Below are 56,884 nucleotides of genomic sequence, written 5' to 3' on the forward strand. Positions count from 1 at the left end.
AGGGTGTCAAATCCCCGGAACTGGAATTACAGGTGGTTCTGAGCCACCCGACATGGATGCTGGGAACTGAGCTCAGGTCCTCCAGAAGAACAGCGAGTGCTCTCACCTGCTGAGCCATCTCACAAGCCCACTCCTCTTTTGCTTTTTAATAAAATATTTCAAACACATACAAAGGGATACAGTTGACCACTTTTATTTCAGATCACCCGTTTTAAGAAATAAAACATTCAGAAGTGTTTCTGGGTACACCCCTCCCCCTAACTAACACTTCTACTCTATCGACAAGCTGCAACCTCTCCACCCCGCCTTCCGGCATAGCATCACAGAGTTGTGTCTAGATGTCATACTGCATGTACTACATTTTCGGTTTTGTTTTTTATAGCTTTAAACTTTAGGCCCAACGTCAGTTGCCTACAGCAGTGTGTCCGTGATAGAAGCATATTGGACAGCTTGATGGGAACATTTTCAGTGTAAACTTGGTTTGTGAGGATGAAGGTCCAAAAACAAACAAACAGCCACCAAAACTGGCCTGAACCAGTGGCTTTCAGGTTCTTGTCTTGAAATCCATGGACCACAGATGGTGACTTTTTAAAAATAAGTTTATTATAGATTCATGGATGGAAGCTGAAGAGGAAAGAGAGAGATGGAAGGATGGAGAGACAGAGATCTAGACAGAGACAGAGGGACAGAGAAATCCTGTACAACAGGAGGTCCCAGGAAGTAAGACACCATCAAAGCTGCTATCTGGGGCTCATTAAAGGCCTCATGGTGAAGTGTGGGGAGAGATGAGCTGTCAGCAGGGTGTCCAGGTGTGGGCTCTCAGTTTCAGTCAAATCCTCGTGTAACTTCTAGGCCAGTGGTTCTCAACCCTCCTAATGCTGTGACCCTCATGTCGTGGTGACCCTCCCAGCCATAAAATTATTTTGGTTGCTACTTCATAACTAATTTTGCCTCTGTTATGAGCCATGAGTTTGACTATGTGTATGAAGACCACCCATTGCTTCACTTTCCCTTACCTCCAATCACCTTTCCCCACACTTTAAGTTACCTTGCGTCTTTATCTCATAACTAGCCCTAAACCCTGTCTTTGGAGAGGTGCATTTGAGACACACTGCCCTGTCTCCCCATGCTTGACCCATTCATAAATAAACCCAGTTTGGCACTGGAGAGGTGGCTCAGCTTTGGTTTCTGTCATGGCAACCCAACTCCACTAAGAACCTAATGCAAGTAGGGGCATGCACAAACATAAAATGCTACTAAGAACAGTGTTGCTAAGCTGGGAAGCAGAGGCCTGGTCTACATAGTGAGCTCCAGGAGAGCCAGAGCTACATAGGGAGACCCTGTCTAGAAAAAAAACAAAACAAAACAGGACAGCGTTATTTCTGTACTTGATCATGGGAGTCCTGCTAAACCTCAAATGTCTCACTCTCTGCACCAGCCCTAACACTGCCACACTGAAACAAAGGTTTAGTGTGGGCTGCCTGCCGGATGGGAAAGCTCAGTGAACCCCAGGGAGCCCCCTGCTTCTTAGACCCCACATTCCTCCTTTAGCTAAGCCCAGGGTCAAACCAATTAATTCTTTTGCCCTCACAAGTCCAATGAAGACTTCCCCAGGCCATCAGCAAGGACCTTGGTCTCTGTGTCTACTCATGGGTAAATTTCATCTTAAATTAACCTGTGCCATGAACACAGCAGAGTATGACAATGTTTAAGAGGGATGGAGGAAGGAAGAGTTTCGGGGGAAAGGGATACATAAAATATGTACATTAGAACATGGGGTCATGGGAGATTTTTGTTTGTTTCTTTGTATTCTAGTTGTTAAGATTATAAACATGCATGACTTCAATAAAAAGGAAGTCTTTTATTTGTGTTTAACAGCACCTAAGCCACATGCTATAGCAGGAAATGCACAGTCCGCACCGGCTCTCCAGACAACCTGTTTAGTTTTGATCTTGGGTCAGCCTGCCCTGGACTGGAGCTATTTAAGTAGTTTCAGATTTCATATTTGTCCGGGCAGCCGAAAAAGGGTGCTAAGCTCTGGAGCCCACAGAAGCAGCAGATGTGTGGACTCTGTACTGCTGCACATAGCCTAGGCAAAGCTATGGTGACACGTGTGTTACCCCAGGCTGTGTGTGTGTGTGTGTGTGTGTGTGTGTGTGTGTGTGTAACTGGTTCTGCAGACTCCCCGTGCTGCATTTGAAAGCACTTAGAGAGGGATGAGCCACCACGAGGCTCAGAATCTAAGGAAAGTCTCTCCTTCTAACTGAACATCCAACCAACTGCTTCAAGGTATGGTAATGACCCATTTGCTGCCACTAAAATCACTCCACACAAGCTCCCACTGACTTTATGCTCTTCAGATTCCATGGCGGCCTTGACTTAACTCATGTCCCAGCCCTGTCACTGCTCCTGCTTCCTGGTGCCTGCTTGAGGAGGCCCAGAGTTGTTGGTACAATTTTAAATCCTATCAATATTGACTGACTCCATCTAGACAGCTTGGTGCCCAAGGTGGTTGTGACCAACCCCTACCAAAGAGATTTATTTTTGACATGGATCTCATTCAGAAGTCCTGGCTAGCCTAGAATTCCACAAGATAGCCCATACTGGCCTTGAACTCATGACATGTCGTTCTTCTCCTTCAGCCTCACAAATGCTAGGGCCACAGATATGAACTGTGCTTTGTTCCAAATGGAATTTTGATGTGGCTTAGGAGACTCCAAGAGGGTTTCTCTGAGATGCCAGTGACCAAGTCAAGGGAAGATACAAGACACTGGGACAGGCAAGACAAAAGTTTGCCCAAGGCTTAAAGGCAGGCGTAAGTTAAAAACCATCTGTCACAAGCAGAAAAATGTATAAAGAACATCCTCTGAGGATCTTGGGTAGATGCTTAAGACAAACTTTTGAGGGAGGCAGAAGCTGGTGTATTCAAGGCAGGTGCGTTCAAGGCCAGCCTGATCTACAGAGCAAGTTCCAGGACAGCCAGGGGTATACAGAGAAACCTTGTCTTAGAGAAACAGAGAAACAGAGAGAGAGAGGACAGACAGACAGAGAGGGAAAGATGGAGGAGGGAGGAAAAGGGAGGGAGAGTAAGACACACTTTTGAGAGGATAGACAGGAACTGAAACCTCTGGGGTTAGGAGGCAGACTAGAAGCCAGCATCAAGGCAAGCAAGCATAGGCCCCATCCCAAGAAAGAGGAAAAAGCCTAGAAATCCACAAAAGAGTCAGAAGACTGCTGAAACAGGATGTGGAGAGGCAAGGGAGGTGCATCGATGGAAGAAAGCCAAGTAGCTGTGACCCTGAAGCTCCTGGAGAGGGACACAGAGTAGAAGCCTCACCCAAGGTGAGCCAGGCAGCCCCGGTGAGAAGAAACTCACAGTCCCATCTACAAGCCGAGAACACAGCTCTCACAGGCCTCAAATCCAGCTGTGGTCTTGACAAGTCAATGGCTTCAAGGGAGATGGTCAGCAGTGGAGGCCACTGAGGCAACGAACTTCCTCTGTGTGTTTAATATGATGTACATGTGCCTTCAGGAGCACTGCATGCGGGCAGGAGCCGGTGGAGGCCAGAGAAGGTGTGAGAGGCCGGGAACCCGAGTTACAGGCAGCTGTGAGCCACTATGTAGGTGTTGAGAACTGAGCCCGAGTTCTCTGCAAGAGCAGTAAGTGCCCTCACATGCCATCTCACTGGCCCCAGCAGGCACACACTTGAGAGAGAACCTATTGTTCTGAACTCACTAGCCTGTGTGGGACCCCTGTAGGTCTGGGTTATCAGATAGCTCTTGAGCTTGGTAGTGGAATGGCAGACTCCCTTCTTCAGCTGGTTTACCTCCTCTCCTCATCTGGGGAAATCCCGGATCCTCTAAGGCGTGTCACATGGCCCTCAGGGAGATTACAAGCCCAACTCTTTCCTGGGAAGAATCTCATTCACTGTGCACCCGAGGATTCCTGGAAATACCCTCCTCCAAGCTAACGAGATGTTTTGGTATCTTAGCTCTCAACCAATGACCTTTATCCAAACCTCTAACAGTACCTTGAGTTCTTCCCCACTCCACCCCAAGCCCAGCCTGCTTTCCCTTCGGATAATTAAGCACTGTGTTCCCCTTCTTAGGATACCAATGTACAGCTCCATGTAAATGAAGCATCCATAGCACTCCTAGCCTCAGCCAATCAAACGCATTCATCAAAACCTCTCCCACTACCCAAGATTTCTAAGTCCCTGTTTCACATGAAATACACGGGCCAGCACCATCTATTTCATAAAAGCTCGTCAGAAACTCGTCTTTTATTCTGGGGAAGGAAGGGCTCTCCCGCTCCCCGCGAAGGATTCGCTGCTGGATCCCCAGGCTGGAATCTCCAAGTAAGGCAGCCACAGGCCTGGATGGCTGGAGCCATCTTTCTCGAACCTCTCCGCCTACCACAGCGCGAGCAGCCAGCTTTTCTCAGAGTAGCCATTCTGTCCGCCTACAAAACCGTGCTCCCGCCACCGCCTCTCGGTTTCAGAGCTCTGAGCTGTTCTTGAAGCAGCCACCAACTTGACCAAGACAGGCCAGCCCTGGTTGCCACCTGGCTCGGCTTTCAGAGCCCTGAGCTCTTTTTGACTTCAATCTTTTCCGCCAGAGCCTGAATTTCCGGTTTGGTGTTCAATGGGCCCTAAGCTTCCAGGGAGAGTACCCAACAAAGCCCAGGCAGATTGACAGTCCTGCAGGCCTGCGACTAAATTCAGCCTTCCCCTGTTCTGGGAAGAGAGACAGCCTTGGGAGGAAGCTGTGGAGGGTAAGAGGGCCTGGTGCTGAGAGTTAAGTACAGCGGGAGACTTGGCCTAGGCACTGAAGGAGACAGGGAAAGATGGCCTCCCTCTTGTGTGGGATCAAACCTCGTCTGTTGCGCCCTGCAGAGCACTCGACATCCAGGACATCCCTCCATCGGGGTGATTAACTCTAGCAGGATTTGACAGTAGAAAGACACAGCTACCCACACAGACCTCTGCTGTGATTGCTTCCCACACTCCCAACACGCTTGGAAAGACACCCAGTGCCGGAACATTAGCCACCGCCAGGAGATAAAATCTGGGGAGTCTCAGGAGAGTGAAAGAGCCTGCCCAGGCCCACATGTTTGCACATTGAGGTGTGGTTAGCAGTGACCCCTGATGTGCAAAGAAAGGAAGCTACTCAAATGACTGGGCGCTTGTCTACCGCAGGCCCTAGTCCACAGGAAAACTCATGGGAGCGACAGGAGTCCAGGAGTCCTAATGCTGCTTCTGCCCTGCGTACAGGTGGATGTCTCCAACTTTCAAAGTCCCAGAAAGAATTCTCTCCAGTAGTTCATCTTTTTTCCCTTTTACCTCTTAAATCTCCTCTTTTCATATTTTAACTATACTTTCAGTGGTAATTTCACTTTATCATAGTTTTTTTTTTTCTTCTTCTATTTTTCTCCCCCCTCATATACTTATCTAATTTGGCTTATGACTTTTTTCAGTATTTGTTAGTGTTAGTTTACAGGTAATCCCACTAGCCTGCCTTTGGGAACCTTGAGACACCTTACCTTACATCATCACCTGCTGTCGCCAGGTGTGCCGGTGCTGCCAAATATAGGGACCACCCCTGCCACCCCCAGCTTTCTCTGTGTTCCAGCTTCCTTCTACATTTGTTCTCTCTGTGTGTGTGCATGTGTGGTGTGCGTGTGTGTGGTGTGTGCTCGTGTGTATGTGTGTCCTGGGCACCCCCTTTTTCTCCCTCCCTGGCCTCTCTCTGCCCTCATGGCTCCCTCCCCTCCCTTCCCCCTCAATGAAACATTTTTTATGCCAGATCTGTTTCATGGCATAATTCCTCAGGGGGTACGCCTTGGCATGGGCCTGCCATGGTGCCACCTGACTGCCTCCTCCTCATCTTTATAGATCATAACAGTCAGTCTGTTTTTCCTCTAATTTTATAAACAAACATAGAGGGCCATTTAGGTACTGATACAATAATAGTGAAGATTCGATACCCCACTTTCATCTTTAGATGGATCATCCAAACTAAAACTCAGTGAAGGAACTGAAAAATCATTGAAAGGAGAGAGGATATTTTTAATTTTACAGAATCAAATAAAAATCAAAGCACTAAAACCAGACCTTTTGAGATGTGACTAAGAGGAAAGTTTGTAACTATGAGTGCTTAATTAGAGTATCAGAGTGATCTCTAACCTAATGATGCAACTCAAAATCTTAGGGAAAACAAAACAAAACACAAATAAGAACAAGCCAAATCAGAAGGCCATTAGGTAGCAAGAAGATAAAGCAGAAATTAAAGAAATAGAAACTGATAGAACAATACATAGACCATAAAAAAATATATGGTTCTAAAAAAGAAGAAGAAGAAGAAGAAGACTAGCCAGGCAGTGGTGATGCACACATTTAATCCCAGTACTCAGGAGGCAGCAGCAGGCAGATCTCTGTGAGTTCAAGGCCAGCCAGGTCTACAGAGCCAGTTCCAGGACAGCCAAGGCTACAAACAGGTCCACAAGGCTTAGATGGAAGGAGCAATAGTGCACTCTACAGTACAGGGTCACTCTGAGAATCAAACCAGACCAGAACTGTGAAGGCTAAAGTTAAATTTCTAAGTTTAAATTTCTGTGCCTAAGAGATCTGTAAAACAAAAATGCCTCTAACCTGTAAGCCCCACTTGCCCAAGGACAGAGAACTTCCTGGAATGCTGGTGCTGCTGTTCATGGAAGACAATAACCCACATGCTTTCGCTCCTGTAAACAAATTTGGTCACCCCAGCCGCACAGGAAGTGCAGGATGGAATATAGGTGGGAGGGTATGGGTGTGCTTGCTGCCCCTGATTGGATGAAGATGGGAAGGAGGTAGCCTTGTGAGTTTTAAGCCCCTGGTTAATACAATTTGGGGGAATACTCTGGGAATCCCAGACATGAACCTGACCAGTGTCTATTGGCCTGGCCAGTATTTAATAAAGCTTATTTCAAATTTGGCTCAAAAAAAAATGTGACAGTGGTCTTATTCTTACTTGATGGGATTAACAAAACATAGCAAAGTAAGAAAACTCTACACAAATATCACTGATAAATATTGTTGCAAAAAAAAAAAAAAACCCTCAATACTTGCAAGCTGAGTTCAAAATGTATTAAGAAGGTCACAGCACAACCCAAGTCAATTTTGGCAGAGATGCTTGGAAGATCTTGTAGTGAGGGAAATAGACCCCACACAGGAGAAATAAAAGCACTTTAGGGAGGCCCCTTTAAAGACAGTCCTTGTGGAATCAGAACCACTGAATTTTAGTGTTTAACTAGACATGGGTGGTTCACAATTTAAAAAAAAAAAAAGAAGAAGAAGAGAGAGCTGGAGAGATGGCTCAGAGGTTAGGAGCACTGGCTGCTCTTCCAAAGGTCCTGAGTTCTATTCCCAGGGACCACATGGTGGCTCACAACCATCTATAATGAGATCTGGTGCCCTCTGCTGGCATGCAGGCAGAACACTGTATATGTGGTAAATAAATAAAAAATAAATCTTTAAAAAAAAAAAAAGAATCGAAGAGACTGCAGCTATAATCGGGGAAATTCAGCCCACCTCCCTATCCCTTTCCCATCTACTCATCAACCAAATAAACAGTGCATTGAGCACTTACTATGTGGCAGGACCTGTGCAAAAGAGCTGGAGGGAGGAACTGGAGACAGTAGCATACCCTTGTAATCTCAGCATCCAAAAGATGGAGGCAAGAAGCCTAGGAGTTCAATGCTACCTCAGACTATGTTCCCACCTTCGACCCAGCAACAATAACAGCCAAAAGGAACCAGAGGTTAAAAAAAGAAAGAAAAAGAAAAGGAAAGAAACGGTTTCTGCCCTGGAGACTGACAGCCCAATGCAAGCCAGCAAAACCACAGCCAGCTGTACAGCTGACCTGCAGATGAAGGCCAGAACTGAACACACCAGGCTGCAGAGCATAAAGGAAGGTCTCTAATCCCCCTTGATGAGTATTGCCACGGACACCCACACCCCTGGCTGAGTCAGCGGCCTCTGACAAGGCTTTAGAGAGATGAGAAATACTGGAAAATACTCCAGGAGCAAGAAACAAGGAGGAAGAGGCCTCCAGGGAGGAGCTCCGAGAAGCCAATGACTCCTTAACAGAAGCTGTGGCGAAGGATCCAGACAGGCCCTAGGCACCACTTGTGTGATTAGATCTCTGCTTCTCCCCTCCCTCCTCCCATTGGGCTGCAGGTGTTGTGAGAATCCCAGCTGTGGGAGCTGAGAATAATAATTTAGCGCACACTCACTTATTTTGCAGATTGAGTCTCCCTTGGCACTGTCTCTTGCCTTCATACCTCTCCAACTGTTCTGCCAACAAAGCTATGCTGGGGTCATTAGAAAGCTAAGTGATAAATACTTAACAGGATGCTAATAAAGACATAGGCTGGTGCTAAAAGCTAGCAATGAACTAATGTGTTTTGTTTTTTTTCCTTCTGGGGTCATTTACATTTTATAACAGAAACTTTTTACAGCCCCTGATAACAAAAATGATGGATCAAAACAATAAAAATCCAGGAAAGAATGGCTGCCCCTAGGCGGAGAGTTCTAGTATAGAAGGCCCCTGTAATAGAGAGTGAATGCTTTCTTAACTTGCACCTCCCAATCCAGGCCATCCCCCTTGACCTCTGAATCCAGCTGACCCTGTGCTCAAACCCTTTGTGTGGAGACCACAGATGTGCATACACAGATGTGTACAGAAGGGGGCACGTGAGGGGGTCACAGAGAAGAATCCAAAAAGACATCGAGACAAAAGGTGACAGTAACCCTCTATGTCCCTAATCCTGGGGCTTGAAATTATTTTCTATGTAATTTGAGGAATGTATCATCAGCGTGCATTAGAGATTAACATCCATTGATTGGGGTCAGAAATGCTGTAAATCATTAGAAGATTGGTCCTTTCTTCTACAGACCTGAAAGCAGTGGGTCCTGCCCCACAGGGAAGGTTGAATGGGTTCCTGGTCCTCCCCTAGACTGTTCAATGAGCTCATCACAGGCCCTGCCAAGGGAACAGAAAGAAGGAAGTCAGTTCACACTCAACCATTGTGTCTTGAGACATGGCCAGCCAACAACAGCTCAGAGGAAAGAGCAAATAATCTGACCAAAGGAGTGGGTATTGACAAAAGGCACAAAGGTACACAGAACGTTGCCTCCATGGAGCCTGCCAAAAACTAAGTTAAGATCTCTGGAAACCATGAGAGACCCAGGTGAGATCACGCTCGTCAGTACACAGGCACGTGCACTCTCATGCACACATGCATGCACACACACACACACACACACACACACACACACACACACGGAGCTGGGAGAGGGGGAACACCCTTCTCATCCTTCCAAGTCTTTGCACGTTGGTCATTCTCTGTATCTCTACTCACCATTGTTCTCACCCACACAGTGCAGTGAGGCAAGAAAGAAAATAAAGGGATTGGGATCCGGCTGCTCCCTAGGAGGCTGCTCCCTGAGTCGACCTAAGGCAAGTGCAACAATTACAGGACTCCAACTACCCAACAGGAAGTACAACTTCACCCTTCTGTAAGGGAAATCTACATAGACATAGGACATTTTCTCTAGTAAAGAGATGTGAAACAGGAAGAGGGCTGCTCTCAAACAGCTTTTATCCACTAAAGTCTCTTGCCTGCTTACACGGCAACTTTGATTCACCATACATTTCTTTCCCCCAAACTTTCTAGGTCAAGTCAGTTCCTCTGTGTAGTGCAGGATCATCTATAAGCCCGGACTGGTCACTTCCTTCAGTCTCATAGTTCTGTGGGACTCCCCACAATGTATAACTATGTCATTAAAATAATGTTCTTCCTGTTACTCTGTCTTCTGTCAATTCAATTCTTTTATCAGCCACAGAACTGGTGAGGGTAGAGAAGGAGCATTTTTTTTTCATGTCCCACAAAAGAAAAGAATAATGGTTGGGAAGAAGAATGCAAAAACAAAAATTTTTATTTAGAGATGACATGATTATACAAATAGAAAATAAAACCACAATCAGGATTAACAAATAACTGCAGGGCTGGAGAGTCAGCTCAGTGGTTAAGAGTTCTTATTCCTCTTGCAAAAGACCTAGGTTTGGTTCCCAGCACCCACACAGTGGCTCACAACCATCCAGAATTCAGTTCCAGAGGATCAATGCTTTAATCTGACTTCCTCGAGCACCAGGAGCTCACATGGTGCTCACATATATTCAGGGACAATATTCATGCACATAAACTACATAAACCTAAACAATTTGTAAATAAATAAATGCATCAAGGCCACAGGCTACACAATATTTAAAAAAATAACTAGTATTTTTACATTTCAATAACAAAAATTTTTAATGAAAAATATGTATAATTACATAATAAGGTCAAAACCACAAATATCTGTAAATAAAAAGGAAGCAACCTACCCAGTCTCCCTGCAGAGAGGTGCAGAACGTTTCTCAAAGGGATTGAAAACATGAGTGGGAGATGTTCCTGTAAGTGAGAGTGAAGTGAAACCACCTAACTGGACCACTCCATGGGTAGAAAGAAAAGTTTATTAGGGGACCAAACTACCAGGCTGCCCCAAAGTGTAAAGGACGGCAAGGGGAGGGAAAAGCAGCATCAGAAGGTAGGTTTCAGGTCAGAATGCCTGGGAGCTAGATTGGGAACTCTGAACTTGGGTAGGCTGTTTGAGTTATTCCGGAGCTACATGACATTTGCCAGAAATGTTGACTGTTAGAGTTGGATAAGAGGAGCAGCCTTCCCGACAAACAGATACCCACTTCACAAGGCGCAGTGGTGGTGTGCATGCCTTTAATCCCAGCACTTGGGAGGCAGAGGCAGGCAGATCTCTGAGTTTGAGGCCAGCCTAGTCTACAAAGTGAGTTCTAGGACAGTCAGAGCTACACAGAGAAACCCTGTCTCAAACCCCATCCCACCCTCACCTCCCCCCAGAAAAGAAACTCACTTCACAAGATTTGTGAGGATCTCTGAAATAAAAGGATTTGTTGATTTTTTGTTCCAGGTGCTTCCCCAGAGACCAGTCAGTTCCCAGGATAAACTTCTGTAAACCACCAGCAGTCAAACTAGGCAGCAACTAGGGGTGGGGAGGATGTCTTCCGACCTTGAAGTGAAAGCATTACTGCAACAAAACTTTGGAGAAGGAAGGCATGAACTATTGGCTACAATATGAAGGCAGCATGTTGTGAAAGAAGCAAAACTTCAAGATAAGATGGGATCAAATCTTCTACACTGGCTGGGATCAACAATCTGTAAAGTTTATATATAAACAGTCCAATGACTTTGACCTGAGTGTCTTTTAACTCAAGGTTTCAACAGTCCTTTCTTTGGTTTGTAGCCATGGCTGGTTTATAGCCTTCCAGCTTCCAGCCCTTGTGATTAAACTGGGAACTTCGAAGATATTTTTTTTCCTTTATCAAACTTTGATAAAATATTAGTGCAAATGAGGCTTGGTGATGTTAACTTACACATGGCTATTCCCAGAACAACCATTAAAAATACACACACAAAGAAGTAAATGGGAAAATTAAGATGGAATACTGTAAAATTATCACATAATCAAAAAAAGGCAAGAAAAGAGAAAATGAAGAACATAGAACAAAAGGGATAAATTTAAAAAAATAGTAGAATAAAAATAACCTAAATCTAAACATACCAACAACTAAATGCAAATGACATGCTCACCTCTGCTTTGTAGCTGAAAGCAGCCAAAATGACGCATAAGCAAGCAAACATGGCTGTCTTTTCTAAAAAGATTTCTTTTTATTTATGTATATAGGTGTTTTGCCTGCACATATTTAAGTGCAATCTGTACACAATGAGTTACCAATAATTGTTACCACCATGTAGCTGCTGGAAATTGAACCCAGGTCCTCTGAAAAAACAAAACCAACCAACCAACCAACCAACCAAACAAACAAACAAAAACAGCAAGTGCTCTTACACTCTGAGCTATCTCTCCAGCCCCAACATTTTGATAAACCTTTATTTATAAAATAAGCAACTGGCTATAGGCATAATTTGATAAGCCTTGATCTAAATCAAGGCTTATAAATCAAAGCTTGCAAATCAAAGCAAATAAAAAAAATTAGTCAAATTATATGCTACATATAAAGCAACCATTCACTCACACACACATAACTCACCTTAAATATTAGATAGGCAGTTTAAAAATAGGGGATGGAGAAATATATCACGCAAATAGTAAGAAAAGTTCAAATAACTACAAGTAATGATTTGTGTATAAAATGGTCCCCACAGACCCAATGGTTTGCTTGTTTCTTTGTAAGATTTGTAAGATTTATTTTTAAGTATGTGTATGTGTGTATCTATGTGTAGGTATGTGCATATGAATGGAGGCCAGAGATGTCACATCCCCCTGAAGCAGGAGTTACAGGTGGTTGTGAGCCACCCTAAATGGATACTGGGAACAGAATCCAGGTCCTTTGCAAGAGCAGTACCTTGAGACTTTGTACACCGAGACTCTGATTCTGAATGCTTGGTCCCTAGCTGGTCAGGTTATAGAAACCAGGGGGTGGGACCTAGCTGCAGAAAGCAGGCCATGAAGGGCATGTTTTAGAAGATACAGCAGGTCCTAGTCCCATCTGTCCACGATGAGGTGTCTCTTCTATATTCTCCTGCCCCTGTGCCGTCCTGCCGTACCACAGGCCCAGAACCAACAGAGCCAAAGACCACAAAAACTGTGACCCCAAACAAACAACTCCATCTAGATCCTTCCCTCAGGTATTCAGTCACAGCTGTGGGAAGCTGACTAATACGCTGTGTTCACATCCAAGCAGATTTCTGCGCAAGAAAGATTACTAGAACTAAAAGGCAGCATTACTGTTGAAAGCTGTTCTCTGAAGTTCCTCTCATTTCTGAGTGTCTGTGACTCACTGTGGCCATGACTTCCTTGGAACATGAGTACCTTTTCAAGGATGTTTATTCAGTCCACACCACAGAAAACAGACATGAGGCTTCTCTGCAGCAATTCAGTCATAGCATCATTCTGTGCATCATAAAAGTTAATATGGACTCCTTACCCTCAGTTCTCTTCGGCAATGACCTACTGCATGTAGGTGTCATTTTGTCTCCTTTGGGTAGAACTCAAGGAACAAATGCTGACACCATAGGTGATCTCTTATGGCTGATTCAATTCTGACTTTTTCTAGACTGCTGGTGTCTTTTCCAGAGCCCATGAGACTGTAGGACAATCAGTGAAAGACACACACAAGGAGAACCCCACACCTTCACTGTTAATGAAAGTGACAAAAGTGTCACTACACTAACGGCCACCTGAACCCAAATGTGCCTAAGACAGCAGAGCTTTAAAGTGTCTGAAAAAGAACAGAAAGGAAAGTAGAGAGGTCTGCATCCCTATCTGAAAGTCAGTAAGAACACTGAACTGAAAAATGCCAGCCACCTGACCTAACATTTGTAGAGTTCTTCCGCCAACAGTTTTTTCCCAAGGAACGTTAACCAGGATGGACCATCAAAAAGAAGCCACAGTGTTTCAAAAGAAATGATGTCTTAGAAAACGTGCTGATAGCCAGGCATGGTGATATAATGGAAGTTTGTTGTTTTTTTTTTTTAATCTCAGTTATAGCCCTAACCCTAACCCTGAGTCCAGGACAGCCAAGGCTACACAGAGAAACCCTGTCTCAAAAAACAAACAAAACAAAACAAAACAAAATAAAACAACAAAAACTCAGTTATGCAAGTGTAAGATTTTAGTTTGGGAGCTGGAGAGAGGTCAGAGGTTACAGTCTCCTCTTCCAAAGGTACTGAGTTCAATTTCCAGCAACCACATGGTGGCTCATAACCATCTGTAATGAGATCTGGTGCCCTCTTCTGGTCTGTAGGCACACATGCAGGCAGAATATTGTATAAATAATAAAGAAATAAATCTAATTTGTTGTTGTTGTTTGGGCTTTGGTTTGTCCATAGCTGATAATTGCTTCCTGTGGGATATGGTCTTTGCCAGCTGGTAATGGCCTGCCAGGTACAGCATAAAGAGGGGTGTGGCCTAGGAAACTGAGGGAAGAGAGAGAAAGTGTGGAGTATGGCAGTTTGGAGAGACCAGAGAACGCTTCATGGCGCAGCAGCTTAGAGGAGATAGATGGAGGAGACTGCTTGCTGCATTTGCTGTTGATAGAAACTGGTATAGCCCCCAAAGAAGCCATCAACCCTAAACAGCTAGGAGAAGTAAAGGGATCTGTGTCTCCTCTCCCCACTAACCTTCTCTCTCTTACCTAGAGTTTCTTTGTATAGCTCTGGCTCTCCTGGAATTTGCTCTGCAGTCCAGGCTGGCCTCAACTGGGATTAAAAGCGTTCATGACCACCACCATCACCTGGCAATCTTTTCTTTCTTAAAGTGTCCTGATTTCATGACACAAAAGTCAGATAAAGTGCAAGACAAGAAATAACTTCATGTACCAATGACCCTCATGAACACAGATGCAAGGCACGCATCGACTACAATACCATAAAGAATTACACACAGAGTAGGATTTATCCCAGAGCAATATGTGAAAGCCAATAAATACGTGCACAAAGACCCCATGAACTGCAAAAGAGACTTCGACAAGGTTAAACACGCGATCCTTAGTGGGGGCTAGAGAGGAACTGAACCCAATCAACAAAGGTGGTATCTTTAAGTGGAGGTGCTTAGATTAATTAAGGCCAAAGCCTCAAAAGGGATTTGGGGCAAATAACCTCTTGCTCTGTCAAATATTTCAGCCATGATATCATGAGGTCATCATCACCTCAGGCCAAACCAACAAGACCTCCTGATTTTAAATTTTCAGTCTCCAAAACTGTGAGTTAAATAACTGCCTTTTCTTTATATAGTAATCCTACCTCTGGTATTTCATTATAGTAATAAAAAACTATAAAAAAAAAAAGCCAGAACAATACACACAGCTACAAATGCCTATAACTAACATACTGTACAGGAAGACTGGATGTGTTACTCTCATAAGACCAGGAACAAGGAGAGATGTCCAAGTCACCTCTCCTAGTCAACATCACAGCAACGCTCTATCATGAAATAAGGCACTAAAAGTTAATATAAGTTATAGACATTGGAAAGTAGGAGATAAAATAATTCCCATTCACAGACAATGTAATTGTGTATGTAGAAAGTCCTGTGGATTCCAAAAATCCTTTCAGAACAAACAAATAGGCCAATCAAGTTTGAAATATATAAGGTCGACACTCAGAAACAAGCCACCTTTCTTTGGAATAGCAATGGACACTTAGGCACTAGAATTGAGAAAAATAGAGAGACTATTGCTTTAAAACAACATAAATCTAACTAACCAGGTAATGAAACTATAGGAGGAATATTCCTTAATGTTGATTGAACAAACGAAAGGCACCTAAATAAATGTACTAGCACATTATCTTCACAGATTGAAAGATTCAATGGATTTAAGACATCAATTCTTGGACTAAGAATGTAGGTCTGTGATAGTGTGTTCTTAGACCACTAGTTCTCAACCTGTGGGTCACAACCTTTCCTAGGACCATTAGAAAACACAGATATTTGCATTATGATTCATAACAGTAGCAAGATTACAGTTATGAAGTAGCAACAAAAATACTTGTATGGTTGGGGTCACCACAACATAAGAAAATGTATTAAAGACTTAGGAAGCAGCATTAGGAAGGTTGAGAACCACTGGCTTAGAGGAAAATATCTTGGGTTCAATCTCCAGAACATGCCCACCAAAGAAAAAGGTGTCAGTTCCCATCTACTTGATCTATAAAACAAGATTTTTTTTTCAAGACAGGATTTCTCTGTGTAGCTTGGGCTGTCTTGGAACTCACTCTGTAGACCAGGTTGGCCTCAAACTCACAGAAATATGCCTGCCTCTGCCTTCTAAGTACTGGGATTAAAGGCATGCACCACCACTGCCCAGCTAAAACAAGAATTTCTTAAAGATAAGCATATATTTCCTTTGAAAGGTCAAAGGAAGTAGAAGATACAAATAACTGAGGAAGAACAAAATTGGAGCACTCTGAGTTACTTGAAAGCCATGGTCATTGAGACGATGCGGTACTGGAAAAGGGACAGACACACAGGTTAATGGAAAAGAACAAAAATTACCAAAATAAATTCCTGCAAAACAGAATAGATTTTTCACAAAGATACAACCAATTCAATGGAAGGATGATTTTAATCAACTAAGAATTTGTCAAAAATGCAGCAAAACACAAACCAGTGACTTAATTTGGTGTCTGTTGCTGTGATAAAATGTAAACCAATTTGAGGGAAGAAAGTATTTATTTCATCTTGTGCTTTGCAGTCTAGCATGAAGGGAAGTCAGGGCAGGAACTCACGGCAGGCACCTGGAGGCAGGAACTAATGCAGAGGCCATGCAGGGGTGCTGCTCACTAGCTTGATCTTTTGGCTCACTTTCTGTTTGCCTCCCAGGACAACCTGCCCAGAGGTGGTACCACTCTGAGTGGGCTGGGCCCTTTCCATTAGCAGCAGTCAAGAAAAGGAACCTACAGACTTGCCTAAAAGCCAGTTTGATGGAAGCATTTTCCCAACTGAGGTTCCCTCTTCCAGGTGAACCAATCTGTGTCAAGTTGACAAAAAACAAAACCACCTAACCAGCATAGCTAGCTCTTTAGCAGGTTTTGGGGGGAGGGAGGAGGGTTGCTATGCTAGTGACAGAACCCAGGGATTTGCACATGCTTGGCATGCACTCTATTAATGGGCTACACCCAAGCTCTCAACCTGATTCTTTAAACAATGTATAAGGCTTCAGCAGAATTTCACAAGTGAGGACAAATACATGGTGAATACTAGCACTGAACACCACCTGCCTTTAGGATAATGGTCCTTAAAGTCATGAGATTCTCCTATCAGTCATTAAAATGTTTAAACAGAATGGTGACAAGTGCTAGTGAGGACACAGAATGTAGTTGTTACATCTCTGAGAGGAAAGGTTTCCCAGTGTGTTTCAGTTCTGAAGGGAAAGGTAGCCTTGCCGTACGGTGCCAATACCACAAAGCCACACCACACAACAAACCTCACATAAGAGATTTATTAGGAGAGTAAAACCCAGGAGGGTGGCTGCCTCTGCTCAGGCAAAAAGCAGCAGAGAACGGAGAAGACAACGTTTATATAAGGTATCTTGGGGGATGGAACTTTCCAGGGTGGAGATTGGGAGAATTTCAAGCCCAAGGATTGGTGGGACCTCAAGTTCAGGGATTGGTGGGTTTTCAAATCCTAAACTTGGGCCTTTCACTCTGTTGGGCGGAGCTTGACCACCTGCAGCTGGAGGAGCTTGGTTGGTAGTGTTTTGTGGGGAGAGCATGTTGGCTGGAGGTCCTCAGGAGTGGGGCTGTGAACTCTCACACATGGCTAACAAGAACACACAATGGGCTTCGGGAAACACTTGGAAGATGTAAATGTCCTCTCCTAGGGATTAAAAGAAATGAAAGCTGCATGTGGTAGAGTTTCCCTGAGAAGGCTGGGACAGGAGGATTACTGTGAGTTTGAGACCCAGTGAATTCAAGGCCAGTCTGAGCTGCATAATGAGACCCTCTCTCAAAAATGAGATAAAATAAAACAAATGAAAGCATGCCTTTTATGAAAATTTTTTCTGGCATGTCTCATAATTGTCACAAGACCATAATCATGATACATGCATGTAGTTCCCAGCACTCAGGAGGATGAAGAAGGAGGATTTAGAGTTCAGTGCCAGCATAGACTGAATATCAAGAGACTGGCGGAGAGAGGAAATAACTCATTTTCTTCCAAAAGTGAGTAAACAGTTATAATCGCGGAGAGGAAATAACTCATTTTCTTCCAAAAGTGAATAAACAGTTATAATCACACCATGGAATACTACTGAGCAATGAAAGGGAAGGACTATGGAACAGTTTAGGCATCTCAGAGGTTTGAAAGAAGCCAGGTTCAAAGTACCCCTTACGATACTTTTTTCTTTTTTTTTCGAGACAGGGTTTCTCTGTGTAGCCTTGGCTGTCCCGGACTGGCTTTGTAGACCAGGCTGGTCTCAAACTCACACCTGCCTGCCTCTGCCTCCTCAGTGCTGGGATTAAAGGTGTGAGCCACCGTGAGCACCCTCACTGTATGATAGTTTTTAAGTAACTTTCCGGAAAAGGGCAAAACCAAAGCAACAGAGAATAGACTAGTGATTTTCAAGGGTTACAGGTGGGATTGTCTAAAAAGCACTGGCACTAAGGAGTTTTGAAAGTGAAAGAATGTTCTGGGTTCTGATTTGGTAACAGCCACATGTTTGATATATCTGTGAAATTTCATAGAACATTTTTTTCTTTTTTTTTTTCTTGATGGTACTGGCTGGAAAGAAACAAAGAGAAACTTGGAATGTTTTAATGGTCTAGATCTTAGCCTGGGGGCTAAATCCCTTTGTACTCACTCCTAGACATTTACACAGCTGTCTTAATATTTGTGTGGTTTAGTGTGAGTAAACTGTGTATTTAAAAAAATAATGATGGAGAAAGAGAACAGAAAGAGAACGGAGGGAAGAGCTCACACAATGCCCTGCATCGTTCTGTTGAGTTGATGTCATTAAATGTATCCAGAAAATACTTGCTCATAGTTTTGAAATAAACAACAGAAAATTGACAGGAGGGTGGAATTCTAATACGGTTTTAACATTCTAATATAACTCTTCTTTAGATTTTTTTTTTTTTTTTTTTAGGTGTGAGTGCTTTTTGTTCCATGTATATTCATGTACCACAGCGCCTGCAGAGGTCAGAAGGCACAGGGTCCCCTGGAACTGGAGTTATGAAGGGCTGTGACCACAGTGGGTGCTAGGAGCCGCACCCACTTGTTCTTACCCTGAGCCACTTCTCCAGGCCGACATTTTAGAGCCTCCCTTATAAGACAAATGTAAGGGTTCTACAGACAACTGGGAGGGTGGGAAGACGGAGGGTGGGCAGTAGCTGCAGAGAGGGAGAAGAGTTGGAGCAGGATCTGCAGGGCCGCGTGACGTCACAGAGCGGATGAGGATGGAAGCCAGGTGGGAGGTGTACAGAGCGCCAGGGGCCTCTGTCCTTTCCAGGACGGGAGGCTCAGGCCTCCCGGAAAGGTCCGGAACGGCGAGCAGGAACGTGCCCAGGCTGGGGAAGGGCTCGTCCTTCCGCAGAACCCGGGCGGGGGCGTCCCCACCGGAAGTGCGCCTAAACCCGCGCTAAAGAGCGGCCCGGATGACGCAAGGCTGCGGCGGCCTTCTCTCTGAAGAGAAGCCCGTGAGGCGGGCGAGTTCCGCTGAGCGCAGCGCTCCTTACTCACTTGGCAAACCCAACGCCGCCCATATTTGGAGTCGCGGCTGGCAGCCTCCGGCCCCACGTCGGGCGGAAGCAGGTGTGCAGGGGGCGGGGCGCTGGCCCTCACCTGCGCGCGCAGCCCGCCCGGCGCTGGCGCGGCGCTACCCGCGCCCTCCCGCCGCTCTTTATACGGGGCTATTTTGGTCGCGCGCTCTGATTGGCCATCCGCGGTGACGACGCGCCCGTGCGTGTAGAGGTGGAGGCGAGAGCGGCCGGATGTGGGCTTCCGGCTGGTCAGTGCGGCCATGCGGGACCGCTGTACCTTTCTGGAATGTGGTGCAGCTTGTAGTTGCTGAACCGTCTCCTCGTGAACGTGTTTTCCTAAGGAAATCTGTGTGCCCCTCGGGCCTGGCAAAAGCCAGCCTCGCCCTTCAGGGAGCGAGATGCCAGAGACAGGAGACCAAATTTAACCCAGACATGAGCACAGAGCTTACTTAAATTGCATGCCCGCGGTTTTCTACCATCCTTACTTGGCTCTCTCTGCTAAATCAGCCGTCTAGTTTCCTGGCCTCAACATCAGGCAATTGCAGTTGCGAGTCTTTCCTCATTTCCCAGGCCTGGCCTGACAAGCCGCCTTTAGACGGCAAAGTGTTCTCTTTCCACCCTTTTGTCAAACTGCGCAGAGCAAGCAGGGACGGCTGGTGCTGCTCTGATTCGGCCTGTCCATCGACAGGAAGTATTGCTTCTCTGAGTATCAAGGATGTGACTATCTTTCCGGGACAGACAGGTTTCAGACTTAAGTGAGTTATGGAAGAAGTGAAGCATCCATGCGCTTCCCCAAATAATCCTTAGGATACCTTAAAGGGGCTGGCGAGATGCATTGGTGGGTAAAGCACTTGAAAAAATTCCCCAAACTCCACTCCTCTGTGAACTGTATTTGTATCCCAGGGCTCTGAAGACAAGAACCCTGAAAAACAAGCAGCTAGCCTGGCGTAGGCACCGTAGAACAACAAAGAAACCAAACCATGGCGCTACCAAGGTATCAGATGAGGAACGTTATGCTCTGATCTCCAGGTGCACCCACCCTCACACAGACACTTGGACACGCACACAGACACATGCAGGCAGGTTTTTTTTTTTTTGTTTTGTTTTGTTTAGATTAAAGAGGCTATTGAGTAGTCTCTACTCAAATTGGATGGGAACTTAACTTTAAAGACGTTCTGTTAAGGAATTTTCCTTCCTCAGAATAAAGACTACAACCTTAGGAAATGGAGCCTCAGGTTTCCTGAATACACAACCTTGAAGATAATTGCGTTTGAAGGCGGGGGGGGGGGGGAGCTGAATTCAGAATTTAGAGCAGATGTGTATAAGCAGCATCTCTTAACAATTAACCACTCTTGAGGCTAGGGAGATGGCTGGCTGATTAAGAGCACTGGCTGTTCTTCCAGAGGACCTGGGCTGTATCACCTTTACCACATGGTGCCTCACAACCTTCTGAAACCCTAGTTCTAGGGGATCCAATGCCCTCGTCTGACTTCCACAGCACACGTGATATACAAACGCACATGCTGGGAATACATTCGTCCACATAAAATAAAACAGCAAAATTAGCATTCTTTGTGTACTTGCAAAGTGCCAAGAATTATGAACGTTTAGCCACCATTTCACTTACCTCATGATGTAGGTATTATTGTGCCCCTTTCTCAGAAAGAAAATACAAAGGTCCGTAGAGCTTGCATGTCTTGACAGAAATCTCATGGTAGCATGATGGCAGTGCCAATGTGTATATACCAAGGCCTTTTGACTCCGTGTGCCTTCAACTACTGAAGTGTGATTTCTTTCCTTGTTTTTGTTTTTGTTTTTGTTTTTGTTTTGATGGTTTGTTTGTTTGTTTGGAGGGTTTTGTCGTTTGTTGTTTTTGAGACAGGGTCTTTCTAGTTAGCAGTTCTGGCTGTCATGGAACTCAGGTAAACCAGGCTGGCCTTGAACTAACAGAGATCGAACTGCCTCTGACTCCCAGGCGGTAGGATTAAAGGCACGCACCAACGTGCCCAGCTGTTGTCTTACTTTCTTATTTGGACTGCAAATATTTAGTTGCAGGCTGGGTTATCTCAGAGTTGGCTCAGCCAATAAGAGTATGTGCTACCCTTGGAGATGAGTAAGATTTAAGAGCCAGCACCCACATTGGGTAGAATAGCAACCCCACTGTCATTCCAGTTCCAGGGGATACAGTTGCCCTTATCTGGCCTCTTTTGGCACTTGCATGCAGTGATCCATGTACATACACATAAAATTAAAATGTTCTTAATCTCTTTTTTAAAGAAACAATTATCTACTTTGCTATGTGAGTTTAAAGACATTGATCTGTGTTGTAAAGATATTGCACCCGTTGAAATGGTCTATTTAAAGATTTATTTTCATTATTACTTCGTTTTATGCATACGAGTATTTTGCCTACAAGTGTATATGTGTACCACATGCATGTCTAATATCCTCAGAGCCCAGAAGAAGGCATCAGATTCCTGGAACTAGAGCTAAAGAATTCTGTGAGCTGCTGGGAACTGAACCTGGGTCTTCTGAAAGAGAAGTAAGTACTCTCTTTCATTGCTTTTTTTTTTTAAGATTTACTAATTTTTTAATTTTATGTGTATGAGTGCTCTATCTGCACGTATGCCTGCCTGCCAGAAGAGGGCATCAGATCCTAGTATAGACTGGTTGTGAGCCACCATGTGGTTGCAGGGAATTGAACTAAGGACCTCTGAAAGAAGAGACAGTGCTCTTAATCACTGAGCTATCATCTCTGTAGCCCATCTTGGGGGCATTCTTAAAAGCAACAGTATTTCTTTCCTTTTCCATTTTTATGTTTCTTTGTTTGTTTTTGAGACAGGGTTTCTCTGTGTAGCCCTGGCTGTCCTGGAACTCACTCTGTAGACTAGGCTCACCTCAAGCCCACAGAGATCCTCTTGCTTCTGCCTTCTGAATTCTGGGATTAAAGGGAGCACCACCACCACCCAGCCATCCTTAGTTTCTAAAACACCTGGTGTCTGGATGTGGTAAAGCAAATCCAGGTCCAAACTACAAGGTCACCTTCAGTGACCTCTTATTTTCCACATAAAATGACAAATTATCCTGCTAGCCTTCCTGTCAGTGGCTGCAGCCACTAAAGAACTTACAGACTTCCCTATGCTTGGTCCAACATAGCACTGATGGATGCTCTGTGAACATCAGAGGTTGAAACCAGGAGAAGTGGCCTCACCACAGGGAGTCCTCCTTTTCTCCTGACGTTGTTCTGGGATCCCTTATTTATTTACTTGGAAACAGTCTAAGGCTGGCACGGTAGGAGCTGAGGTCAAGAATACATCTGTCCTGGTGCTGATTTATGACAGAGGAAAACTGATGGACAGGCCATATTAAGTATGCAGGACAAAGTCTTTAAAAAGATCTTGGATTCTTGTGTGCTCAAGGCTTAGGAGACAGAGCTGTTTGCAGAGTGACCTCAGTTAGATCTGTTTAGGATTAGGAACTAGGAAGCAACGGGTCATAAGAATGACTTTCAAATATTCTGTGCTTTCCTACTAAGAGATAATGGACAGAAGTTCCAAGCTTTGACTACAATAGAGAAAGTTGAAGTGGAAGGTGCCTAGAGCAAGGCCTGTGTTTAACCCCAGCCTCCTTTCTGTCTGATTTTGTGTGGGTTTCCCAATCTCTGAATATCCGTTTCTTTACCTATAAGTTGCTTTACTGAAAAGACTGACTGAGATGTTTGCAGTTCCTAAATTTGTGAATGACATGAATCTGGCCTGCAAAACTGTGAAAAGTTCTCTTGTGCCTTTTCCTGTGTATGAGTAAGAGGAAAATGCATCAAGTTGTGACGATTGTATCTTTACTGCTCCTTCTACAGAGATGTAGTCATTGATTATGCTGGTGTCAAAGTCAGGCAGTAGTTTGTAATAAGGCCCAGTTACCATCCATGAATTCAAATATCCAAATAGCAGCTTCAGACTTAATTGTCTGTCATTCACTTGACGAATGGCTTTGGAAAATCTTTTCAGCATGAGACATTTGGTATTTTAAATTAAAAATTATATTGCAGTTGTTTTAGACAGTGTTCTGTTGCTGTGAAGAAACACCGTGACCACAGCAACTGTTGTAAAAGGAAGCATTTAATTGGAGCTGGCCTACAGTTTCAGAGATTTAGCCCATTATCATCATGTTGGGGAGCATGGGGGCACACAGGCAGACATGGTGCTGGAGAAGTAGCTGAGAGTTCTGGCTCTGGCTCTGAAGGCAGCAGAGGATGCTGGGCCTGACTTGGGCTTTTAAAACCTCAAAGCCCACCCTTGATGACACACTTCCTCCATCAAGACTACACCTACTCCAAAAAGCCACACCTCCTAATTCTTCTCAAGTAGTGCCACTCTCAGATGACTAAGCATTCAAATATATGCGTCTATGGGGACTGTTCTTGTTCAAACTACCATAACAGTTGTTGTTGGAGAACGGTCTCCTGCATTGTGTGTTTCAGATGCTGATTTCAGTGCCCTGAGATCTGGTTACCACCCTGCCATGAACATTGTTATGAATGTTGAACCATCTCCTGTGTCCATGTGATGTAAGGAATGCTCCCCAGTTATCTCTGATGGGTTGATAAAGAGCTGAAGCCTGTGACAGAGCAGAAGAGAGGTAGGCAGAGTTTAGGTTCCCAGGCTTGGGGTTGAGAGACCACAAGAACCAGACCACGAGGCTGGGAGGAGAGCAGCAGAAGATGTAGCAGGTGGAGAGGAAGGAGGAGAGAGAAGGAGTCACCATGGGGCAGGATGGACAATGAGTATGTGGACATGAGGACAGACTGATGGAGCAAAAGCCACCCAGGAGTCATCAGATTGGCAAGTGAGTCACTTTTATGTAGGTTTTTAGGGTAGTAAGATTAGAATGGCTCAGAATCTGCCCAGCACAGCACCTAGAGCTTAATAAAAAATCATAGTCTCTCTGTGCCAGTCACTGGGGAAATAAATAGCTGGTTAAAGAAAACTGCTGCCGTAATAATTTCCTGCATTTAATTAATATATATAAACAATTAATTAATTATACAGGTTATCCCGTTATCTGTGCCTGTATACGTGTGCAGGCTATGATGTGTGCATAGGGATCTGAGAACAACTTCTGAGAATCAGTGCTGTTCTTCCACCATGTGGCTCCCAGGGAGAGGACTCAGATGTGGGGCGGATGCCTTCACCTGCTGCGCCGTCTCTCGAACCGTGTTTGATATTCTTTAGAAGAACTTAATGAAAACATTTTAGTCAAAGAGACTGACTGACAAGCAGTCACCAGGAAAATAAAGGGCACCTTTATGGCAATAACTGTGCTTTCTTAACGTGCTGAGATCCCAACCCAGTAATGCTTCATGAATGTGACTCTACCTGGTAAGACTAAGTACATAGAAGACAAAAAATTAGTAAAAACAAAACACAAAATAACAAAACAGAATGCAGATTCTATTTATTTATTTATTTATTTGTTTATTTATTTATTGAGACAGGGTTTCTCTGTGTAGCCCTGCATGTCCTGGAACTCACTCTTTAAACCAGGTTGGCCTCGAACTCAGAGATCCACCTGCTTCTGTGCCCCAAGTTCTGGGATTAGAGGTGTGTACCACCACTACCAAGCTGGAAAGCAGATTTTTAACAAAAATTAAAGATGATCTTTTTAGTATAAATATAAATGCACACATTTCGGAGGAAGTTTTTCTCCCCTTCAAAGCTTTTAGAATTTCTTTGTCAACTGATTTTCATAAGAGATATAAAACATCATTTTCAATGCTGCTAATCAAAGGGAGACTTCCGTACCAAACTGGAAGGCATGCAGTGTATATGCATGGGCGTTTGTGAACACCGGGTGGTTGTGGAAGTTACTAGTAAACTGGAGATCAAGTTATACCTAAGTTACTCTTTATAGAGCTTCCAGACTGTGTCCTGCCCTAAGTGACTCCATTTCATAAGAGCAGTCGGCTCTATGGTCAGAGCTAACAGATACAGACTGACTCTGCATCTTGCTTTGTAAGTTAACAGCGCAAACCATGAGGCACAAAGTGGTAACACATTTACACAAATAAAAATAGCACCAACTATGAACTTCCTCGATTAAATCAAGAACACATGGGTCTATCAAAGCCCTATCAGAAAAACCTGGACAGTGAGTTTATTGCCCACATCAGGCCAACCAATATGGAACCCCCTCACCTGGACCTTATAAAAGAAAGCGCAGCTAATACTGGTTTTGTTAGCACCTCTAACCTATTTTCAGACCATCTGGTGCACAAGTCATTACGTCACCATCTCAACTAACCAGCTGTAGTGGCCCTCAGCTCTCTTTTCCTGTCTTCAGTAAGCCCTCTGAACCCCACAGCAGTGTTTTGTTTTTGTAGTCTAGCTCTGGTTAGTCTGGAACTCACTATATAAGCCAGGTTGGCCTCAAACTCAGGAAGATCCTTCTACCTGATTAAAGATATGTGCCACCGTGCCTGCCCCACAACCCTTTTTAGCCATTATTGCCAATGGCCATAAGTAATAAGTAAAATCAGGGGTACTTGGTGAGTCAGTGTCAACAACATTGGTGCGCCTTTTGGAATTTTTGTTGTTCTGATGATGTAGAAAGTCGAACATGCTCATTTGCACATCTGACATTGCTTAGTCAGGACACAAGACATTCTCTGCCTGTGAGAGTTAATCTGACTTGTCAACTTGATTATATCTAGATGGGACTTAGAGGTGGGACTCCCCTCTGGGACGGTCTAGAGGGTTCTGGGTGGGTCCGAGAGGGTGTCTACAGGGAGGATTAAAGGTGAACAGCAGGTCTCACAGAATAAAGAGGTCAGAAGGAAAGTGGAGCTGTTTTCCTTGCCCATCTTTGCTCCCTGCTGGTGAGTGCATCTGCTTTATTGCTGTTATCCTTTGCTGTCATGGGAACTCAGTTTCTTAGGCCTTACAATGTGAGCTGAGCATTGGAGCTTCAGTGCCAAATTGTGACGCAGGCATCAAAGGACTGAGCAGCTACTAGAGTCCCAGCCTCTCCAGTATATAGACCAATCTAAGAAAAACCATTTTCATAATAAATATAATGAAGCCAATCTAATAAGTTCACTCCATAGGTAGTATTTACTCAGTCTATCAATTCTATCTCTCTAGAGAACCCTGACTAGTACAGTATCCAAATATGTTTTAAGTGAACTGAACAGAAGCATATAAAATATTACTTGAATGTAAGTGGAATACTTTTTTCCCTGACTCTTTATCCATGTGACTTATGCAACATATATTTAATCCCAAAATGCTAATTTGGATCATTTGATTTCATCAGGTGAGCAGCCGGTTCAATAGAGAGGAAATGACACAGGCTCGCTTATGAGACTACGTTAATGCACGCTTTTAGTTTTAACTGTCTGTCACAAAAGTTGTATTTTAGTGATGAGAAATTAGAATCCACCACATAACAACTGAGAAATTATTAGCTACAAAAAAATAGTGACACAGAATGTAAAATCAGACACCCAGTGCCTGTAAGTCTGAATGAAATGGTCTTGATTTTCCTTTTAACTCTTGTCACGGGGACAGTGATTGGAGTGTGGTTGACTCAGCCTATTTTGTTGTCATTGCTCCAACCAAGTGCTGCTGTTGAAAACTTGCCCTTTTTCTAACTCTTTAGTGTTGCTCTCCCCCTCCCCCCAAATCTTTTGTCGACAAAACTGAGAAGTCAAAGAGTAGTGAAAGCTTGCTTTATTTTTCCTAAGCAAAAGTGCTGGGATTGATCTAAGGCTACTATGTATTCAAATGTTAATTGTTTGCTCCACCCCAAGATCCTTACTGTCCTACAAGCAAATTCTCATGAATCCAAAATGACTTTGTGTGAACCTTGCCTCCAAAATTATCCCTGATTGGCTAAAAAGTTGCCTACTGCCTGGGCTAGGAAGAAAGGAGCAGGTCACCATGGGTTAGGGTACCTAGGAGCACATGGCCAAGAGCAACTTGGCCTGATGGAGCAGAAGCAGCCCAAGCAGAACACGTACCATTATTTATGGGGGCTTTGGATGGGAAGATAGACAAGATAGCTTAGAGCATTGGTATCTGCCCGGCTCCAGTGCTCTAAGGCTTGAATTACATCTAACAGGTCTCTTTGTATTTTATTTATAAAATATTGGGTGAAGGAACAACTGCTGCCATATTAATAATCGGCATTAATGAATATTAATATAATAATTTCTTTTACATATTCATTAATAATATATGAACCGATATTAAGTATTATTAATTCCACAACACCAAAGGACACAGCTTTCCCCTTAGAGCCCAATCTCCATCACTCTTTTTTCAAATGTCATGTGTGTGCACAAACGGCAGGAGTCACGTCTCTCTTTCTACTGTGAGGATCCCAAGGGTGGAACTCAGGTTGTCGGACTTGATAACAGTGCCCTCCCCTGTAGGGTCATCTTGTCAACCTCTGATCTCCATTTTAAGTGGACTCCTTGGAAGTATCCATCCACCCTACAAAGGACTCTTGATCCTTTTCTATGTTCCAGGTACATGCAAACAATTGTGACTCGAGGTTTGTGCTAAAAAAAGGCAGGAATTGTGGTCTGCTGGGAATGAGAGAGATGAATAAGCAAATAACAAACATGGAAGAATTTAAGTATATGTTCAATGGAAAGGATGGTGGAGGCAACAGAGATTATAGGCAACACCAGGCACAAGGTCTTTGGATCCTGGAGTGTCTCCAGTGAAGCAATCAAAGAAAAATGGCTTCAGGCATATACTAAAAGGCATTTGACCTCATCCTAAAGGCAATGTGTTATCAGAAATGCCACTTCCTGGAGACAGCTGACTGGCTTTCATGGATATGATATACAGGTCTCCCGAGCAGTACTATTGTCCCTAATACCGTCCCAGTGATATTTTATTTCTTTGGTTTTTCCATAATGTACTTTTCTCTCTACTTTAGGACTAGAACTTGAGGAAACTTTGTGGGACTTTGGGGAAGTCATTTACCAGAAATCATTGTTTCTGAAGAGCAAGCAAATGTGCAGCAGCAGTGGGCATAATTATCGCATTAAATATGTGCAGTTCTAATACTGCTGGCATGCAGACTTGGCCTTCTAAGAACTTCAGGTTGAAGTGTTTTTGTTGTTGCTGCTGTTGTTGTTTTCTTTTTTCTTTTTCCCCTTCACATTACAAAAGGCAAGATGAGGCTGTTTGCTGTTGCCTATCCAGACGCCTACTGAAGCCTCTAGCTGTGGAGATAACATTACAGAATGCCAGTGGGATTGGAAGAGATTCATCTATGCCACATATGAATTCCCTAAGGACCACTGTCTGTGAAGAAAGCATGACACATAATCCATCAGGATGAAATTCAGAAATGCTCATGAACACTCACTGAACCTCCCTTGACGAGTCTCCTAGCTCCTTTAAAGGAGGAGTCTTAGTGGGGGAATTGCCCAGATTAGACCAGCCTGTAGGGACTTGTCTTACTTGTTCATTGATAAGGAGGACCCATCGCATAGCGGGCTGCACCATTCCCTGGGCAGATCGTCCTAAACTGTGTAAGTAAGAAAGCTAGCTAAGCAAGGAAGGGAGAAAATGTATGAGCAAAGAGTGTTTCCCCATGGTTTCAGCTTCGCGTTCCCGCCCTGATTTCCCTCAGTGATAGGCTGTGACCTGGAGCTGTAAGGTGAAATAAACCCTTTCCTCTTCTACGTTGCTTTCAGTCATGGTGTTTTATCACAGCAACTGAGATGAAACTAGAACAATCAGTAAAAGCACAAGATAAACTTAGAATATCTTGTAGAGCTAGAACATCAGGTAGTTCCCAAAGTATGATGGAGATAAATCAGGAGGACACAGAAGCCAATTTGAATAATGTGCTTTCCTTAGCCAAATCTGGAATGGTTCAAACATTAAACTGTATCATGGGGACTGTATCATGGTTCAGCAGTTAAGAGCACTTGATGCTCTTGCAGAGTTCCGGGATTCTGTTCCCAGCACCCACTTGTCTGCTCGCACCCATCAGTAATGCTGCTTCCAGGGATCCAATGCCATCTTCTAGTTCCTATGGGCACTGTATAAAATATACATACAGGAAAACACTCGTACACATAAAGTAAAAATGAATAGATCTTAAATATAGATAGATGATAAACAGACAGCTCAACTTTACAGTAGCATGCCAATCAATGTAGATGAAACTATAGGATTAGAAAGTGACCGTTTAATTCTGGCTTCAGTAGCACATATACTAAATTAAGGACAATACAGAGAAAATTAGCATGGCCCCTGCACAAGGATGACATTCAAATTTGTGAAACATTCCATACTTAAGAAAGAAAGGAAGAAAGAAAGAAGAGAAAGAGAAAAATCACCATTTAGTAGCCTTCATGGTAATATTTAAAGCAAGAGACATCAGTGGGTGCTAAATCTAGTGACAAAGTTTGATGAAAAATTATTTATTTACATGGTCTTAAGTCCTTCTTTAAAAATAAAAAGAAGTAACTTCATGATGAAAAAAATAATATCTGAAATACCACCTGAGCCAAATAACCAAAATTAACTTTATTGTCCAGCTACTGGGTAGACACAGCCAGTTTAGGAACCACAGCACAGACCCCAAAATAGCCCAGAAATCATAGAAGAAATGAAACTCTAGAAACCATAAAGCAGTTCCTGGAAAACACATTGTTTTCCAAGAATCTGAAGGAGCATTAGAGAAGCTCCAGAACAATGGTGCCAACGCTGTGTCACATGCCATTACCCTTCAGACCCTGGTCAATCCCAAGGAAGCCCAAACTCCTAGTCCTTCAGCCACAAGTTCAGTTAACTTGACCAAATTGCCCGCACCAAACTACGGAAGCTCGTTACATTCCCAGTGCATGGGTGCCTATATCACTGGTGTCTCGGGCTCTGCTGCCTAGTGCCAAGGCCAGGAATCCCAGGGCCCATGAAGACTCTGGTGAGGACAGAAAGACTGGTGTTTTCCTGGGTAGAAGTCAGAGTTGATATCCTTAAGTGGTTGCTATTTGTGTAAATAAACCTGAGCCAGGACCTGTCAAGAAAAAAATGAATAGCAGTGATAACAGGACAGATGGAATCCTGTTCCATCTGATAAGCTGCAATAACAACATGAACTCTTTCTGTGAAGTTTCTGCTAAAACACCTCGCTTCAACCAAAGAGGAAACATCAGAAATCCAAAGTGAGGCATGGTCTACAAAATGGCTGTTTTAGAAGCCTCAAAGATGTCAGGGTTCTGAGAAACAGGGGGAAACTGAGGAATGTGGCTGGCTGAATAATGCACTCAGTGGAAGGTCCAGCGGCTTTGCTAGCCTGTTAGACACATTGGTTTGGGGATCATGTGTCACGTGCACTGACCACGCAGTAAAGCATTAAGCTGTGGGGAAGAGCTGTGGACTTCACCCTGGAGCCTGTACGGTCGCTCGGGAGAGTACAGTGAGCTGACTGAGCCTGGCAAGCATTGAGGGCAGGGTTTCCCTTATCTGTCCCTAGAGAGGATCACCTATGACCCCCAATGGATGACACACTTGGGTGAGTGTGTGCCACTGAGCTAAGCATTATATAACTTCCCTCCAGGGAGTCCCTGGCCTCTTTCTCTGACCTTCCCTGATGACACTCCCCTTCAAGTCCATCCCCAGTTCCTATTGCTGAGGCCAGCATAGCCCACAAAGGCCACTGTCCTGTCCCTGAATGCTCACACGACAAGGTTCTGGTTCCTCTGAGGGACAGAGGGCCATTCTCCAGCTAGCTCCATTGTGCCTTTTCCTTCACTTCAGTCTTACCTCCTGTCCCCACTCCACAGCAGCCAAGCTAGACGATGCCACTCCCCAAGGAGGTCTTGCCCTTCTCTCACCTCTCCGCCTTCACCAGATTCTCCTTTGTGATGCCCCTTCCTCTTGACTCTCTCTGGAAAGAACAGTTCAAGTCACCGTCTTGCTTTCTCACTTCTCATAGCCAGCCTGTCCCTTAGGCACGCTCTGGTTGCTCAGAGCCCGTCATTTCTTCTCTCACTCTCAACACCTTTAATTTCTGTAACACGCTCCCTACCAGTCATTGCACAGTGACCAGAAGGCAGCCAGAGGGAGGGGTCACACCCTGCTCCGGCCTGCAAACCCAGCGCACAGTGTCTGCTGTGGCTAGCCCTCCATTGTTCCTATCAGTTAGCCTGGTGACATTGATAATAGCAACAAGGATTCGATCTACAGGTTGCCAGTCCCCTGTTAGGTCATGTGTAAATGCGTCCATGGCTCAGGGTGGGAGGAGGAGTCCACGGAGTCCCCTTCCTCCAGTGAGATGATCTTCTTTCATGGCATCTGTCTTGAGGGACTGGGGTGAAGGAGTCATGAGTAGGAGGGCCTTCTAGCCACAGTGAACTTTGCTCGCTGACGCTCCCGTGGGAGTGTGCAGGGAGTCTCTCTTAGGTGGGGCTCACCCAGAGGGCGAGTCAGGTGTGGGGCTCTCTAGGAAAGCACTGGGCCAGGGACAGCCCCTGACAGGGACCCGGGCTCTGTGCTCAGCAGAGGAGAGGAGGGGTTACCCATGTTGCTCTCTCACCTGGGAAACGTCCGGGTGCTCCCGTTCCTGAAAGATCAGATAAAGAACAGGAGCAGGAGGGAGAGAGAGCACACTGGTTAAAGTGCTCGCTGCTCAAGCCAGACATGATGGCTCATGCTGGGGCTCGGGGAGAGATCAGGGAGAGACAGCAGGAGCCCTAGGGCTCACTGGCCAGCCAGCCCAACCAAATCAGTGAGCTCCCCCGATTCCAGTGAGAATCTACTTCAAAAGACAAGGTGGATTAAGCTTTCAACTCTACAGGAAGAACTACAGACACCTAAGGAATGCTGAAAGCAGGAGAAATAGTCTTCTCCAGGAAAGAGCACACCAATTGATCTTCCAGTACTGGGTGATCAGCCCTGAAAACCTTCATACAAATAGCATTATGTAGACTGAGCAAGTTGCAATATGTATATATGTATATGTACATATACACACAAATACACAGACACACAAATACAACAAGCAATGAACAAAGAAGGCATGGATTTGAGAGAAAGCAAGAAGGAATATGGAACAAGAAGGGTTTGGAGAGAAGAAAGGGAAAAGGAAGATTAATTATAATATAATCTCAAACAATAAAATAATCAATCCAGGGGGGGTTGGGCACACCTTTAATCCAAGCACCCAGAAGGCAGGGGCAAGTGGATCTCCGTTAGTTCAAAGCCAGGCTGGTCTCCAAAATGAGTTCCAAAGCAGCCAGGACTATGTAGAAGGATCCTCTTTCAAAATAGCCAATATAAGTAATAATAATGGTGATAATGAGGATATAATTAAAATGTAATATTTTTGAAAGTTGATAAAATTTAATTTGTGCTTTTGCTTTGGGTCCATCAAAAATTTAAAATATTTTATGCATTATAGTACGTATTTGTTTTCCAACATCTAAATAAATATCATCATCTAAAAAAGGTGGATGGTTTCGGAGGCAGGGCATGCAAGGTTGATCTCTGTCTTCCACGTGCACACACACAATTAAAGAATAAAAGAAGGGTGGAAACTTTGTACACTGCCATTTACCTAACAGACTCACAGTCTCATGTACAAATGCGTTTAAAAAAAAAAAAATGGAGCATTGCCAACTGACCGAAAGATCATTTGCTCTGCCCTACCGGACAGGAAGAAAAATGTCGGGATGAAAACATGCCAGTGAGTGGAGAAATAAAATCACTTGTGTTTAGATTCCTGTCATGCCATTGCTGGCTGCTCCTCCCCGGCAGGGCCCAGCTGGTGTGTGGTGTTGCCTGGTACCTTGGGGGCTGCTTATCTGTCAAAGGGAGTGTTTGGAAAATGCATCTGTCCTCCCCTCTGTTACCGACTCCCCCATTCACGGAGCTCTTGCTTGCCTGCCGAGGTCCAAGCGGGGAGAAGGCACATCAGATAATCCAACCTGTCCTAAGCAGGGCCCCAACTGCTTACAGCTAAACGGCCGTGTTTTGAGAGGTAGACAGCCTGCCATCTTAGGCAGGATGGCAGGCAATTTAGATTGTTTTGTGGCATTGTGTCATTGGTTGTTTGGTTGGTTTGCTTTTTTTTTTTTTAAGGCAGGGTGTCCTGCAGCTCAAGCCGCAAAACCAAGTACATAAAATAGCCAGGAACACCTGACCCCCCGTCCTCCTGCCTCTACTTCTCAGGTGCTGAAATCACAGGCGCGTGCTCCCTGGTTACTTCTGTCCAGAGCAGGGGCAGGTGGGGTTTCCCTTGGCCTCAGGGAGCAAAGCTTCCCTTTGATGCCGTGTCCATCTATCTCAGAGTCATGGCTGCCCTGCACCCCAAGAACTACAGATTGGGGTTGGACAACAGGTCGGTAGGCTGATCTAGGCAACAGGACATGCCACTCCCTTGTTGCTGATAACGACAAGATGACAACAGCCCTCAGCAAAGGTTCTTTACATGTCCACTGCCAGGATATGGTTATGTCACCTGGCTCAATCCTTTCCCAAATTCTTGGGGACTGGGGCTTGTTACCCTTCTATTTTCAGAGAAGACTTGAATGTGAGTGAGATTTCCTAGTCTCCCAGCTAATAAATGGCAAATTCAGTTGCCAAGGCCTGTTGGACCTCCTCTTTTTCCCCACCAAGGGTCTTGGGTCATTTCATCCCTGACATTGACTAGACGGTGGCCATACATAATGAGGACTCATCATGTCACATGTATGGTGATCTAGGGTATCTTTATTGTCCTCATGCATTCTTACAGCCCGGTATAACATAACCCCTCCTCCAGAAAGCCTTCCCATCTGCCCGAGCACCCACTAATCAAACCTCCCATGTCCTCTCTGGGCCTTTAGTATTCAAAGACTAGTCCAAGGCCGAGAAGCCTTGGCACTGCCTGGTGGAGATGCCCGACCCTTCTTGAAATACATATGTCTCTTGGTGTGTAAAATACATGCGTGCATACAAGTATATAAAAAAATGGAAGCCAACAGGTCAGTCTCCAATATCTTCTTCAATTGCTCTCCACTTTCTTTTTATATTTTTGTTACTATTGTTGTTTTTGAGACAGGATCTCAGTATGTAATCCTGGCTGGCCTCAAACTCAAGATCTGCTTGCATCTGCCTTCTGAGTGCTGGGATTAAAGGTGTGTGCCACTACCACCCAAATATTTATATTATTTTCAAGTGTGTGTGCTTTGTGTACAGGTGTACCCAGAGGCTATAAGTGTTAGATCCCCTGGAGCTGGAATTACAGGCAGTTGTGAGTCACCCAACACAGATGCTAGAAACCTAACTCGGATCCTCTGCAAGAGCAGCCTGGTAACTACTAAGCCATCTCTCCAGCCTCTCCACCCTGTGCTTTGAGACAGGGTCTCTTACTGTGTCTGGAGGTGACTCATTACACTAGGCTGATTGGAGAATGAGCTGTGTAGGTGGCACTGTCCCTGGAAATGCAGGCGCAGGCTACATGTGCAGCTTTGCACATAGGTTCTGGGATTCAAACCTTTCATGTTCAGCCAACAAGCAGTTTACTTCATGAGCCACCTCTGAAGCCTCAAAACCGACATTTTAACAAGACTCCAGGCGGGACTACTGCACCTCGTGCCCTGACGTTTGTTTTCCTCCAAAGTCCTTCACTACCAATCCTCTGGTTCTAGAGCATCTGCTTGTAGTTCTTGGACTTTTGTTTGTTTGTTTTCAAGGGACTGTAAGAGAGAGACTGTTTTCTGCAAATCCCAAGTCTATCCGGTTTTCACACTGGCTAGAGCAACAGGAGATCCTCACTCTCAGTGTGATGAATCCCAGCTCCATGGACAGTGGTATGCTGTCAAGCAGGCCTTGATGACTCCAAGCCTCTCAAGTCCCATTTTACCCTGTGTCCCGAAGGCACATACACCAGCCTTTTTTTTTTTTTTTTTTTTGGTGGGCCTCTTGAGTTACAGCCCCAGGAAGATGTCAGGCTTTGGTAGTCTTAATGCCAAAAGAGCCCAGTCCCAATTCTGGAATTCTTCCCTAGGGCCACCTCCCTGACCCACAGCTCAGGTGTCCCAAGGGCACTGAAGGCTCGGTGCATTCTTGGCGGCACAGCCCCAGTGAACCGAAGACGGAGGCACCTCCTGCGGGCTCAGGAATTTCAAAGCCCTGTTCATAAAAGACTTTATGGGAATCCTGTGGTCTCTGCCAGGCTGCTGCCTGGTCCCTGCCCTATTGTACTTCTTCAGAGCTGTCACTACCTCTTAAATAGCTCTCTCTCTCTCCTTTTAATCACTTATTTAACATGTGCACCAGCCCTTAAAGAAAAAAAAAAAAAACTAGCTATTTGCTCTTTCTCACTTCCTGTGAAAAGGGTGGGGCCCATGGCTGCTCTTTGGCAGCTGCTATGATTTAGTGTTGGAGTTGGGCCTTCTGCAGGCAGGGGAGTGAATTGTGCTGTCTTTGGAATGCTGGTGTCGGCCCTGCCTCAAGAAGGGTTTGCTGCTAAAGGAAAGCCGTGGGGAGCATGTACTGTGTGAGCACACGGTAGAGAGTGCACCTGTAGTGAGAGTGTGGTGGACGGTAAATGACCCGTGTACATGCATGGATGTGGTGGGGCATGTACCGTGTCCCCGCCTCCCACCCTCTCCCTTGCAGAAGGGTCAGCTGTGTTTTGGCTGTCTTCAGCAAGGGCAGAGAATAGCATGTCCCCTCGAATGATTGTCAGCTCCTCTCCCTGCGTGCAGCCCCAGGCGTGTTCCCGCAGGAGAGGGACTCTTGGTAGGTACAGTCGGCTTCACGGTACCTGTTCTGGTCCCCTGTGAGGTTCAGTCCAGGCTTTGAGGATGTGAGTCTGCAGGGTGGGTCTCAAGGCAAGCCCAGAGAAGACAGTATCCACCTTGGTACCATCTCAGATCAAGACAAGGTGAGTGCTGGGGCTCAGATGGGCTTCTGCACTGCCTCGTTGTGTACAAGGCCTTTGAGCCTTGGGTCAGGTGAGGCATCAGGCCCTTCCCAGAACAAAGTCAAAGAGAGCACAGTTATAAAAAGCAGTGTCTTGACAACCGCTCTGAATAAGTACTTCTTTTCCCATTTTGATGGCAGAGGCAGAAACCTAGAGAGGCTAGGAGTATAAATTCTGGACCTTACCAGTCTAGAACCCAAACTCAGTCTGTTACATACTAAATATAGCGTTCTCAACCACTTATTTAACCTCTCTGTACACACACACACACACACACACACACACTCACATACTTTAAATAAATAAATAAATGTAATTTAAAAGCCAGGAAAGAAGAAATACTGTTAGCGGCAGCAGGGAGACACCCCAGCAACTTAAACCCCAGCAACTTAAAGAGTTCCCATCCCCCTTAGGGACCTCCACTCAGGAAAAAAAATAGAGAATTCATCAATTAGTTAGACAGAGTAACCATAGGGAATGTATACTACAATCCTAGTACATGGGTGCAAGCTCAGAGAGTCTGTGCAATAGCTGTATGGTTTGCTATTTCATTCTTCCTCTTAAATTAAAATTTCAATTAAGTACTTAGTTGCCTTTATTTGTATACTTATAATACATTTATTTATTTTATAATTTATTTTTTTACTTTTATTTTATGCGCATTAGCGTGAAGGTGTCAGATCCCTTGGAACTGGAGTTACAGACAGTTGTGAGCTGCCATGTAGGTGCTGGGAATTGAACCCAGGTCCTTTGGAAGGGCAGACAGTGCTCTTAACCACTGAGCCGTCTCTCCAGCCCCATACTTATATATTTAGTTAGTTGGTTGTGTGTTTGCTTGTGAACAGCCATACCACATGTGGAGGTCAGGGGACAACTTGCAGAATGCAGTTCCCTCCTTTCACCCTAAATGTGGGTCTTGGGGATGGAACTCAAATCTACAGGCTTAGCAGCAAGAGCCATTATCTCCTGAGCCATCTCACCACCCTGATCCTATGGCTTTCGAAATTATATTCCTCAAAGGATATAAATTACAAGATTTAAAGATCAAGCAAAGCTTAAAGTTTAAAGATTAAGAAAAAAATATATAGCTGTTGGCTTAAATATATTTCTTATTTTAGTTTCCTTTTGTAAGTGACATTGTGAAGCGGTTTTCTTGAAGACTACTGCTTCTGTTCAGGGGTGGGAGAAGAGCACACAGCACTCATACAGTAAAGCTCAGGGCCATAAACATTCTCCCCCTAAGCAAGAGCCACTCCCATTGTGGTGTTGTTTTTAACAGACTGGCTTGAGCTACTGTTAGGCAAACAGATTCTCTCTGTAGGTTGTGTCTTAGTTAGGGTTTCTATTGCTGTGATGAGACACTAAAACCGAAAGCAGCCTGGGGAGGAAAGGATTTGTTTCACTTTGCAGCTCATAACTCCATTAGCAAGGGAAGTCGAGGCAGGAACCCGGAGGCAGGAGCTGATGCAGAGGCCATGGAGGAGTGCTGCTTAATGGCTTGCTCCCTGCAGCTTGCTCAGTCTGCTTGCTTATAGCATACAGGGCCGCCAGCTTGGGACGGCACCACACACAGTAAGCTGGGCCCTCCCACAGCAATCCCTAGTCAAGAAAATGCTCCACGGATTGCTTATAGGACAATCTGGTGGGAGCAATTCTCAACTGAGGTTCCCTCTTCTGTCTTCTGGCTCCTGTGGAATTGACACAAAACCAGCCAGAACAAGGCAATTTTGGCTTTATCGGTTATATTGAAGTTTCCTGGCTGTCAGTCAGTAGGATAGGCTGACTGGAACCCAGGCAGAGGGGCTTCATTGCCTTCCTTTCCCTGCATCAACATGACCACACATTTATACCACAACTCCAAACGTAAGCTCACTCTGTTGAGAGGCGCAGAAGCACATTGGCAATACAGATGCGGTGATTTAGAAGCTGGGGAGACAATCTATCCCATGCAGACCACAGCCAGACAAGACAAACAAGAGGAAGAGGCAGCCTGTCTCCTCAGGCAAATGATTTCTGTGGTGGTGATGTAAAACAAACAGAAGAATTCAAGAATAGAATAGCATTCCCTTTCATAAACCCTGTTTACTATACTATCGCAGATTCGTGTAAACTGCATGTACTTCTTGTACCTAGAAAAGGCTCTGCTTTCATTAAACAAAAAGAGTACTCCAGTGCTTTAAAGGGAAGGGACTGTTGTCACATAAAACCCATCGCCTAGCAACCAAACAGCGACTCATCACACCTTGTTTCCGGCAGTAGACACACAGCCCCACCCTCTTGCAGGCTTCATTCCTGTTAACTTACAAATACAAAGGAAGATTTTAATAGGTTCTGTGGCTGCTCTTACTGGATTCTAAGGTCTTGGTTTAAAACTCCAACCAGCGTGACATGCTGCCAGCTTCTCAGCATGCAGTCACATAGAGCCTCTGGAAAAGCCAGGGCATCCAAGGAGGAAGGACCTTTGGGTTGGATTCCTTTTTCTGCCTTTTTCCTGTTCGCAAAGCCTGTTGGGTGGTGTCACTCTCTGCTCTTCAGCCTGGGGGAAAGGGTCTTTTCTCTGGCTTCCCAGCTTGCTATGGAAGTGGAATCCCACAGTACAGTGGGATTCTTTTCTGAGTCAAACCCCATGTCCCTTTCGCTGCCACACTCATCTCATCACCTGGTGCTAGGTCAATATGAGTAACCCTGTCTCTCCTCCTCCGACGCTATAGGTAACAGAGCCATTGGATACAGTGTTTGCAAGCGAGTTGCTAGCCAACATTCTATAGAACAGAGTGTATCCAGCGATGTGAGTCACAGATAAGTTACTTAACCCGTGGACCTCACACTGGGTGTGCCATTTCTGTAGGTTGACTCAGGGCTTAACCCTTCCAAGTCTGGGAAATTCCATTCACCTTCTTTTTCCCCCACGAAGTCTCACTCATCTCTGAGTGGCCCTGAGGGCATCTGTAGAAGGCAAAAACTGCCAGAGAGGTGGAAGTGCATGGCTTCCTCCCTCAGATGGCTTCAGCTATCAGCTGGGACCCTGATGGAGGGGAGATGCAAATTTTAGTAGTTCAGCAATCATTAAACATTAAATCTTTAAATGTGACTTTCAATCTAGCCATGTAGGCAGTTTTAGATTCAAGAAGAGTTCAATATTCCCTGAGATTAAATGAATCATCCACCCATTTATGACCCCTTCACTTTGCTTTCCCACGTGATAGCAAGAGCTCTATCACTGATATATCCTCTGTCTTAATTGCTGTTTTTATCATCATCATCATCATCATCATTATTGTCATGTGTGTGCACACGTGTGCATGAGAAAGAACGAGAGAGTTCAGTGTGTGAGCATGCAAGTGAGCATGCCTGTGTATGAGTATGCAGAGATCGGAGGAAGACATTGGATGCCTTTCTTTATGCTCTTCGCCTTATTGCCTTGAGACAGGTACTCCCACTGAACTAGAAGCTAGCCACTTTGGCTAGGTTGTCCAGCCAGCAAGCTTCTGGGATTTGTCTGGGTATACAGGCATGCATAGTCATGCCCTGCTTTTTTATGTAGGTGGTAGAATTTGAACTCAGGTCCTCACAATTGCAAAGCAAGTGCTCTTATCCACTGAGCCATCTCGCCACCACTATTAATGCTTTTTGTTGTTGTTGTTGTTGTCAGTTGTTTGTTCGAGACAGGCTGACCTAGATCAAACTCACAGAGCTCCACCTGCCTGTGCATCCTAAGAGCTGGAGTGAAACCCATGAGCCACCATGTCTGGCACTGTTTTTAAAACAGACATTGATGTGTGTTTTTCCTTGTTGGCTTCTGAAGTCTCAAGGCCTGAATGTCAGTTGAAGCCTCAGCTGGCTTCAGTCGTGAGAGCTGTACATACATTCCATCAAAGTATGTGTGATGGTTGTCTTGTGTAGATAGACAGTGGCCTCGATATGCATGTGTCCAACCCTAGCCACTAAAGACATACATTCCCCAGTTTCTTTGTGCTTGTCAGGTTCTTCCAATCTCATGTCCCCTGTGTAAGATCAGGTTTGTTTGTTCATTTGTTTGACACAGGATTTCTTTATTTAGTTCTGGCTGTTCTGGAGTTTGCTATATAGACCAGGCTGGCCAAAAAATTCAAAAAGATCCTATTGGTTCTTTCTGCTGAGTGCTGGGATTAATGTTGTATGCTACTACACTCAGAATTTTTTTTTCTTTTTGGTTGGGCAACACAAAACTCAACCCATGAAGGTTTGGTTGAGCCTTTTCCAGAAGGTGAGAGTTAAGCTTTGACAGGGAGATTCAGGCGGGATTCTCTGCTCTCTCACTCTCACACTTTCCAGAGTGTAGTGTGAAGGGAGCTAACTAACAGGCACCTTTTGCTATTAACTAGATCCCTCCAATACCCACTGCTGTCCCCAGCATCCATAGCTGCTCCCTAACCCTCTTAATGAGACGAACTGTGCCCCCTAACCCACAACAGGCATACATTAAAAGTCCCACTACCAATTACTTCCAAATGCGACCTGTTTGGAGTCTGGGTCTTTATAGTACTCATCAAGTTTAAAATGAGGTCATGACGGTAACTCAAATTCAGTATGGCTGCTGTCACAGAAAGATAATGCTGGACCTGGAGTCACACATAGAGGAAGGGAACGTGAAGACACAGGGGGAAGACGGCCATCTCCAAGGTAAAGAGAGGAGCTTGGGAAAGACCTTTCCCACAGGAAGAGACACTGCTGTCCACCTGGACTCCAGAGCAGGAGGAAACAAATCTCCGTTGTTTCAAAGCTAGCTGGCCTGCGGTACTTTACCACAGCAACTGCAGCAAACAACTACATCACACATCCCTCATTTGTTTGAATTCATTTATTCACTATCTATGGTATGCTAGGTCTGAGGAGACAGAGAGAAATAAAGTGTATGCCCCACCCTTAGGAAGAAGGAAGGGATACTGATCCTGGGTGCTAGGAAAATGTCATAGGAGTTGAAAAAAAGGATAGCATCAGTGAACTTGGGCAAGGTCAATATATATTTGAGTGTCATTGTAGAAACAAAAATTTCTTTTTTTTTTTTAAATTAAAAAGTATTGAAGTGTTTATTTGGGAGGAGAGGACACTCGGGTTTCACAGTACATGTGGGATGCCAGGGGACAGCTTATGGAAAATTGGGTGTCTCGTTCTAACAGGTGGGTCTGTGAGACTGGGCTTGCATCATTAGACTTGGTGGCAAGCACCTTACACACTAAACCAGTTAACTGCCCCTAGTAACAACATGTTCACAGAGTTCTGTTACTATTATCATCATCATCATTGTCATCATCATCATTATTGGTTTATCGAGACAGGGTTTGTCTGTGTAGTCCTGGCTGTCCTAGAATTCTCTCTAGACCAGGCCTCAAACTCAAGGATCCACTGCTCTCTGCTTATTGAGTTCTGGGATTAAAGGTTTACGCCATCACAGCTGCCCAGAGTTGGTTATTTTATGAAGGTCTCTCTGTGAAAATTAAATTTCTTCTTTCACCATCCAGATGGTTCCTGAAAAGTCTATTACACTTTTAGAGTGTCTGTAAGCAAGTTGGCCCTTTCTTTCAGATGGCCAGACCACAGCTGGCTGATGACAAACTGCCATGTTACAGGGCTGGGCTAAGGATTTTCAAAACCTTGTAAATTCATTAAATACTGAATGGATCTGTTGGAGTTTTGATTCTGTGGCTGCTATAAAACATTATGGCCTTTAAAAGCAACTTAAGAGAGGAAAAGGTTTATCCGGCTTACTGCTGGGGACATACAGTCTATCACTGATGGAAGTCAGGGCAGAAATTCAAGAACAAGCTCAAAGGCAGAAACTAAATGCTGCTTGCTGGCTGGGTCTTCCTATGGCAATTAACAGTCAAGAACCCCTTCCCTATCCCACCTCCCCACACATTTATCCACAGGCCAATCTGATGCAGAAAGTTCTTCAGTTGAGCCTCAGGTGATTGTAAATTTTAGCAAGTTGGCGTTTAAAGCCAACTTCAAGCATCACAGGCTCTGAAGGGACTGCAGGACAAAAGTGCACTTTTTTACAAGGCCTGTGATTGACTTCCCAGGTGTTCAGTTTGCCGCACTTGGATAAGGAAAATTCTGGTGTCCAGAGGCCTAGCCCCAGAAAAGTTCACCATCTACCAGGGCACACACGTAAGTGTAAACAAATACTACGGGCAGCAAGATAAGTAGGTAGGAGCAGAGGAATGTGCAAATGCCATCAACCGCACACAACTAATGAAAATAGAAGGCTTTCACAGTTCCCCCAGCTCCCCGCCTTTCAGAGGGGCCTACAGCCAGAGGAGGAAATAGAATGAGAGCTAATCTACCCATTGTCCACCAGCAGAATAATGAATTTGATATTGGGCCTTGCTGACCCGTTGAGGAAGACGTGAGCTGGCCGTCCCCCAAGTGCCGCCGGCTCTGCAGCAAATGGCACCCCCAGGCTTGCCATGCGCTAGCACCTGCCCTTCTTCTGCCCACCAGTGTCTCCCCCGGGTGTAATTCTTCTTTCACTTGATGGGTGTGGTCTTTTGGCATTGAGTTCTCCAGGAATGATGAGCTGGAGTTCCCGAGGTTATGACTTGGCTGAACCTGCCATGATTTCTAAAACAAAACAAAGAAACAAACAAAAAGTGGGTTTTTTGTTTTGTGTTGTTGTTTTTTGTAATGTTTAGAGTTTGTAGGGAAAGAGCATATTAATTTATGCCATGAATTAATAACAACAACAACAAACTCTCAGTTCGAAAAGAAGAAAAGGCTGTGCGGGTGACCTGCAAGTGGGGAACTCTCCGGTCACAGAGTCCGTTTTCTCAGCCACTGTAACTCCTGAGTCAATCATCTCCCAAGTTTCAGAGAAGCCAAACTGTCACTCATTCACTCATTCCTGGCGCTCGCTGGATGTCTTCTGTTAGGCAGACACTGACGGAGGAATGCAGCAGGCAGGATGCCTGCCTTCAAGGGCCGTGTGTTTCAGAAAACAGCACAGAGCATGGGTATGGAGCCAGTTCTGCGCTCTGCGCTCAAGCCAGACCTGAGTGTCCTGAAAGCAGTGGTGGATGGGCAGGAGCAGCTCAGAAGCTTTCTCATTCAGCTGAATCAAGCCAAGAGCATCCGTTCACCTCAGAGGGAAGAGGAGAGCACTGGCTGCTTCCCAGCCCTGGAGTGGCTCATTGCAGCCAAGTTCAACATGAATTCATCAAGACAGAAAGGTTTTAAATATTTATTTATTTTGCATCTTATACTTTCTAGAATCTGATGTATGTGTGTGTGTTTTGCATGTGTGTGAGTGAGTAGGTGAGGGTATGGGCTGGGTAGAGAACAAATTTAGATCAATGCAAGGGAATAAAAATTTCTGGGTGGGGCCCTGGGAAGATTTCTTAAACACAGACAAAGTCACTGTGCCCGGGCCATTCGCCTGGTGCCCTTCTCCTTCTTCGGGCCCTAAACACAGATATACCAGGGTCATAGCATTTCTCTTATGTAAAATGTTGTGCACACCTTATGCTTCAACATTTCTGTGATGATTCATTGAAATTTATATACAAGTTACAATTGGCTACAGTGAGCTATAACTAGTTAAGATTTTTTAAAAATTAAATTATAATATTATTTTCCTTTTTCTCCCTCCAACCCCTCCTGTGTTTCCAACTTGTTCTCTTTCAAGTTTGTGGCCTCTGCCTTCTTTTTCTTACACACATATATATTTCTAAATATATAGAAATAACCTGTTGGGTTCTATAACATTACTTGTATATAAATGATTTCAGGGCTGATGACTTAGCTTGGTTTTAAAAGTCCTTCCTTCCTGCCTTCCCTCTTGTTTGTTTGAGACACGATCTCTCACTCTGTAGTCCAGGCCAGCCTGGACTCATGGTAATCCTCCTGCTGCAGCCTTCCCAGTACTGGTTACAGGTTTGAGGTATCACATCAGGCCCACTTAATTTTCAACTGAGCTTTCTACCATATGTCACTCCTTGGCATCACCAGGCCGACAGCTTCCTAGTTAAAACAAAACAACAGCAAAGCCAGGTCTCTTTGGAAGAGCCAAGGAAAGCCACTCAGTCAGTGTCTGCGCAGCTCTCGTGGACCTTCTCAGCAACCACAACTGAGTCACTTATCCAAAATTAGAGCTGGGGTTCTCTTCGCCTCACACATTCCTTGGACAGAGACTGGCGGGTAGACAAGCTGTCCAAATACTATTTCAGAAGAGGGAAGGAATGTTGGTCAATGGAAAACAAGAACATCCATGCACAGTTGTGTACTCAAGACCTCTGTGGTTTGACACCAGGTTGACATTTTCTCCTGGTCCCCATTCAGTTGTAAATTCCTTGACGGAAGGGAATTGGGATTATCTGACCACAGTCCCTTGGCTCTCAGCTCTCTGCATGGAGCAACACCTTCCAAGCACTTACCTGGCTCTCTTTGAAGGGCTCTTGAGTTGATACCAGCAAGCACAACTACTCAAAGGAACCAAGAGATATGCTCTACTTAAAGGCCACTAACTTTCGATTTAAAGCACTTGTAAAGCCCTCAGTTCTCTTCACGGCAGAACGAGTGTCTTAAGTGGACCTTAACGTAATCTTATTATCTGTGAATTATAAGGTCTTGGGCTTGTCTATAGTAGCACCCACCAAGCACAGGGTAATTAAATATGCCTATTTTCACACTTAGTGACAGAAAATAAACAGGAGAAATAACAATTAACATTAGGGAATGATTTCTTTATGTTAAAAAGTGTGCAACACAAAATTTATCATATTAACTGTGCATGCATGCACATGTGTGTATCGGCACATATGTATGCATACATGTAGAAGACAGAGGTCAACCTTGAGAGTCATTCCTCAGGCTCCATCTTCCATTTTTGGATACAGGATTTTTCACCAAGTGGGCTAGGCTGGTGGCCAGCAATCTCCAAGGATCCACCTGCCTCTGCCTCCCCAGGGTTGGGATTGCAAGTCTGTACCACAACATGCAGGTTTTAAAAATGAGCCTCGGGAATCAACTCAGCTCCCTGCATGCAAGACAAGAACTTTGCCCACTGAGCCATCCACCCAAGCACCACACTCTGCCTTTTTATGTGGATTCTGGGATGAAACTCAGGTCCTCAGGGACAAGGCAGGGACTCCTCCGGATGAGCTATCACCCCAGCAGCCTACCTTACCTATTTTTAAGTGTGCATGACAGCAAGATTCAGTGATCACGTACTGCTTTGCCACAGATTTGTAGGACTATCCTGCAAAACTGATAGTCATCACTGATCAATTCCTTTCTCCTGCCCACTCCCCAGCTCCTGTAGACCACCAATCAATCATGTAGAGTTTCATTATGTCAGATACTGAAGTGGATTGCAAAGTATCAGAATTTCTTTACTTTTTATGACTGAAGAATATTCTCTCTCTCCACATTCACTTTATCCATTTAGGTGTTAAAGGGCATTTTTATCATCTCTACCTATTGTTAATATGGTGTGTTTGTTATTTTTCTATTGCTGTGATAAAACACCATGACCAAGGCAGCTTCTATGTATTTATTTGAGCTTATGGTTCCAAAGGGTTAAGAGTCTGTCATGGCAGGGAAGCATGGTAGCAAGCAGCAGGAATGGTGGCTGGAAGAGAAACTGAGGGCTCACAGCTTGAACTGTAGGCAGGAAGCAGAGAGCAAACCGGGAGTAGGTGAGGCTTTTTATTCTCAAAGCCCACCCCTCTTGACATACATCTTTCAACAAGACCACATTTCCTAAGCCTTTGTCTTAGTCAGTGTTCTGTTGCTAAGAAGAGGCACCGTGACCACAGCAGCTCTTATAAGAGAAAGCATTCAAAGCTTACAGGTTCAGAGGTTCAGTCCATTATCATCATGGTGAGGAAAAAAATGGTGTGCAGGCAGATGAGGTGCTGGAGAAGTAGCTGAGAGTTCTACATCTGGATCCAACGGAGATGGCAGGCAGAGAAAGAGAGAGAGACTGGGCCTGGCTTGAGCATTTGAAACTTCAGAGCCCACTCCCAGTGACATACTTTCTCTATCAAGACCACACCTACTCCAACTAGGCCACACCTCCTAATCCTTCTCAAGTAGTGCCACTCTCTGATGACCAAGCATTCAAAGACTATGGAGGCCATTTTTATATAAACTACCATACCCTTCCTAAACAGTACTACCAAATAGGTACCAAGACCATGAGCATTCAGATCAAAACGCAGGAGGATTATACAAAACGTTTTATGGCAAACTATCTGGCAGCAGGGGGTAGTGTTTATGGGGAGATACATATTGCGAAGATCAGAGAACAACTTGTGAGAATTGGTTCTTTTCTTCTACTGTATGAGTTCCAGGGATCAAACCCAATTTATTAGGCTTGGGAGCAAACAGCTTCAGCCACTGGGCCATCTCACGAGCCCATGATCTATATTTAACTGAGAGCTACTTAACTTCAGTCACGTATAAAAGCTCTATCCCTGTCTCTCCCCACTGCTGTCCACATCAAAAATTATATAGTCTCGTACTTTTGTACTTATTAGCACACCTTAATGTAGTTTTTTTAATGTTTTAACTTTTTTTTGACTACCACCAAAGTTTATTTAGCAAAAAGTTTCATATGAAAATGTACACAAGCTAATTCTACATCACAGTCTGACAGGCCCTTGGGGACGGAGGCGCCTCCTGTGCTGATTAGCCGTTGTTCAGACTCTTTCCAAAGCTTCTATCGTGACGCTGTGGTTTCCTCTTATGACCACCATTCCAATGTTCTTCTGCTGTCCACCAGCTGCCATCTCCATACATTCAGAGTCACAAGATTCCTAAATGGATCAAAGTCCTCGCAGTGGCCCATGTTCACGCTGGCCACCATTTACTTTCAATAATAAGTTTCTTGTCCATACATTTCTTCAGCTCAGGAGAGTGGACCTTGCTCATGGGACTCCTCAGTGAGCTGAGCTTGGCAGTGGCAAAGAATATTTTAACTTTTAAATTCTATACTAGAACAAAAAGCAGTTTGCACACCATCATTTTGGTATTACAGTGTTTGGTATCTGTCTATAGCATTTATCCTTACCAGAGAGCTTCATAACTCAAAGGCTTCCCCATTGCTCTTCCAGTGGGTTTGTGTTTGTTTTGGTTTTGTTGCTTGTTTGTTTTTTGAGACAGTGTTTCTCTGTGTAGCCCTGGCTGTCCTGATACTCACTTTGTAGATCAGGCTGTTCACCTCAGAGATCTGCCTGCCTCTCTATCCCAAGTGATGGAATTAAAGGTGTGCACCATTATGCCCAGCTTCAGTTATTTGTTTTACAAGAGAAGAATTTTCTATTGACTTTTGTGGTACTCAGAATCCCAGTATTTGGTGGTGGGGATGAAGGATGGGGATGGGATTAGGGTGGAAGGATGGGGGGGGTACTCTTAATTGATGCTGTTATCAACTTCACAAGTGTATCATCTTTTCCTTCAGGGTGCACCATGGAGGCTCTTGATGGATTTTTTTTTCCCCAGAACTTGAGGTCGCACAAACCTAGTCTCTAAACTTAGCAGAGACAAATTCCAGCTTTGTGTATTCAAAAGTCACAGGAGCTCAGAAGCTCTGATGAGCTGTTCTCGCCATAGCTGTGCTCTCCAGCCACCTGCTCCTGAGTCCTGCCAAAGGGCCACAGTTCTCAAGATCCCGTCACAGTGAGCTCTTGGCTGTAACAAGCCTGGCACAGTCTTCTGCGGCGGCTCATTCATTTCAGGAATCACTTGGAAGACTTCAGCAGGAGGGTTGCTTGAGTTCTGGAGTTGGAGGTTAGCCTAGACAACATAGTGAGAGTCCGTCTCAAAAATAAATAAATAAATAAATAGAAAAGAGGCTGGAAGAAATGGATTATGGCCCAGTTGGTAGAGTACAGCTCAAATGGAAAACCCAAGTTTCTCAAAGCTGAAAGCAACTATGTTATAAAGACAATAAGATATTTTATGAGTGATTTTTATTTTAGTTTATTCCAGAGCTCAGTGCTATAAACAAACACAAAGGCTTGATGATTAAAAATAATGTATTAAAACAGTTTTTATAAGGAGTTTCTAGGTTCGCTTGAAATCTCACAGTGGAGCTGTGGAGATAACTCAGCAGCCCATCACTTGCCTAACACAGAGGAGGCCCTAGGTTCAACCCTGGTACCAAACCCCCAAACACTGCCATTATGGCCATTATGAACTTTACAAGTGTGGGTACCTACTAAAAGTTATACTCACGCCTGGGCACCATCCAAACCGAGCTGAAGATGTGGGTATTTTTAAATCTACAAACTAAATGCTACACTGGGCCTCTGCACATGTCATCCCATTGGTGAAACTATGGGATGACTTTTGCTCAAATTATTCAGGCTTTTGAACTTAGAATCCAGCGTTGATTTTTTTTTTTTTAACAACACTCTGTGATGGCTGTATAGATTGTGTAGTGCACTGGAGGAGATAATGCATGCCGGGTAGTGCGGGCGTTTCCTTCTCTTGAAAAATGCAAACACAATTAGGTGCAGAATTAGAATACAGACATTTTATCTCATTTTGCTTTGTTTTTATTAAGGTCTCACTGTGTAGCCCAACCTGTGCTACAAGAGACCCTCCTGCCTCGGGCATCCAGCGGCTGGGGCTACGGGAGACTGGGGAGCTGAAGGCCACCATGAACATGTGAGGGAGGGCCCAGGCCATCCCAGCTGGAGCTGGATTTCCTCCCAATCTGCTCACCTAAACTTTGTCCCTCTCTCCTTTCTGGCTGCATCTCTCTCACAACAGGAGCCTTTGGGTGCACTCTTTATTGCCGTCAGGAATGCCAGCTCTTTATTCTTTGACCTCGTCATACTTTGGACCTCTCTCCTCGGGCTATCTGTGCCCACCTGATTCTTAGCCCTCAAGCTGGGTGGAAAATTTAAACTCAATAATAGACTTCCCACATCTCCAGGACAGCGGTATTTCTAAAATGTGTACTTCCAAGTACCACACTCTTTCTTTTTTAGCATGTCTACATTATTTGAATTGCGTTTATTGACTTACGGAAGAACACAAATGCCATGACACATGTGTGGAGCTCAGAGGGCAGCTTGTGGGGCTTAGCTCTCTCCTTCCACCATGTAAGTCCCAGAGAACAAACTCGGGTCATCAGGCTTGGCAGCAAGTACCCTTACTGTTGAGCCAGCTCGCTAGCCCCACTATGCGACGATTGCTGCCACTGGGAAAATGACTTATTTAAGGTGTAAGGAGTCAGAGTGTGTGCTTACGGAAGGGAAAGACTTCAGAGGAGAGGTAACGGGGTTATTAATGAAGATGGAAAGCTGATGGATGACCAGTAGCAGAAGGATAGTAAGCCTTGTTCCTTTACTTCAAGCAAAATTAGTGGACCCCCCTCCCCCACCCCCCTGGGTGTATCAGTGAAAATCAAAGTGAAGCTGAGGATTGCTCTGGAGGCCTTGGCACTGTTTGGGAATGTGCCGTCAGGGTGGGCAACAAGTGAACATAAATATCGGCAGCTGACATTTGCCTCAGGTTCTCTGATAGGGCAGATTTTATCACCCCTGTGACAGAATGGGGCTGTTTCTGAGGTCACTAGTCACTTAAGGATGGACCCCAGTCTCTGATTCCGAATGCTGAGCTGTGCCCGTCCTCACCCCTTTCTGCAGGAGAAAACTGGGTCTCCACAGGAGGCAGGACGGCTGCAGGCTAGAGAGTAGACTTTCGTGCAACTCCAAGTCCAGCCTGAAATACGTTCCTCTAAAAGAATGTCTGTCCTCCTGCCCCAATCACACACACACACACACACACACACACACACACACACACACACACACACGCAAACGTCTCACCTCTGAGAACAGCAGAGTGTGAAGGCACTTGCTCCACCTTCCCACTCCCACAGAGCCAGCCAGGACCACGTGCTGTGCTGTGGGAGTGGGAACCAGAGCCTCGCTGCCGTCAGAGTAGGTACAAGCCTGTCGCATAGCAACTTTGGGGATTCCCAGGGTTCTGGGGATCTGAAAACACCTCTGGGGCTTGCTGGCCCCTGCTGCTGCTTCCTCTGGAAAAGCCTGGCAGTCCAGGTGTTACAGCTGCCCACCCAGCATCTATTAGAGGGAGTGAGCGACAGAGGTACTCACTGATACTTGTTGTGTTCAGTAACACAATATTAGGAAAATTACACTGTCCTTCGAATGAACGGGCTCTAATGAATGCTACAATCACTCCAGGTATTGTGGGTGATCTACAGGTGATTAAAGACAGATTGCTGAGGGACCCTGCTCAAGTGTATGGGGTGGGGGGAGACAACTCAACATCTGTCTCATGCCGAAGCCACCCGGCTGTAGTCAAGGACCTTGATGCTGAGGAGAAGCTAGGCTTTTTATTTTTTTTTTAGACCAGGCTGACCTCAAACTCACAAAGATCCACATGCCTCTGCCTCTCTGCCCCCGAGTGCTGGGGCTAAAGGTGTGTTTCCCCATGCCTGGCTTGAGAAGCTAGACTTATAGAACACAGCTAACCAAAACCAGACTGTGAGGTGGTGGTGGGGTGCATGGGGAGATAGCTCAGTCAGTAAACCTGCATTCAACCCCCAGAATCCACACACAAACAAGCTGGCCGTGGTGGCATACCCTCACAATCCCAGTGGCAGGGAGGCAGAGGCAGGCAGATCCCTGGGGCTTTCTGGTCAAACAACCTAGTCTTCCTGGTGAGTTCCAGACCAGTGAGACACCCGGTTTAAAACCAAGGTGGATGGCGACTGAGAAATAACCCCGGAGGCGAACATACACACATACATAAATAAGTAGCTATCAGGTGTGGGTTTGTGTTGACAGCTTAACCTCCAAGACGCCAGAATGTGCCCTTGTTTGGAAACAGGGTCATTGCAGATTGCTAAGGTACAGAGAGGTCGCACTAGAGTGAGTTCAGCCCTGAGTCCAATTGTACTGACAGAGGACCCAGGTGACAACGAGCCACAGAGGCAGTGAGTGATTGGAGTAGTGCTGGCAGAGTCCAAGACACTTGTGGGGTTGCCAGAAGCTGGAAGAAGCTAGGGCGATTCTCTCCTCCAAGTTTCAGAGGGAGGGTAGCCTACAGACACATTGACTCCAGACTTCAGGCCTTCAGAGCTGGGGAAACAAACGCTTGTTGATTCAGCCATTCTGCTGTTACAGCCACACCAGAAAACTGACAGGAGGCAAACACATATGGTGCCTAGAAAGGTACATAGCAAAAGTGACAGGAACTTGGGGTGGCCAGGAGAACAGGTTAAAGTGGGTGGCAGGATCTGGACGGGAGGAAAGTTCTTTTTCTTAGTAGGTGTCTAAAAGAGTCAGCCAGATCCTGGATGGGAAGAGGCCGGGTCCCAAGGGTATGCAGAGCACACCTGGGTGGGGGAAAGGTCCAGAAAAAGAAGAGCAGCTGGACTGTCCACAGTAGCTGGGGAAAGGGAGGCTTGTATGACTCACAGAGGAGGGGGATGAAGCCGAGAGTCAAACAGTAACAATGGTCACAGAAGGCCGTGGCTCCACAGACAACTCTGGACAGGATAGGGAGCTGGTGGGCAGCTGTGAGGCTGTCTGCTCCTCAGCCTGGCATCTGCTCACTGTGCCAGCTGCATTTAACTATCTCCTCTGGTTCAGGACCTGTCCTGTTCATTACCCCCTCCTCCTCTTCCTCCACCTCCTTCTCCTCCTCTTCTTCTTCATGTACGTGTGTGTTTCAGGACAGGGTTTCTCTGTGTAGCCTTGTCTGTCCTGGACTCAATTTGTAGACCAGGCTGGCCTTGAACTCACAGAGATCGTCTGTCTCTGCCTCCCTAAGTGCTAGGATTACAGGCATGAGCCATTGCACCCGGTTCTTTTTTTTCTTCTTCTCCTCCTCTTCTTCCTCCTCCTCCTTTGTCTTCTCCTTCTCTTTCTCCTTCTTCTTCTCCTTTATTGGTGATCAAACACAGCAGCTCACATGGGCTGCTCAAGCACTCTACCATTGAGCTGTGTGTCCCAGCTGTAAGACCTATGCTTCTTGAAGCTTTTGTCCTTCTGCTAGACAAAATGAAGATGGCTCAAGTTTAACCCCATGATATCCGCTGTATTGCAGGTGCAGCAGTGTGGTCCAGCAGAGGGCCCTCATTTCATTTTGGCCAGGCTTCTCAGAGGGCCCCCTAGAGTCCTGCTTCCACACTAGAGGGTTTGACCTTGACCATGAGCCTATACCTCCAGCCCAAGGGATTCATCCTCCCATTTCTGAGCCCCTAGACACCAGCTCCTGTGTCTGTGCCCTTTGTGTACTGGCAAGCAGTCTTTCTTGTACTCATTCAGTTCCCACGGCTTTGCTGGCCCTGAGCCTCTCTATCTCCTGAGGGCAGGCTACACTGCAAGCCCCACCTCTCCCCAGCATCTGTCCTGTCAGGCTGCCCCAGCAGGCATTGGCCTGTGTGATGTTACTGAAGGTTTAGTAGACATACTGACAGATCCAAACACAGCTCTGCCTGCTGAGTCAGGCCTGTTCTCAATAATAAGTCACATGGAGGCCATACCTGACCAGTGAGGTGCTTAAGGGGTATCTGTGGGTTAAATGAATGGAGCTGGAGGAGGTATATGAATATTAATTTGAGTACTCAGGGCAGAGGAAGCTAGAATTCCAACATATCCAATCCCTGTGCAGATACAGACAGGGTGAGGTGGGAACTTAAGTGGCCAGCTCTACGATGATAAAATTAAACTAAACAGAGGGCTTTGCTGATTGACAGGTGAGGTCCAATCTTGATTCTCTTGTCCCTGACCATGTGTCTAGCTTAAGTTACTTAACCTCTGAGCTCCAAGAGATGTTAATATCTACCTCTCAGAGCATCGAAGGATGGCAGATGAGGAACAGGTGACTTTCTGCAATCAGGGCATGCGTCATCTGTTGGCAGGGCCCTCACCTTGTATCCCGATTCCTGGAAGAAGGAATAAAAAACAAGCCAGCCTCGTACAGGTTCTCAAAGCCCCAGGGCACCTGGGGACTGGAGTCACCTGGCACAGGCCCTTGTGTGGCCAAGAAAACAAAGTTCCCGTAATCAAGACCATGCTAGACCTTGCACAGAACTGGCACTTAGTAAGAATGAGGCATGCCTGGGTGAGAACGCAAAGACCAGAGCACGAATGACCAGATCTAACATCTGACGTGAGAACAGAAGCACAAAGCCGAAGCTGGGTCACCCTGATGCATGTCGCAGTGCTAAGTCCCCGGCGTCAGGCCACGGAGGGCCCTTGGGGACTGGCACGGCTGTGGCAGTCAGGGAAAGAGCAGTGGGGGTGAGGCTGGAAAAGAAGAGATGGACAGGAGTAGAGTTGTCCGGGATTAGCCAGAGGATGTGGGTGGGAAAGAGAGGAGAAGGGCTGAGGATGGTCCAGAATTCTGTAACCTTTATGAATGCAAAGCACCTACCTGAGTGCCTTTGGCAGTGACTGCCCTGCGGCCTGCCTGGCAGAGGCCTGGAAGCAGAAGCAGGGATTCTAGTACAACTCCTGGGAAGGCTGTGAATGGACAAACTTCCCAGGCCGGGCAGGCAAACCCCATCCTAACTGTTGCTAGGACACGTAGCAGCAGTCAGGCCTTTTCAGATGGCCCAGAAGGCTCCATTCACTTAGGCCTAGGCTTATGCTGAGAGTCTTTACAACCGTAGCGGCTGAATAGAAACAAGATGCCTGAGTTCTACAACAGAAACTCACAATTCCACTTATTTATTCATTATTTTAGAGACAGGGTCTCATGTACTCCAGGCTGGTCACAAACTCACTGTGTAGCTGAGGATGAATTTGGATTTCTGTTCCTCCGTGCTGGGATTATAAACAGAAACTTAAAATTTGAAGGTGTTATTCACACTTACTGCTTAACCAATAATCATAATTCATAATAAAACTTAAAACAAAACCCATCAGCTCAGTCTGTTCTGGAAGTGTCCTGGCAGGGATCTGTGGGATTTGTTTGTTTACAACAGGACCTCCTGAGGATCTACACTGAGAAGAAGGAACAGGTGAGAAGGAAATTCTCCCTGTCAGCTTCAGAGAGCAGAGCAGAGGAGCAAAGAGCAGAGAACTGGCTGGCAGACCCACCCAGGTACCCAGGGGAACTTCAGATGCCTGGAGGGAGACACCAGAGCCGATGGGGAGATCTCCAGGAGACACATAGCCCTTTACCTTTATCATTTATGTAAAACAAAATATGCATATAAAATGCAATGCTTATACACAAAATCTGCATTAAGCGATGACAACATAGAGTTAAATTCAGGTTGAATAGATGGGCTCCTACAGAAAATACCAGGAGGGATAAACACTCAGGCATTAGCCAGTGTCCTGTCTCAGTTGCTATTTGTGCTTGTTTTGTTTCACTGAGGCAGGGTCTGGCTATGTAGCCCAGTTGCTGTTTTGTGCCTGTTTTGTTTCACTGAGGCAGGGTCTGGCTATGTAGCCCAGGCTTGTCTCCAAAGTTGTCAGCCTCAGTCTCCCAATCTGACTTTAACATCTGCTTCTTGGTGAGAATTCTTAGTGCTATGGGGAGTCCCAAAGGAAAAGTGACCATAGGGATGGACTAAGATGCTGACTGGATGTTTTCTGTGCCAGGCCACATCTTCAAGGAGCCCAAATCTGCCTTGACTTAGAAAATCTCTGCTGTCACTAACAATAAACAGAAAGATTCGGACGAAGTAAATTGGCCTTATAGGATTTGGGAGCTGCTGCAGTATTTAGAGAACAGGGCCCAGGGCAGGAAGCTTGGTTCCTGGGTGGCATTTTAAGAATGAAAAGGCAGAAATGCTGAAGCTGGTATTCCTGATTAAACTTACAAGATGCCAGAGATAATGGAGGTACTGAAGGGTCCTGGGGAGACCAGTCTAGGTAAATCAGAGATGAGAGTGTGAGATAGCAGAACATCTGGTCTTGCTGGAGAAAGCCGTGAAATCTTTAAGAAGTTTCCATTTTCTCTGGGACACCTTGGTTGATCTATAGCCTAGACACAGCACTTGGCCAGTCTTTTCCTCCAGCCCCTGTGGGAAGAGCCAGGCAGAGGCAAGTGTGGGTAGCAGCTTGAAGAGGCCTAATAAATAATGCTTTTCCTCCCATCGCCTCTGTTTCCATCCCTGCTTGGAGACAGGGCCCTCAGGCTTCCCTGCTGATAAGGCTGCTGCTGGGAATGTGTGCAAAGGGACAGCCTTGAACCGAATGGCAGCCTAGACAAATGTTCCTCCTAGTCAGCAGCAGCCTTGATCTCCTGCACTGCACTGTGGGATGGGGCAGAGGACTGGCACTGTGACACAGAACGCTCAAAGAGACCAAACCGCGCTAAGGAGCTAAGAGCCCTTGGTGCTGGCTCCGAAGGAAGAGGGCAGCCGGCAGGTGCCAGGTGAGTACTCACAGAGCAGCAGGAGCAGGCCAGCCTGCTATCCCTGTCCTGGTGGCCTCCTTCACAGCGAGCAGCTCACCTCCCTGACAGGAGTGAGGTCTCCCTCAGTTAGGTCTTCTCTGTTGCAAGTTCTGGTTGATGACAGACAGGCTGTAGAAGGTCTGGAAAGAATCAAGGCCATCATTGCTTGAGAGTCCCATGACCCAGTTTGCCCACATTCCTATGGGCTTCTCCACCTACCAATTTGCACAGGTCCTGTCTTTGTTTAGAGGCAGAGCAGGTAGGATATTTGGGAAAACTCCTCTGAGATACAAAACAGTCTTTTGATTGTGAGTGAGTGACTATATTACATTTAATGTGTATATATAATATATACATAAACACTTATAAACATCTCATACATATTTGAGTGACTTTCCTTTTTAAAAGGCATATATATATATATATTGCTCGGAATATATATATATGTCACTAACTCACATATGTATAGTATTTATGAGTATTTTGTGTATATGCATGCATGTGCACCATATGCATGCTACATGTATGCCTGGTGAGGTGTCAGGTCCCCTGGGACTACAGTTACAGGTAGTTGCAAGCTACCATGTGGGTGCTGGGAACCACACAAGAGCAAGAGCAGTAAGCGCTCTTAACTGAGCCATCTCTCCATCCCCAACTTTATCTTTTAATTTTTTTTTTTCAAAATGAAAGCAAGCCTCAGGAAATGTCTACCTGCAGCCCCCAGTTTGCTGTAGGTACGTCTAGAAGAAAAATGTTCTCAAATGCCTAGGCAGGTTCCAAAATGCCTAGAGAAGAAGCAAGCTGGCCAGAGTGGTCAAGACCCTGCCATCGTGCTTGGGTGTACTGAGCGCTCATTCCATCGGCTCTCTGAGCAGCTTCTTCACTCTGCGATGAGGCAGGTGGATGGGACCCATCACTGCCAGTCTGAGGACCCAGGTCTATTTGTTGGCAAGGTACTCTTCTTTATGTAGTGGTGGAGCCAATGAGGTGTTTGGGCATACAACCAAGATGGGACCTGCCAGATTGGAAAACCCGTGGCCAACAGTTCAGGCTACTGTATACAGTCATGAGGGGGAAATTCCGTCCTTGAATATCCCTGGGTCTAAGACCTAGAATTACCAACAGTCTTTGTTCACACAGAGAATGGGAAGTCTGTGTGGACAGGCTGGCAGCCAGCCCGTCATATCCACACCTCCCCAAGCCCCAGGAGGAGCGGCCCCTGCTAGTGGTATT

At 45.3% G+C, this 56,884-nt stretch overlaps 1 long non-coding RNA gene, 1 other non-coding gene and 1 pseudogene across 2 annotated transcripts; 2 read left to right on the plus strand and 1 right to left on the minus strand.

The window, feature by feature from the left end:
* Positions 1-29,552: 29,552 nt before the first annotated feature.
* LOC132649633 (U6 spliceosomal RNA) lies at positions 29,553-29,655 on the plus strand. Its single transcript, XR_009588117.1, has one exon. It is a non-coding gene; the product is annotated as a U6 spliceosomal RNA (small nuclear RNA).
* A 13,554-nt stretch (positions 29,656-43,209) lies between these two features.
* Positions 43,210-48,208, plus strand: LOC132649534 (uncharacterized). Its single transcript, XR_009588021.1, has 2 exons — positions 43,210-43,479; positions 47,712-48,208. It is a non-coding gene; the product is annotated as an uncharacterized LOC132649534 (long non-coding RNA).
* Positions 46,951-47,182, minus strand: LOC110547877 (small nuclear ribonucleoprotein G-like; annotated as a pseudogene).
* Positions 48,209-56,884: the final 8,676 nt, after the last annotated feature.

This window comes from Meriones unguiculatus, chromosome 20 (genome assembly GCF_030254825.1).
Source record: "Meriones unguiculatus strain TT.TT164.6M chromosome 20, Bangor_MerUng_6.1, whole genome shotgun sequence".
Taxonomy (NCBI): domain Eukaryota; kingdom Metazoa; phylum Chordata; class Mammalia; order Rodentia; family Muridae; genus Meriones; species Meriones unguiculatus.